The 72089-nt window shown below is 47.4% G+C and overlaps 1 protein-coding gene across 1 annotated transcript; it reads left to right on the top strand.

Moving 5' to 3' along the window:
• Nucleotides 1–18552: 18552 nt before the first annotated feature.
• LOC146869394 (amine oxidase [copper-containing] 3-like) lies at nt 18553–64905 on the top strand. Its single transcript, XM_085599717.1, has 2 exons — nt 18553–20208; nt 64616–64905. The coding sequence occupies exons 1-2, from the start codon at nt 18609–18611 to the stop codon at nt 64903–64905; spliced, it is 1890 nt and encodes a 629-aa protein (XP_085455843.1). The 5' UTR covers nt 18553–18608.
• Nucleotides 64906–72089: the final 7184 nt, after the last annotated feature.

Below are 72089 nucleotides of genomic sequence, written 5' to 3'. Positions count from 1 at the left end.
GGTAAAAACATGACAGGATGGAACATGGAAGGCAGTGTCACTTGGAATGCTGCTGTAAAAAAGTTCTTTCCAATGTCAACAAAGATTGGAGTGAAATTGTTTGTATTTGCAGTGATTCAGCTACGAATATGAAAAAGTTGTGTGATGACCTGTCAAAATCGATACCTGAGCTGAAGTGCCTCCCTGTAAGAGATCCTCACCACTTGTTAGATGGTCTGCTGAAAGGATCTTTAAAATCTTCAGAGTGAATGAAGAATGTTAATGGCTTTTTAGTCAATTCTGGTGCACTGTTTTGTTGTGCGCGGGAACTAAAACGCACCATTTTTGCATTTTGTGCTTTGTGTTGCATCAAATAAAGAGTCATCCCAACTGTGTCCCTTAGCTGATGGTTCTCATTCCAAGGGGCTGTGGATGCAATATTATCCATGCGGCAACCGTTTACAGAGTGTTTGCTGAGTGATGATGCCAATGGCAAGAAATGTGAGGATCTTTGATCACATATTGATAGTGGTGTGAAACAAAGTACACTCTACTGCATCTTAGATTTTTAGAATTTTACAGGAAAACATAACTCCTTTAGAGTAGGCTCTGTGTCACCTTTAGTGACTTTGGCACTGCAACATGTTCTATGTTAGAGTGCTTGCCACTTGGTAAACAAAGCAATGTTGAAGAGCAATTCAGGAACTTTTATTTTACAATGTATGAGAAATGGCTTGCAATGATGCATAGAAATGTCCCTTCACCAACCACGGCATTTGAAGTCAATGAACCCTCAGTGTTGTACTCTGTACAAATTCTAGATCCCTTCGGTAAAGGAGATTTTTCTCTGCAGTTGTAAAAGTGCTGCTTCATTTTTGACTGTTTCAATAACTCTGAGGGTATAAGCGCTAAGGGTGGGCGGAATTTGCGAAAGTGCCTTTCGTAAAATATCGCGAAACTGCAAAAAATCTCCGCGATCACCCAAAATTTCACGTGATCGCGGAGATTTTGTGCTGATTAATGCGTTACTGAATTTGACCTTCAACTCGGGCACCTGCTTTATTTATATCTGTAAGTGTTTCCTGTTGAGGTTTAATTTTTGTGACAGGAGCATCGTGCCACTAGGAATCCTGCCCTGCATACAAGAAGATGCCACAGTTTTGTGCAATACTCAACTGGAGTACTTTCTACTGGCTAATCAGTAAGTGCTACGTCGGTGGGTAATGAAATGTATAGTGCTTTTCCTACACTACAGCTGCGTAAAGGGACAGAAGAGTTGTCTCCAGCGACCATGTGTGTCTGTAACTTTTGCCACCGCGCCGATGGGCGCCGGGGTCCCTCGAGTGAGCGGTCCATCATAGTGGGGAAAGGGCGGGAAGGCGTTGCACACCACTGGTGTGTGGGCTGGGGCCAAACGGCAGGGCTTCTATGCAGTTAACATGTCTCTTGTTTATAAAGGGTCAGAGACCGACCAGAGCAGCAGATGAGGAGACAGAACCTCCTGGTGTCAGGAACTACACGGGGATTGCGCGCGAGAAACTCATGGATGCACAGACCTCCATCAAGGATTACAGCAAATTGTTGACGGTAGATATGGGGAGAAAGCACACCTGCCTAGCCTCCACCGTGCTCACGAATCTTTTGTGCTGATTAATGCATTACTGAAAGTGACCTTCAACTCGGGCACCTGCTTTAAATCTGTTTGTGCTTCCTGTTGAGGTTTAAAATGACAGGAGTATCGTGCCAGAATGAATCCTGCCCTGCATATTTCCGTTCCCCCGCAGATCGGGAAGTTTCGAAATTTTTGCGTTCCGCACGGAACACGAAAATGGCAAAATTTCACAATTTACGTGAGCGGAACTGAATTTGTCGCCCACCCTTAATAAGCGCTCAGTTCAACACAAATGTTGCAGAACCTGCCCAGAGAATCGCAATCTTCAAGTGCACCAGTACTGGCATGGAAAGCTAAGTCAGTGGCCAGAGTTAGCAAATTGTGTACTGGCTGTTTTGGTGTTGCCTGTCTCAAGTGCCAATGCTGAGAGGGCCTTTTCACAGAAAAAAGTTTACATGGGAAGCAAAAAGCGAGCGCAAATTACCAAAGACTCACTGAAGAATTATTGTATGGTGGACTACACTGAAAGAAACACGTAGTGATAGATTCCTTACCTTACCCCCAGGTGTCAGACTGGATCTGGAAAGTTTTCATCAGCAGTACCCCTGCGCGTCGGTAGGCACCGTCGTGCGGCTCCGCATGCGTTGTTGGCGTCGTTGGTGCCAGGATGATGTCGCTGGAGCTACTTAGACGTGCCCACATGCGCTGACGTCAGTTCTTTCTTTTCTGTTCCAGTAAGCGCAGATCCGGGAAGAGCTGGTACCTCCAGTCATTTTTTGACTGAGTTTTTTTAGGCCTTTTGTTTCCTTTTTTCTCGAGTCGATCGACTCCTGGTGTCGTAGGGGTGCCCGGGTTTAAGAACTGTGGGGACTGTCACCGCATGATGTCGGTGATGGTCCCACACCGCGTGTCTCTCTACTACCTTGGGCGCGACCACGACTCCAAGTCGTGCCCCGACTGCCAGGCCATGGCGCGGAAGACTTTGCGGGAGCGGTCCAGAAAGTTGCTGGAATTCCGGCAGTCGGCTCTGCGCCGCTCAAGGTCCCTGTCCCGTGGGAGGTCGAGGGACCGGTAGCGGAGTCGTCACCACCATTCTTCTGGAGCTAACTCTTCGCACTCGGGTCGGGTAAGTCGAAACATTCCAAAAAGAAGTCGAAGAAGCATAATCGCTCCTCGACTTCCCCTCGCCTGTCGCACGACGTGGCTGAGGGTGCAGGTGGTGCCACCCCCGCAGCTCCGGCGGAGCCTGCGACATCGCCGCTGGTCTAACCACCCTTCCCGGGTCTGTCGGCGACGCCTGCCCAGGTGCAAGAGTTTCTTGCTGCCATGGCCTGATTCTTTGGGCCGTCTGGCCCCGCCGGTGCGCCTTTGGGCCCCACAGGCCTGAATGGGGGTCCTGTCCTTCCATCGCCGGCGACTCTGCCCCGGCGTCACCGGTAGCTCCGGCACCGCAGCACGCCCTGGGATCCGGAATCGGACCCCGGTCGACGCTGGTTGACCTTATAACACCTCCACCGACGTCGACCCCACCGGCACCACCTCCGACGTCGCCCGCTCCTCGAGACGACGTCGTCCCAAGTTTCATTCCGACGCCGATGGGGCCATTTTTTCCTACGTCCGTTCTCCGTATTTTCAGCCTGTTCCACAGACTTCGGAGGAAGGGGAGGACTGGGAGGGGTCTGAGGACCCTCTCGCACAAGACTGTGCTTATGACCCAGACTGGGCAGAGCATTTGGGGGATGCCAGTGGTCTTGACACCTCACCTGAACTTGGCCTGCTGTTTTCTCCTACCGTGGCCACGGAGGAGGGAGCCAGTTACATAGTGTTGTTGCGTAGGGTGGCCGAGGCCCTCCAGCTCAAACTCCCTACAGTGGCCATCAGGACTAACCTCCTGACAGAAGTGCTCCAGCCGGCAGCGACCTCTTTGGAGCCCATTCTGCCCTTTAATGAAGCACTGTCTGACGTTCTTTTGGGCACCTGGTCCAGGCCCAATGCAGGGGCTCCTGTGGACGGGAACGTGGCCCGACACCATCGCCCGGCTCCAGGCAACCCCCTCTTCCTCTCCCAATACCCCACTCCTGAGAGCTTGGTTGTCCAAGCCTCTGCGTCCCAGAGCTGTTTCCCTTCTGCACCTCCAGATAGGGAATCCAAGAAGCTGGAACAGCTTGGCAAGAAGCTGTTTTCATCTGCCAGCTTAGGGCTGCGGTCGGTGAACACCACATGCCTCTTGGGCCATTATTCCCACTCTGTGTGGGACGCGTTTTCCTAGCTGTCCGGAGGAGGCCCAGACAGTACTCGGCCAAGCTATTGCTGCTGGGAGAGACGCATCTAAGTTCACCATCCGTTGTGGGCTTGACACTGCCAACTCACTGGGCAGGGCGATTTCCACGACGGTGGCGCTTAGGCCCCACGCCTGGCTGAGAACAACTGGCTTCTCTGGGGATGTCCAGAACAATCTGATGGACGTGCCCTTTGATGGCATTTGCCTTTTTGGCAGTAAGGCAGATAGTGCCCTGGAGCGCTTTAAGGACTCATGGCCAACGGCCAAGTCCTTGGGTCTGTTGGCCACTCGGCCTCCTCCACCTTCTGCCTTTCGTAGCCACGGAAGGGGTGCCCACAACGTAGCAGCAACAACAGCGCAGCCACGGACGTGGGAACCGTCGAGGCGGTTCAGGGGGACAGCGAGCGGGTCAGTCCACCTCCACTCCCGCAGCATCCACTGCGAAGCCTTCCTAGTCCGACCTTTCAGGCCCATCAAACCACAGTGGGCGGCAGAATTCGCCATCATCTCCCCCACTGGTGCAACATCACTTTGGACAAGTGGGTGCAGCAAATTGTCCAAAGGGGCTTCTCCCTCCCCTTCGAGACTTCCCTTCCAGCCATGCCACCTCAATACCACCGCATGTCGGGGGACCATCTTGCGCTTCTTCAGTAGGAAGTCACAGCCCTCTTAGCCAAGGGGGCCATCGAGCGCGTTCTGGGCCAGAAGTAGGTCGTGGTTGTTATTCCCACTACTTTCTGGTCCCCAAGAAGGACAAGGGTCTGCGTCCTATCTTAGACCTTCGGAACGTCAATCGCTTCCACCGGAAGGAGAAGTTCAAGATGCTAACACTTGCTCAGGTCTTGTCTGCCCTAGACCCGCAAGATTGGATGGTAGCGTTGGACTTGCAGGACGCTTACTTTCCTACTCCCGTCCTGCCAGCCCACCGGCGTTACCTGCGGTTCACGGTAGGCCACGAGCATTTTCAGTCCACCGTGCTCCCTTTTGGCCTTACCAGCGCCCCTCAGGTGCTCACGAAAGTGATGGCGTTGGTCGCAGCTCATCTGCGCAGATCAGGGGTCCCAGTCTTCCCCATCTCGACGACTGGTTGTTGAAGGCGGGCTCGCCCCAGGCAGTCATCTCCCACCTCCAGACTACGGCTGACCTCCTGCAGTTGCTGGGGTTCTCCATCAACGTGCTGAAGTCTCACCTGATCCCCTATCAGAAGCTCCTCTTCATTGGAGCGGTTCTGGATTCAGCGCAGTGCCGGGTTTATCCTCCCGAGGAGCGTGTCCGGCATCTTCAGGCTATGATTCCCATCTTTCAGCCTTTATCCCGGGTTTCGGTCAGGATGACCCTCCGGCTACTGGGCCTGATGGCCTCCTGCATCCTGTTGGTGGATCATGACAGATGGCATATGCGGGCTCTGCAGTGGGACCTGAAGTTCCAGTGGGCACAACATCAGGGCAACCTGTCCGATCACGTCCAGATCTCGGAGGGCACTGCACAAAAAATTGCAGTGGTGGCTCGCGAACCGCGATTGGGTCAATGGCAGATCCCTCTCCTTTCCCCAACCGGAACACACAGTTGGGACGGATGCGTCTCTTCTGCGCTGGGGCGGCCACATGGGAGAGGTGGAGATCAGAGGACTCTGTTCTCCGGCGGAGTCCCGGCTCCATATTAACCTTCTGGAGCTTCGGGTGATCCGACTTGCACTGAAGGCATTCCTTCCCTCTGTCAAGGGGAAAGTAGTGCAGGTGTTCACGGACAACACCACCGCCATGTGGTACTGCAACAAACAGGGCAGGGTGGGGTCGTGGACCCTATGTCAGGAGGCTCTGCACCTCTGGACATGGCTAGATCATCAGGGCATTTTCCTGGTGGCTCAACACCTGGCAGGTTCTCTGAACGCTAGGGCGGACGAACTCAGCCGCCGGTGCATGATGGATCATGAATGGCGTCTACACTCGGACGTGGCGCAAGGTCTCTTTCATCAGTGGGGAGAGCCTTGGTTAGATCTATTCGCCACCGAAGAGATGTCATCAGTTCTGCGCGTTGGAATTTCCAAGGCGGCACTAGCTAGGCAACGCTTTTCGTCACGAGTGGAGCTGCGGTCTACTATACGCCTTTCCGCCTATACCACTTCTGCCCAGAGTGCTGAAGAAGATCAAGCACGACCGGGCCCAAGTCATTCTTGTGGCTCCGGACTGGGCTCGAAGAGTATGGTATCCCGAGCTACTCAGCATGGCTATCGATTCCCCGATCCGACTGCCTCTTCGGAGGATCTTCTGTCACAGCAACAGGCGACGGTTTTCCACCCAAACATGTCCAGCCTCCACCTCCTTGCGTGGAGATTGAGCGGCGGCAGTTGACGTCTTTTGACCTGCCTCCCGAAGTTTGTCAAGTAATCTTGGCAGCCAGGCATCCCTCCACTAAGACGTCTACGCCTCCTGTTGGAAAAAGTTTGTGGCATGGTGCACAGCAAAGGCTGTGGATCCCCTTTCTGCCCCTCTTTCAGAGGTCCTTCTATTCCTCCTTTCTTTGGCCCAGCAGGGCTCTGCTCTGGGCACTATCAAGGGCTATCTCTCGGCCATTTCAGCCTTTTTACGGCTTCCAGATCAGCCTTCCCTTTTCAAGTCCCTTGTTGTAAATAGATTCTTAAAAGGCATTACTCATCTTTTCCCTCATGTTCCTTTCATAATGCCTCAGTGGGACTTGAACCTGGTTCTGACATATCTGATGTGTGCTCCCTTTGAGCCGCTTCACAACTGTCCTCTTCGTCTTTTCACTTTAAAGACAGCTTTCCTGGTGACCATCACCTCAGCCAGAAGAGTAAGTGAGCTCCAGGCTCTTTCTTCTAAACCTCCTTTTCTCTCTGTCCATCCGGACAAAGTGGTTCTAAGGACTCGTCCATCTTTTCTGCCGAAGTTTGTGACTGCCTTTCACATCGGATGACACTGAAGACGCTTTGATTGCCAACAATATTCAAAAGGAATCTGTGGTCCTAAATGATAATGATCCCATTATTAATCTTTCCAGCTATACCTTGTCAAAAGAAGAAAACAATATTCTTTCCAAGGGACTATCTTTTGTGCCTACCCAAAGAACGGATCCGTTCTTGGTGAAACTTGAACTTATGCAGTTTTTCAGAAAGGTTAGACTGAAGTATTTCTTTGCACAAAGAGAACCTTGTATTCGCTCTATTGCGGCAACACCTTTCAAACCTGACTCTGTTTTTACACCTTCCATACAGACTATGAGCCACAAAATAGTGGCCTTTGAGCAAATTGTTACACAAGAGGTTTTGTCTATATTGGACAAACCTAGATTTGTCCCCTATAATATCCCAGTAAGAGAAAAACTGGCCCTACAGTCCCTTAAGAACAATGAGCAAATAATTATCAAGGCTGCCGATAAAGGGGGTTCAATCGTAATACAAAATCGGAATGACTACATTGATGAGATCCAAAGACAACTCAATGATCGTGATAGTTATCAACCAATCACAAAGGATCCTACATCTGAAATAAAAATTTTGATAGACTCCCTACTGGCACATGCCCTTGAATTAGGCTTCCTGAGCATCCCAGAGTCCAAATTTCTCTCTAAAACTAACCCTAGAATCCCCACAATCTACACATTGCCAAAGGTCCATAAGAACCTAGACAAGCCACCCGGACGACCAATTATATCGGGGTGTGGCTCTGTGTTAGAACCCCTTAATCAATATATTGATTACTTTTTACAGCCATTTGTGACTGTTACTAAATCTTATGTTCGGGATTCTACACAGATGATCCAGTTCATAGAGGATCATCCTTTTGACAAGGAGAAACAACTCTTAGTAACCCTAGACGTGTCATCCTTATACACGAGCATTCCTCAGCACGAGGCACTTGCGGTAGTGCAAGAGGTGCTCAATGCAAGACCTGCTCCTCACAGAATCCCTACGGATTTTCTAACAGCAATGTTAGACATCGCAATGACCAAAAATTATTTTGTTTTTCAGAACCAATATTTTTTCCAATGCAAGGGCGTTGCTATGGGTGCGACCTATGCGCCGTCCCTGGCGAATCTCTACATGGACAATTTTGAGTGGACCTTTCTGTACGATGAGAGTAACCCATACAGAGACAGCATCGATATGTGGAAAAGATATATCGACGATGTCTTTATGATCTGGACCGGCTCAACTACAACTTTGAGGGCATTTTTTGAATGGCTAAATGAAAGATCAAACGACATAAAATTCACAATGAGTGAGAACAGCGAAACTATTAGTTTCCTAGACCTCAATGTGAAAACGACGGAAGGGGTACTCTATACTGGACTCTATAGAAAACCTATTGAGAGAAATGCTCTCCTCAGTTATAATTCTAATCATCCCCGCAGTCTTCGAGATAACCTGCCCTATGGGCAGTTCCTAAGACTGCGCCGTAACTGTACCCAGAGAATAGATTACTTTGAGGAAGCATCAGTTTTAACACAAAGGCTAAGGGACAGAGGCTATCCTAGTACACTCCTGAAACGGGCCAAAAAGAGAGCTTGGTATTGCGCACGAGAGACTCTATTAGAGACCAAAAAAAGTGAAAAGGTGAATGATAGATTGGTTTGCGTTACAACCTTTAACCCAGACAGCCAAGCCATCAAGAAAACAATAGCCAAATATTGGAACTTGGTGGCTACAGAAATTGGAACTGCTGAATTACCACTTTTTGCTTTCAAACGTGGCAAGAGTATAAAAGATGCTGTGGTTAATGCCTACCTTCAGAGTCCCCCCAAACTAGACTTACGCTCACAATTATCATTACCACCGATCTTGGGCCATAAAAAATGTGGCAGCTGTAAAGCTTGCATGTCCACGATAGAGGGCCCCACATTTGTTTACGATGCAAAAAGCTACACACGACCTACATTTACCAACTGCAATAGCAACAACGTTATTTATGCAATCTATTGCCCATGCAATAAAGTGTATGTAGGGCAAACTACACAAAAAATTAAGTGTAGAATTTTACAACACATGAGCAGGATCAAGTGTAGAACACAAGGGGCTCCTCTGGTGGATCACTTTGTAAGTCTCAACCATTTACCGGAAAGCATGAGATGGACAGTAATCGAGAGGGTGCGGCTGCATCCGAGAGGTGGTAACATTCATTCCATTCTCAACTATAAGGAGTGTAGATGGATCCACTCTTTCGACTCTGTAAAGACAGGACTCAATGAAAATGAGGAGACCAATAAACAAATGGGAATGTTATGCTTTAGATAAGTACAGACTTATCCTATGCCTCGTTTGTCTGAGATAAGTCTATCTCCTGATATCTCTCATGTTCACTGTGCCTTTCTAATGTGCGACGAACACATGGTATATATAGAATGTAAACCTACGGTTTGTGTATACACACTGTGTAAAGCAATGTACCAACTGGCCTATGTGCACCGCCTGAGCGGATATACTTACTTAATTATAGCCCCGTGCCATGTTCATTGTGTCTGTTCAAATGCGCGTTGTACATATGTTTTTTTCCAAAAAACACATCAAATGAAACTATTTAGATGAATCTAAATTCCAATACGAAACAAACAGTCCTTTTCATAACATTATCCTTTGTGTGTATGCACTGTGCAGAACAATGCTTGAACTGTTCTATGTGAATTGCCGGAGCTGACAACTTTGTCCACCTCTGTCACACTAGTTAATAGAACCACCTATTTCCCTGGAGGCATGACTTTGTTACATGATGTAACTGTGGGTTAACTATCTAACGTGTACCGAAAATGTCATAATTGGGGAGGAAGTCATACTCCTTAAAGTCGTGCGAGGTTGGGAAGTTATATCCTTTGCCGACACATCTTACAAATAATCTATATGTTTTTTGCCAGACTAAGATATCAAGCGCTCAGACGGTTTAAAATAATCAGGCATACTGGCTGTTGCCATTAATATATATTGAAGCTTTCACGAATAAGGAAAGCCTTCGAAATTATATTCTAAAAAGTTATAGGATGCCACGAATTTTTAATACTTCATAAGCATGTTAGTTTGTTTGTAAGATATTAAGTGCTTAAACAATTGCCTTAAACGCACGAGCATTGGGGTGTCCTTGAAAGACCAATCGAATTGGCCCACATCAGTCCTGTTTCTATGTCCGTTGACAGCTCCAATATAGCTGCTGCACGCTCGGCTCGCTGCCGGCTGCATGCAACAGACGGACTCCCTTTGACTTAAAGATGAATTCGGAAGACATCAGGTAGGAAGCGTCCAAATTTGCTTTGCTGGACACTTTTTTCGCTAGTTGAATAATCTCCTTAAAGAATGACGTCGGATCATGTAGTTTGGTTATAGTCTTTGGACGTTAGCCTACCCGGTGCCTACCCGGTGCCTGAATGTTTAGTTGCACGTTACGATCTGGGGATTATGCGTATTTATCGTACACATTGACTCTTGAATAGTCTTGGCCACTTGGGGAGCGATTATCCACTGTGAGAAACATTGATAATACTGTATCTAAAATCGTTTTTGCTAGTAATTACGGCATGCTTACATTTTTGGAACACTTGACCTAGATTTAACGTCTGAATAGACCAAGCAACTCCTGTGGCACTAAATTTGGGTTGCTTCATGCTTTTTACAGTTGAACTTGTGTCCTGATGTCCACAGCACTATAAGCCAAATTTCTACCCTGAAGTCAGGTGAGCAATTACGGGGTTCATTAATTTATAACGGTACCCGATCTTAGTTATATGAATACAATTCGGATTATCCCCATTTGGGTTTATATCCACAACAGGTCCTGGTAATCAGAGTATAAAGAGACCGAAAAAACTTAAAAATTAGACCAAGACGAATCAAGACCCTCTACGATTCTGGTAATTAATTTTCTCTGTTTTCAATGCCGTAAATTAAATACCTTTCGCATTTATTATATGCGTATTAATGTGTACACATGTCACCAGGTAGTCCCTTCAGATTGAAATCGAGTGGCAATAACTGCAATTTGGGAAACATCTGTCTCGTCACTTGAATTTTAGGTGAGTTGATGGGGAAACTTTTTGTTTTCCTTGTCACAAAATCTTTAACACAGCTTAGATACTGATCTATATATATTTATCTTGTGTAGGCTGTTATACACTTCCTGTGTCCTGAAGAAGACCCGATATGACTATGTACAACGACTGGTTGCTATAGGGTCGAAACGTTGACGGTTCTACAGTCCTGTATCAATTGGAATTCCTTGTATATACCATAAAATAATTAGGACATGTGCCTTACAAGGTTTATTCTTTATCCATAATTAAGCTGAGGACGTTTTTTGTGAATCTCTGCAAAAATTGTTTGTGTATTTTATTGATAATCACGTATATATATTGTAAATACTTGCATCTTCACTACTACACTTAGTCACCTTATTCACTTTGTCACTGCGTCGCTTCTTTGCAAACATTATTGTATATACAGCCTTCTTCATTTTTCGTCCATATTCCAATGAATTGATAAATGAGTTGATATTCAAATGAATCTCAAAAAATAAACTTGTGTTTTTTGCAAATATTAATTCATTGTCTAATATTGATTAATCTTTTTGATCTACTAATGCTGTGTTTTGTGAAGTTTGATTTCTTTCAAGTGTAAATAATTGCTTCCCTTTTGGAACCATTGTTCATATTTTGTTGCCTTTCACATCGGGCAGACCATCACTTTGCCTACCTTCTTTCCGCCTCCGCATCCCTCGAAAGAGGAAGAGAGGCTCCACCGTCTGTACCTAAAGCATGCGCTCTCATTCTATTTAAACCGCACACAACTGTTCTGGGTGGATGACCAGCTCTTTGTTGGCTACGTGGGCGCCAAGAAAGGTCAGGCTGTGCACAAGCGGTCCATCTCTTGGTGGGTCGTTCTGTGCATAAAGGCTTGCTTTTCTTTGGCTAAAAAAGGGCTTCTGGTGGGGCTGCACGCCCATTCTACCAGGGCGGAGGCAGCCACTACTGCTTTGGGACGGGGTGTTCCCTTGCATCACATCTGTCAGGCAGCTACGTGGGCCTCGCTGCACACGTTTACCAAGCACTACTGCCTGGACAGCCAAGTCCGGAGAGACGGCTTCTTTGTCCGTTCTGTTCTCCAGGACTTTCTGGTGTGATCTTGGTTCGCAGACCCACCACCAGGGTTGCTATTGCTGGGGTATCTATTCTAAGGTAAGGAATCTATCACTACGTGTTTCTTTCAGATGCACAAGTTACTTACCTTCGGTAATGATATATCTGTAAGAAACATTAGTAGTGATAGATTCCTTACCGCCCCACCCAACTTCCCTATTTTACGAACTGATTTCTAGGGTTAAGGTCATCCCTTTCAGGGCCCTAGTTTCATGGCACCAGTGGTCAGTTTCTTGCGTGGCCCTGCGTTCCTGGCGCGGAAAGTCGTGTACAGAACTGATGTCAGCGTGCGTGGGCGCGTCTAAATAGCTCCAGGGACGTCATTCCAGCGCTAACGACGCACGCGGAGCCGCACGACGATGCCTACTGACGCGCAGGGGTACTGCTGACAAAAACATTCCGGATCCAGTCTGACGCCTGGGGTAATTGTAAGGTAAGGAATCTATCACTACTATTGTTTCTTACAGATATATCGTTACCGAAGGAAAGAAACTTGTGCTTTGCAAAAATGTATTTGGACCTCATATAGACTGTACGTACACCATATATATACCATACATTATCAGTATAGAATGCAAGCAATAATAAAAGCAAAACGTTACATAAACACCGGAAAAGCACTGTTTCTGTTGTTTTTAATGGCGCAAAAATGTGTAACCACTGACAACCACTGTTTTTTAAGGCACGGAAATCACTTGAAAACACTGAATTACCCCACCAGAATTTACCTAAAATAGAAACTGAAAACAGGAAAGCCTCTTTATATTTCAATTGTTATTCCTGACTTGGGGTGAGAATACTGTGCAGGTCAATCTATGGTAATAGTTTCAATCCTCATGAATCCTTAGAGGGTTGATGTGTCTGCACCAGAGCACATGTAATGTTGGTTGTTAGATTTGTATTGTAACTACAGTAGCTCAGTTGCTCACTGTTTTTGTTACAGGGATCTTTGATTAACATGTGGGACACAAGTTACAATAATAGTAAAATAGCTCAGTGAGTGATGCACCTACTGCAGACATTTGTGTATCACAATCAAGGCATAAACTAGAGCCTGCAGGATTTTCATCAGTCTTTTATTCTTCTAAAACTATCAAAATTGGTTTGGTTGAGTAGTTATAAAAACAACCAAGCCCTGAAACAATCAGTTTGACCAACACCAACATAAATGGGTAATATTATTGCAATTACACACATACATGTTTCTCCTCTGCCCCCTCTTTGTCTTCCTTGCCTGCCCTTCCTGTGCTCTTTGTGTGGTTCCCGCTGTCCAGCCTCATCTGTGTAGGGTGTGAATATCTGGTTGGATTGCTTTGTCATCGAGGGCAAGTCTGGGCTGTGTCGTGGGTGGCCCGATTCATTTCCGACATTATCTGGTTAGAGTGAGGCGAGGGTTGGTCCTCCCACCATGTACCATGGATCATATCAGAGCACTTTTCCTGAGTTCTGACTTTTGCACCCCCTTGTACCATCCTTCCTCTAGCCTATACCCAAGAGGCCCTTATCATCAGCCTCCGCTATGGAGACAGTGGTGGTGCTTGTTTTTGACTCAATGTCACCGATGTTCTCAACTCATCTACCCTTCCATGTAGTCATGTCCTATGAATCTGATGAAACAATGGGCACCCAGGATCATTCTGTGTCACTTCAGTGATGTTTTCCAGTGGGCAGATGTTTGTGGATACAGTCATGTTTGAGTGACATGCCATATTTGTATTGGTATGCCTAGAACACATGTATGTGGTGCTAAGATGCTTGCAAACAGCTCTTTGAATAGGAGCCCGCACTGGGCTTGCAATTCCCTGAAAGGGAGGAGGGTAGGGCAGCAGTGGAGGTTGTCCGCCTGGGTAGACTGTCATTTTCTGCGGTGTTATCGATTAAAGCTATAACCAGATGGAGCGAGTGGGTTACCATAGCCAGGATCACTGCCTACACCCTTCTCACCTTCTAAGTGGTGGCCATGAATGACTTGAACAATGTAACTTTAGCAGGTTTCGATAGGAAGGTTGTGCCTCTGGTCTGCCTTTGGTGCATGGGTGATGCAGACAGTCCTCAGCTCCATTTTATTTATTTATTTATTTTATGCGTTTTTATATAGCGCAGACTTTACCCGAAGGTGTCAGAGCGCTTCACAATAGGAACAGTAATGATACAGGAGGAGAAAATGACAAGTCAGCATGTTACAAAAGCAAACGTTACATTGAGGCAATAGGGACAATTGTGCATGGATCAAGAGCAAACAGAATACAAGAGGTAGCAAATGATACGTTACAAGAGGAAAAGGTGACGTGTGCATGTTACAAAAGCCTACAAAGTACAAGTAGAGGTATAATACGGCAATAAATGGCAGACACTCAAAACACAAGAACAAATGTTACGTTACATGAGGCAATGTTGGCAATTGTGCATGTATCAAAAGCAAACAAAATACAAGAGGTAACAAACGATACGTTACAAGAGGAAAAGTGATGTGTGCATGTTACAAAAGAGTACAAAACACATGTAGAAGTATAATACTGTAATAAATGGCAGACACTCAAAACATAAGAACACACTGGGAAGGCACTTCTATAGTCATGGAGAACAGAATTTCCTATAATGGAAGGACTTCCTTCAGATAATAGAGAGGGCGTGAATTAAATTTGGAAGTTTCTTTGCAGAAGGAGAACTTTGAGGTCAGTTTTGAAGACCTGGGAAGAGGTGGTGGTCTGGAGCTGAGGCGCAAGTGAGTTCCAGATTCTCACTGCGTTGCCTGAAAAGGATTGGGCCATCGATCTTTCCTTCTTGGAAGTGGGAGGTTCAAGCAATAAATTTTCCGCATTACGTGATGGTCTGGAGCCTCCAGAGAGTTTCAGTTTATTCGTCAGGTAGCGAGGAGAGGAGGAGTGCAAGGCTTTGTGGGTGATACAGGCAGTCTTGTAGATAGCTCTTGCCTCTATGGGAAGCCAACGGAGGGTGGATAAAATGGGTGTGATGTGGTCGCTTCTTTTGGCCCCATATATGAAACGAGCTGCTGAATGGAGAACAGATTTAAGGGGGGACAGGTGGGATTTGGGGAGGCCAATAAGAAGAGAATTGCAGTAGTCCACTCTGGAGAGAACCAGTGATTGGACCAGGGTTTTAAGGTCTTGCTCCGGGAAGAAGCGACGTATCCCCCAATGAAGGCACAGTTGGTATCGAGCAGACTTTGCAATGGAATCGATGTGGGAGAGTAGATTGAGTTTTTTGTCGAGTATGACACCAATGGATTTTGCGCTGTCGACAATGATGGGTCCATCAACTGGCTGATGCAATAGTTTAAAGGGGCAGGCTTCAGGAACATTCCAGCACTTCCTGGTCAAGAATACCTTTCAGTACAAACGCGTGCAAAGTGCCCTGAATATTTGGTGATCACCTTTGTTTAATGACCGACATGCCACAGAATGTTCACGTAGTACTCGCACTGCAGGCTGGAGCAAGGGCAACTTAGGGCAGTTATAATGTTCTTGTGATGCAAGCCTACCTATGGAGGGGGGTGAATGCACTAACTTTATACGGCACCTCTGGTTCTTTGGAGGTATGCGTATGTGGGAGTAAACAGCAAGCTCGAGACAGCACCTCGTTTGGAGGCACCCCTATCTCCAAGGTCTCCTAGGGAGAAAGAGTCTATGGGCTATTTAGTGAGACAGCTGGACAAAAAGGTCTCAGCACCTGACCATGCACAGAGAAGGATGAGATGTGCGAGTGTTTGGATACATGTCTAGGCTTCTTTCGTTCACCCATGTTGTGAACACTACTGTTGTCTATCGGCCTGGAGCTCAGAAAGGTCTAGAACAAGCAGGAAGGCCTGACATACATGCTATAATTACAACAACAAAAACATTGCCCCGAGGAGGCAAGTTCCCTAACTGCTGTGTGTGTTTCAGTGCAGCTATGGAGAGGGGCAGTCCTTTGGTTAAAGTGGATGCAACAATGACCCATAAGTGTTGCCTTGTGTTCAACGCTGCACTAGAAGGCACTTTCTCTAGGTCCAGCTTGTTGTTGGGAGCACAAGGCAATATCTATGGCAGTGATAGCAAAGGGATGGGAAACGAGGTATAGTAATAGGTGGTGGAGGGGGCGGGAATATAGAATTATAGGTCCCTGAAATGACTGGCGGATCATGTGACCAATTGGTGTTTTTTTTAGTAGTTGTAGGAGCAACGTGTGACTGGTTGGGGTGGGGAGGGAGACGTGGAGTGAAACAGAGTTTAGGTGTTACTGGGATGACAGATGACTATCTAGAATGACTGATCGGGTAACAAGTGAGCGGCTGAAGGGGCTAATTGGTTTAGGAGACCAATAGAAATGATGTCTTGAGGGGTAAATTTGGCCTTCCCCCTTCACCTCTGAACATCATCCTCTCTCCCAGAATTGAGGAAGGGACTCAAGACCTGGCTTTTTGGTTGACCCCAGCAAGAACCTTCCGCCTGGATACCCTCACGGGTGATTAGCTGTGCTCTACAAATCCGAGTTGATTGATTGAAATCACGTGACTTGCTGATGAGGGCTAATGGAGTGATTGGTTATGTGGACTACGGGCCAAGCGTGGTACTGGTGTGTCATGGCTGGGAGAGCAGATCAAGTTTGTAATTGTGAGGTAACAAGAGGTTCAGGGTGACCCCGGTTGATTGAGACAGGATATGGAATGGCTTGTTGGAGAACTTGACGTGACAGGTAAAAAGAGGTTCATGGATGGACTGCGCTAGTAGCCGGGTCACGTCTCACCTTGTTGGGGCTCCTTTAGAGATACTTCTCAGTTCCTCTTCCCCCCAGGTCAGCTGAGGCTGGACTATGCCACTGAGGTGCGTTTCTATGGGTACCCTTTAGCGATGTATTCATTAACCTGCAGCCACCACCCCCAGTCACAACACTGTCTGGGCTGAGGAGGCAGGAGTCACTCTCAATCAGATGGCAGAGTACACAATGGGAGACCCTGGTCACCCCAGCATCACTTGACGATGAACAGCAAAGAACAAGATGGAGGACAACCAGTGGATGTTCATGATAGCTTAGTTCACTGGAGGAAAGCACAGGGCTAGCAAGACGCAGCAGGAACGCGCAGCACCAGCAGGCCATGCAGCAGAATTCCATCCCTACATCTCTGCTTTGAAAATGAACCCAGGCCGCTGGGAGGGAGGGAAGGAGAGAAGAAGAAAAGGCAGGATGCCAGGGACATAGGCGTTTGGGTCCTCGACAGGAGGCAACTGCAGCTTGGGACAGCCATTGCCCTTGCCAGCGCTGTCAAATGTCATGCCAGCCTGCTAACCATCACACTGCTACAAGTGAGACAATTCGGACTCTGCCATGCCCCCAATGCTAGTAGGATGGTGTGGGTGGCAGGTATTAGTAATTTTTACCTTATATTGAACGAATAAAGAACTGTTCTTGCCCTGATCTCTAAATGAGATATACAGCGCCGCAATGTGGTAGACTGTCAAAAGTACCGGTGCTGACAATCAAGTACTGGTGCCGAGCACCGGAAACCACAGGCTCAAATTAAGCACTGAAACAGGCCAGAAATGCCGAAGGCATACCATTGCCATTATGCGCCTCAAAGGCCCCTTCATAATGGACCACAGAGCTTTCAGGTTTTCCAGGCCCATTCGTGAATGGCTCATTCAGTCCAGAAGTGGTCTTTGCATTCTGGGACTTGTAGTACTGTTCACCCCGTTTTAAAAACAGGGCTGGTTGAGTTATGAATGTCTGGATCCGGGAATATTGGTCGCATTACACTAAGAAAATTGAAAATCCATTAAGTGGGGAGGGGATGTGGTCCGTCGGCCAGACTGCCGACTTTGGTGCTGCAAACCAGGGTTCGAGCCTCGGGGTCGCGTCCACATCCTGTGATTCTGGGCAAATCACTTAATCTCCCTGTATCTGAATGTGTAATGTAAATACGGTGCTCGTGTAAAGAGCTCCAATACCTTCGGGTCGAGTTCGCGCTACATAAATATGCAACAAAAAAATAAATATGATGGTGTTAAGCTTTTCAATTGTGTGGTGCAATAATCATATTACGCGCTGATTTACAACGTGCTGCACTGACCTTTAAACTTTCACGGACGCTTTCACGCCCAGAGTCTCGCTCTACACTGTCATGCCTACTTCTGCATTTTTTTTTAATGAAATTATGTTGCTTTGCGTTCATAAAGGGTGTGGACAACTTGTAATAAAACATAAGAATGAAGGCCTGCAGTTCCCGGCAGAGGGTTCGATGGGTACAATATGGTTACTTTCGTACTGCGTCACCGTCAGCGCTCAGGCTGCTTTCAGTGCGGAAACAACACCGCGCGCCCTCACATGAACCCCCTCAGCTCGAGGCGTCCTTGAAGACACTCGGCGGTCTCGGTGCAGAATCCCAAGAAAGCAATCCTTTTTTGGATGCCACAAAGAGTAGCCCGCCCATTTTGGCTTGCCACATTCATTCCCCCCTCGCCTGTCTCTTATCCTCTGATGAAACTCAGCCGCCCCCCTGCATATTTAATATGTGCGGCACGTGAAGTGGAAACCCACTCCAGCCGCGCGGGGCAGGACGCCGGAGCATCCGTTCTCACTTCTCCTCCCAGGGCCTACTGCCCCGGCATGAATATTAAGGCCGTGCTCGTGCTGCTCGCCCTGGCACTGGTCACCATTTTAGCCCTGGTCTGCGTGCTCTTGTCTAGTGGAGGGGCCAAGGCGCAAGAGTGCGGGGGCCAAAAACACAGTGGCCAGCAGGAAAAGCAGACTGGCCAACAGGAAATGCAGGATGGTCAGGGTGTGATCTTTTCTGACCTCACCCCTACAGAGTTATCGCAGGTGGTGCGTTACCTTCAGCAGAACCTTGGCGATGACTTTGTAGACGCCGCGGAAGCGAACCCCTCCGACAACTGCATTTACTACGTCGATGTCGTGCTCCCCAAAAAGCAAGATGCCCTGAATTTCTTAGACAACAGAGGACCACAGCCCAAAAGAGAGGCGCTGGCGGTGGTCTTCTTCGGCAAACAGCAAGTACCTAATATCACGGAGTACGTGGTAGGCCCTCTGCCTCGCCCAACTTACCACTCAGACATCACTCTGCAGAAGTACAAAGACCAGCTCCCCTACCACCGCAGACCTGTGATTGGGAAAGAGTACATGGAAATGTACTCTTTGATCTACCAGAAAGAGTTTGCCAAGGCGCCTACCTTCCTGAAAGATGCGTATGACTATGATGGGACAAACTTTGCTGCTCTCACCACGGTCCCCCGTGGGTTCCGATCTGGGGACCGCAAAACGTGGTTTGTCCTCTTCCATAACGTTAGTGGTAGTGGCTTCTTCCTGCACCCGGTGGGCTTGGAAATCCTGGTTGATCATCAAAGTCTAGATGTCTCCCAGTGGAGAGTGGTCAAAGTGTTTTACAAGGGCAAGTATTTCAACGATATGGTTCACCTGGAGGAGGAGTATAAAACAGGCAAAGTGATGGTTGAAAAAATGGGTAAAGTGCCACCTGAAATGGACATTGCTTCCATGAATCCTTTAGGGGGCACCGCCGCAAATACTCCTTTCCAATATGAGCCCACCGGCCCACGTTACAGTGTCAAAGACAACCAAGTCTTCTTTCAGTCCTGGAGCTTCGCCTTTGGAAAGCACGTCAACTCTGGGTTGCGACTCTTTGATGTAAGATTTCAGGGGGAGAGGGTTGTCTACGAGCTGAGTGTGCAGGAGGCCATTGCAATCTATGGTTCGAATGCTCCAGGTTTACTCGTAACCAGGTACATAGACAGCAGTTTTGGCATCGGAAGATTTGCGCATGAGCTGGTCAGGGGAGTGGACTGCCCTTATCTAGCTACCTACGTGGATACCCACCATATGATTGAATCCCAGTCTCCAGAAACTGTCAAAAACTCAATATGCATTTTTGAGCAGAATGCAGGTATACCTCTGAGGCGGCACTATTCCAACTTGCATTCTATGTATTACGGTGGTCTACCTAGTACCGTCCTGGTAATCAGGGCCGTTTCCACACTCATCAACTATGACTATGTGTGGGACTTTATGTTCTACCAGAATGGAGTGATTGAAGCCAAAGTGTCTGCCACGGGCTACATAAGTTCTTCATTCCTCTATGCCGACGGTCTCGATTTCGGGTCTAGAGTTGGCGAACACACCTTGGGAACGATCCATACCCACTTCATGAATTATAAAGTTGACCTAGACATTGGAGGTAAGTTCATCCCCTTTACTCAATTTTACCATACTTTAGGCATAGCAAAACTCTGCCTGGCCACTAAAGGCATAAGGCTTCTGTTTTGCTTTTGAGGTTGGTTGTAGTCAATCAAAAGAAGGGGTCAAGGATGTTTTTTCCCAATACTAGGCTCATTGTGAGTGCTATTATTGCTCTTCGGAATTTATACTCAATTAATTTCCCAGCTATTTTTTTACTAAGATCAAATGTAGATTTTTGATTCCATTTGTATTTTTCATTTCTTTTGTCAACAACATGTCCTCTTTATGTAAATGCAGGCATGTGGACTGAAAAGGTGTTTTGCATATGTTGAGTGTGTCCCTGTGTTTATTCACACATACCTCTGCTGGCCTTGCGTGGGATGCAAATGTACTAGTATGGGCAATGTTACATGGAGTTATCATTATCAAAGGAATGTTTTCCCAGCTTTCTTCTCACAGCTGATTCCAGTGATAGCTTTATTAAAAGGCTAGTGATCGACAGCCACCCTTTTAGGTTTTGTTCTTTTAAATGTGCCTCCCCATGCCATAAAGTTTTAAAGGTTTCTCATAGGAAGTTAGACAGTGAACAGTGGCTGTGAGGCAAGTTATATTGTTGTTGAAATGGACAGAGGGAAGACCAGGTGAGTGTTTTGCTCCCATCACTGACTCACTGAGAGCCTGAGAAATTTACTGGTTGAAAAGATATAAAGGCTAAAGTTAAAAAATATGAAAGAAGGGCAGCCTTCTGCGCGACTTATAAAACAAGCATTTGCAATGCATTAGGTCTCGCATTTATGCGAGTTTGAGCTATTGACATTGCAAATAACAATGCCTATTGGCATTGTCATTCACAATGCCAATAGCTTTCACTCGTGTAACTGCGAGACCTATTGCATTGCAAATGCTTGTTTTGCTCACCATGCCGTTCCAGCTTGAACCTAGCCATATGCAAATCAGTCTTGACCCTGTGCCTCATGGGAACAGTCCAGCCCGCACTGCCAAGCCAGGTCTCGGGGTTTCACCCCTCTTCAGCCAGGATAGCTTGATTCCAGTGGCATGGAGAGCACGGGACCCACGTCTGGGCATACCCGTCCCACTCAGAGTGACAAATGCAAAAACAACAATTGATGGACAGAATGCAGAACAATGTCATACATTCACCCGAGTAGAGAGATCTGGGCCTAAATCCATTGTTTTTTTGCTCACAATGCCATTACAGTTTGGCCCCAACCATATGCAAATCAGTCTTGACCCTGCGCCCAATGGGAACAGTCTAACCCGAACTGCCAGGCCAGGTCCTCCCTGGACTGGTAAACAAGCATCCTTGGACCTGTTTTGGGCTTTCAGCTCTCATCAGCCAAGATAGCTTGACTCCAGTGGCATGGAGAGCACGGGACCCACGTCTGGGCATACCCGTCCCACTCGGGGTGACAAATACAAAAAGAACAATTGATGAACAGAATGCAGAACAATGTCATACATTCACCCCAGTACAGAGATCTGGGCCTAAATCCATCGTTTTTTTTGCTCACCATGCCGTTCCAGTTTGAATCTAGCCATCAATTGTGTGTCTTTTGCTTAATATACATCCAAGGCAGCACAAATATATGTTGATTGTCTACTATGGCAAAAAATGGCACTCGTTACTAATCCTGGGCGTAGTTCGCGAAGTAGCACTTCGCGAAGCTACGCAAAGTGCAGTTCGCACTACGCGAGCTACGCGTAGCACTTCGCGAACTGCGTAGTACCTTGTTCGCACTGTGCCAGATGTCGGTTTCAATGATTGCACAGTGCGGACAAGCAACCGGCACTGTGCAATCATTGAAAATGGCATCTTGCACAGTGCGAGCTGTAGTTTTCTGCTGCTCGAGTAGATTTTTACTCGAGCGGCAGCTTTCTCAACGCGAACTGATAGTTTCTCATCGCGAGCGGTCGCGAGCATACGTGACCCCTCGCAATGAGAAACCTGACCTCCTCGCGTTGGGAATCTCGCCGGGAGGTTTATTTTCCATGCTCGCGATCGCCAACTTGATGTTGCTGATCGCGAACAAGTTAAAAGTCTCGCCGGGATGTCATTTTGTTTGCTCGTGGTCGCCAACTTGACGTTGAGGACCGTGAGCAAGCAAAAAATGACCGCAACACTACGCTACGTGTGTTCGCACTGTGCTACGTGCAATTTGCGTAGCGCGAAGTAGCGCGAACTTCGCAAACTACGCGAGCGTAGCGTAGTGCTTTGCCCAGGCTTACTCGTTACTATGAACAGTCTTACACCCATGTACTTCTGACGGGCCATAAACATGCAAACAAGCCTAGAAGGCAAGTAGGCTCTGTATGGCCCTCTTGTCTCACCCATCACACACCAAGAACCGTCCCCCTTAACTCACTGATGTAAACAGATCCACCCAACACAGAAACATAACGAGTCACGCTAGTGGTAGCACATTTTCACAAAATGAACAACAAAATCTCGGACACATTTGGAAAATCATTCGTGGATTACAATGCTTACAACAAGAACAGAGAAGGGTCTGTTAACAGTATCATTAGCATAGCTGTTATAGCACATGCAATTCAACTGTGTGCAGGGGTGTGATGGGCCCACTGCACCCCAATTCTGGCTGTCTTACACTGCCCAACTAATATCAGAGACATTTCTCTTGCATTAGGGCTCATGGCAGCCTTGAAACTGCACCCCAATTCATCAAACACGTTTAGCTCGAAAAGGCAATTCTGCAAGCCCAGTCATTAAGCAAAACCTCAGTATAGCCAGAGCACTCGTAGATACTAACCAAACGGTGTAGCTCCAGTTTAAAGAGTAATCAATATTGACACTGAAGAAGCCTCGATAGAGGCAAACCTATAACATTATGATCCATTCCCCACTCGGAGGGTTTCAACCCTGCCTCAGCATGCTTCAATTTCAATTTACCAGGAACTTGGCACAGGTGTGTGTGCTCGGCCCCACGTAGTCCGAGGTATACGTAATATTTTAATCTCATTATATAAGGTTGAGGTCATCAAACACATTCATCACCTATAAGGTGTTATTAGAAGATGCCATCAGCTGATTGCTACAGTGAATTACTTATACGTACCCACCCAAAACATTCTACTCCTTTCACGCGTGCGTCGCTTACCGCAATTACAGTTCTGCGAAGGAGGCAACTTTACTTATGACACACGCACGCTTCCGTCTGATGTTGCCAATGACGTAAGTACATAGAAAAAAAACCACCAAGACGCTACTTCAGCATGCTCTATTTACAGCAGCTGCTACCATCGAATGCTGGGTGACGAAACACAACTAAATACAGGGACGTGGAAGAAGCAAACGTGACAACTGCAGCATCATGTGAGAAGCTGACCTGAAAATAATTAGAGGGAAGAATGAAAACAACATTTTCGCACGTGTAGCAGGAAGTGTTCATGTTTGCTGGGCGTGTGAGATGCTTAAGAAAGCCTATGCTTTGACAGCACTGAGAAGAGGAATGTATTCTGAGAATAGCAGGTGCCGAATGATTTCTAGCTTCCCGGGTGTCAGCCTGACCCTGTTCTTCTCGCGGTAGGCTTGACTTCAAGTCACTTCTAATTACTGGACCCGCTTGAAAGACTTCAACACAGGCCTGTGACGTCATGCATGAAAATCACTCAAGTGCTACAGGGATTCACACAAGAAGCAGGTAATGACTGCCCATTGTACAGGGGGAGCGGCGGTGGTGGCGAGGTGTGTGCGAGCGCGTTAGGCAGCCGCGGATGCAGTGAGGAGGGTCGGCAGCGGCGGGGTGTGTGCGCGCGCATGTCTGTGTGTGTGCGTGTGCGTCTGCGCAAGTGCGTCTCAGAAGCGCGTCCACAGACCCCGATCGCTGCGTGTGCCCCGGTCTGTCTCCCTTGAGAGGCATCACGGCAACAATAGTTCTCGTTGGCGGCAGCGCTTCGCGCTGCAACGCCAGCGAGACCTAAAAATCCTGTAGCTCACTACGGTGATTCATGGCGGCTAAGCACAGTGTTTGACCCATCTTTCTGCTGGGATCTGTTTTTTTGGGGGGGATATGGAATCTTTTATGGGCATTTCTTAGACAAAACATATTGTGGAATACTGTATGCATTATCTGACATTCAATGACAAGAGTAAACCCATCTGGGGAAATTGTCTGCTGAGATCTTAATCTGACTCACCTGATAATGTAATAAATAATACCATGCATGGGTAAAGCCAATAGGTCTGGTGGTGCAACAGTTATTATTTTTTGTTTCTAACATATGCAACAAAAATAAAAATAAATGCTAAAAAGGAAAACATGCCACCTACCTGTGGCGATCATGTGCTTCCAAAAACAATGAAATAAAAAAAAAAATATAACCATCACAGATAATTTTAAAGAAGACTACGGGGTCTTGGTACCAAGCAAGCGTATGTGAACTGGGTATTGAAACCCTTTTCAGTTCTAATGACGAACACAGGAAAAAAGTCTTCTTGGCTCACGGAAATTGCACTATTGGCTTTGCTTAAAAAACATGAAAAAAGGCTAAAGAATGAAAATAAATATTGGCAAAGGAAATTATTGTCCCTCCAGCCCTAGCACTGAAGTATACTTCTCATTAGGAGGATGCACGCATGTGATTGGGTTAAATGCTGTCACTCACAATGCAAGAGAGCCAATGGCTGGAGTGGGCTGATCAATTGCCATGCTGTATGCTTTGGTAGAAGGACGCAAAATGTGAATGACAGTTAAATAGAGTAACCCAGAACTCCTTTTTGTAAATATAAGTGTATTTTTTATTTAGTATTTGTTTTTGTTTATATGAGGCTGGCGACACAGCTGTAGCTTTGTCTAAGACATCTAAAAATATTGGTAAGAGCTGGAGAGGCCTAAGTAAATGTGAAGAATAAGAAGGACAGTGGCAAGGGATTGAATTAGGGATAAGAGATAGTAAGGCACAATAGTTAAGGGGGTAACAGCAGGGTTAACTAGCAGGTCTGAGCAAAATAGGAAGATGATGGAATGAGCCAAGAGCAAAGAAAGATTGGCAAAAGAATAAAAAACAGGAGAATCAGAGTGAACAAACATTTACAAATGAAATAAGTTTCACCTTATCTAGAAAGTCCCATTTTTGGGCATAGTTATACACCACCACAGGTACTGTAAGTACTTTACTACGTCATACCTTCCTATGTCTGGATTCTCAGCCTGGTTCCCTCTTGCCTCTCCCCCCCATGTGCCACTGTTGTGTTGTCATGTCACACACCCATCAATCACACCTCATTGGGTACAAGACTGGTCCACTCCTCTTTGGTTTCCTGGCGTTGGCAACCTCCTCTCGAACTCGCCCTTCCTCTCTCCTGTTGTGACTGCAGTGTCACCCCATTTTCCCTGCCAACAACCTGCATCAATTGTTCTTCTTGACAGGAGTCGTTTTGGGAACACCGAACACTTACAACGTTTTGCCAATAGGCCAGACCTAAAAAGCAGGGCAGGGAAAAGGTCCGGGTGAAAGGGCTAGGGAGAAAAGTCATGGAGAATATAACATATAAATAGGCTGACCGGTGTGAGGCCTAAACCTATAATAACTGATAAAACCCCCCTGATAGAAAAATAGCCTTCACCAGTGAAAACATATAAACACTGAAAAAACACCCGTACAACCACACACTAAATGCCATTCAAAGAAAGGAAAAAGAGAGTGGAAGAATCGTTTTTTTCTTCCTGAAGGGGCCAATACAATGTAACTCTGTTATACAAGCTAGCTGTAAGAAAGTCTGGGCTAACCTTATTCTGCTTGAGTTTTGTTGTTTAGGGGTGCCACTAAAATATTGTTTCTGCTTCCTTTTGTTTTTTTTCAGTTTTGTGGTCTCAGGTCTAAAGATGCAGGGTTTAGAAGCATGTTTTAGGTCTTGTTTAATTGTTTTATGAACTGTCGAGAATCAGGAATAATCAAAATCATATCTGATATTTTGGCTGCGTTTGATTCTTTCACTGATAGATAAAATGGCTGGTTTTATAAAAATCTTTCCTAATATGTGGCATCACATTTACCCACAGAGAATGGGTAAAAACCCTTAATGCATCAGACCCCAGTTTCTAGTGAGTCAATATGGATAATAGGTGAATTGCCAACACCTCAGGCTTTAAACATTCAATGCAAGGTATAGTGACAAGTATTTGTGAAAAGAGCGCTGTCACCAAGCATCTGGGATAGTGGTTAAAACATGACACGAGACTTTTGGAAAACACGGAATGCAGTGTCACTTGGAATGCTCTGCAAAAAAGGTTCTTTCCAAGTTCAACAAAGATTGGAGTGATATTGTTTGTATTTGCAGTGATTCAGCTTTGTATATGAAAAAGCTGCGTGATGACCTGTCAAAATTGAAACCTGAGCTGAAGTGCTTCCCTGTAAGAGATCCTTGCCACTTGTTAGATGGCATGCTGAAAGCATCTTTACAATCTTCAGAGTTAATGAGGATCGCTATTGACATTTTAGTCCATTCTGGTTCACTGTTTTCTTATGCACAGGAACTAAAACCCAAATATTTATCATTTGGTGCTTTATGCGGCATCAAAGAAAGAGTCATCCCAACTGTGTCCCTTAGCTGATGATTCTCAGTCCAAGGGGCTATGGATGCTATATTATCCATGCGGCAACCGTTTACAGAATGTTTGCTGAGTGATGATGCCAATGGCAAGAAATGTGAGGATCTTTGATCACATATTGATAGTGGTGTGAAACAAAGTACACTCTACTGCATCTTAGATTTTTAGATTTTTACAGGAAAACATAACTGCTGTAGTGGACATAATAAAAAAACTAGAGTCTGAAAACACCCTTGTCTGCCAAGTGTTCAGCATAATTGGTGTAGATGTGAAACATCTCCTTGAGAGTAGGCTGGGTGACACCTTTAGTGACTTTGGCACTGTAACATGTTCCAAAGCAATGGTGAAGAGCAATTCAGGAACTCTTATTTTACAATGTATGAAAAATGGCTTGCAATGATGCATAGAAATGTCCCTTCACCACCAATGACATTTGAAGTCAATGAAACCTCACTGTGGTACTCTGTTCTAGATCCCTTCTGTAAAGGGGAATTTCCTACATAGTTCAAAAGTGCTGCCTCATTTTTGACCCCTTCAATAACTCTGAGGGTATAAGCGTCCAGATCAGTGCAAATACTGAAGACCCTGCCCTGAGTATCGCAATCTTCAAGTGAACCAGTATTGGCATGGAAAGCTATACCAGTGGCCAGATTTAACAAATTGCGTACTGGCTATTTTGGCTCTGCCCATCTCAAGTGTCAATGTTGAGAGGGCCTTTTCACAGAAGTTTACATGAGAAGGAAAGAGCGAGTGCACATAACCAAAGACTCACTGAAGAAGTATTGTATGGTGTACTACAATAAGTTTAATTTGCAAAAATCTATTTGGACCACATACACAATATACTTACACTATCTATATACCATGCGCTATCTGTGCAGAAAGCAAGCAATAATAAAAGCAAAACGTTCCATAAACACGGGAAACACACTGTTTCTATAGTTTTTAATGGCGCGAAAATGTGTAACCACTGATAACCACAGTTTTTTAAGGTATAGAAATCACTTGAAAACACCGAAAAAACCCCACTGGAATTTACCAAAAATAGAAACTGGAAACAGGAAAGCCTACATATAAACAATGATCACGCTGCACAGCTCTGTGCAAACAGTTGGACAGATACTGTATTATTGGGGAGAGAAAACAAATTCAGCCATGTGTCAAGTACACCGTGTTGGAACCACCAAGATTTGTGTCATTACTTAACTGAAGAATACCTTTGTCAGGTACAAATAAACAAACCACTGTGATTTGGAAGCAGTTCCGGATTACCAAATAGGCGAAGTAGGCACCAGCCTATGGGCCCCACTCCTTTTAGATGCCCCGCGACAATGGATCAAAATACACCTTTAAGTTAATAAACCAGACATCAGATCCACATAACAGTTCGACTCTTAAAAAGCTCATCTTCTGTCAGCTGTCAGTTTGCACACAAATCTGGTGCATTTGGGTATTAGGAGATCATTTACGAGGGGGGCCATGAAATTTCGACTGCCTAGGGGTCTCAATAGGGTTTAATCTGTCCCTGCATGGAAGTTGCATATATAGGTGGCAGCTATACCCAGCTCTGATAGGGCTGGTAGTTATACAAATGCACAGGTGGTCATGGATGCCACATCACACAAAATTATATCCCTTCAGCCCTGCAGTAGCGCACAGGGGAAACCATTATGGCAACCAGTAAGTAAAGTAACATGAAAATAACATGGGTGTGTGAAATGGTTTTAATAATTTGTAGGTAGGATGGCTTCCAGTAGAGGCACGGGGGATAGCTGTGTGGAAGGAATTTTTATTTGCTTTAGCAACGGAGAAGTGACCTGGACGAGGGTTTTCTGGAAGTTGCTTTGGATGGGTTGATAGGTGAAAAGGAATTTTCACTAGCAAAGATCATTTATAGTTGGATGGAAGGTAGAGTTACTGACAATACAGTAGTGTGGGGAGATGGGTGGAATGAAGTATTACTGGCCCAAGGTATGGTGGTGGCTGGTTAAGAGGGTATGTTGTTTTGTGAGTATATATAGGGCACATATTCTTCCATTGGTGTGTACTTTGCCGTGCCAATCAGGTTCGGTACCTACTTTCCTAAGTATTGAGAGTTCCAGCTCAGACTGCATTCTGGTGGTAAATTTGAGGCAGTTTGAGGATATCTGATATTCTGCTGTTGATAATTGTGTATATTATAAGTTTGGGGAGGTGTAACCAACATACTTACTGAGTTACTTGCCTGCCATAGTACCCGGTTAATTTACATGTGAATGAACTAACTGAAAGCATCTGGTAAGTCCTGATATCCATCTGCTGACTATCTTGACTGAATTGGGTTGTTGTTACAAGTCGTTTTTAGCTGTGTACTATTGCCTGGTCGTTAGCATTGATGGCATGATTGACTGCTGTTTTCAGCCTAGTGGTTCGATTAAATGTCCAGTATGAATCGTGGATGCAAACTGTGCACCCATTAAATACCGCAATTGTAGCGGGCTACATTTACTGGGTTTAAAATTTGCACCTGATTTCGCTCTGCAGCTTTTTGATTGGGGAATTATGCACAGTTGCAAATAGTCTGGCCATGCACTCAACCAACTGCGTGCAGTTAGCCTGCCAGGAAGTAAGGAAAACCCTGGGTGAGGCACATTTTGTATTTTCGCTGCAAAGGGGACTTTGCTCCCTAAACGAATTTCCAGGGCCAACCGCAGTCGGGGTCTAAGTGGTAAATATGTGTGATGTTGGATGTGTGTGAGATGTTCTGTCTCATATATTGTTTGGAAGGTGATATATATAAAGCGCTGTTGGAAGCAGGTTGTTGCCCAATATGGCACGTGTGCACTGTGCTCTTTGTTTGTACAGAGGGTGTATAATGTGTTCTGCAGGAGGTTGTGCTAGTGTTAAATGATGCTGGGTCTTCATGTTGTGTTGTGCTCTAAGTATACTGTTTGACAAACCTTCACCATACTGATACAAAGAATCCACGGCCCAGCCAGCCTGGCACTCCCAGGAGTGGGATCATACTGTTTGGTATATCACACCACTCAGACACAGCCTGTTCTCAGTGTTAGAGCCTGGCACTCCCAGGAATGGGGTTCATACTGTGTGGTATATCACACCGCACAGACACAGCCTGTTCTCAGTGTTAGAGCCTGGCCATCCCAGGAGTGGGTTCATACTGTGTGGTATATCACACCACACAGACACAGCCTGTTCTCAGTGTTAGAGCCTGGCAATCCCAGGAGTGGGATCATACTGTGTGGTATATCACACCACACAGACACAGCCTGTTCTCGGTGTTAGAGCCTGGCACTCCCAGGAGTGGGTTCATACTGTGTGGTATATCACACCGCACAGACACAGCCTGTTCTCAGTGTTAGAGCCTGGCACTCCCAGGAGTGGGTTCATACTGTTTGGTATATCACACCACACAGACACAGCCTGTTCTCGGTGTTAGAGCCTGGCACTCCCAGGAGTGGGTTCATACTGTGTGGTATATCACACCGCACAGACACAGCCTGTTCTCAGTGTTAGAGCCTGGCACTCCCAGCAGTGGGTTCATACTGTGTGGTATATCACACCACACAGACACAGCCTGTTCTCAGTGTTAGAGCCTGGCACTCCCAGGAGTGGGTTCATACTGTGTGGTATATCACACCACACAGACACAGCCTGTTCTCAGTGTTAGAGCCTGGCACTCCCAGGAGTGGGTTCATACTGTGTGGTATATCACACCGCACAGACACAGCCTGTTCTCAGTGTTACAGCCTGGCACTCCCAGGAGTGGGTTCATACTGTGTGGTATATCACACCGCACATACACAGCCTGTTCTCAGTGCTAGAGCCTGTCACTCCCAGGAATGGGTTCATACTGTGTGGTATATCACACCACACAGACACAGCCTGTTCTCTGTGTTAGAGCCTGGCACTCCCAGGAGTGGGTTCATACTGTGTGGTATATCACACCGCACAGACACAGCCTGTTCTCAGTGTTACAGCCTGGCACTCCCAGAAGTGGGTTCATACTGTGTGGTATATCACACCGCACAGACACAGCCTGTTCTCAGTGTTACAGCCTGGCACTCCCAGAAGTGGGTTCATACTGTGTGGTATATCACACCGCACAGACACAGCCTGTTCTCAGTGTTAGAGCCTGGCAATCCCAGGAGTGGGTTCATACTGTGTGGTATATCACACCGCACATACACAGCCTGTTCTCAGTGCTAGAGCCTGTCACTCCCAGGAATGGGTTCATACTGTGTGGTATATCACACCGCACAGACACAGACTGTTCTCAGTGTTACAGCCTGGCACTCCCAGAAGTGGGTTCATACTGTGTGGTATATCACACCGCACAGACACAGCCTGTTCTCAGTGTTACAGCCTGGCACTCCCAGAAGTGGGTTCATACTGTGTGGTATATCACACCACACAGACAGAGCCTGTTCTCAGTGTTAGAGCCTGGCACTCCCAGGAGTGGGTTCATACTGTGTGGTATATCACACCACACAGACACAGCCTGTTCTCGGTGTTAGAGCCTGGCACTCCCAGGAGTGGGTTCATACTGTGTGGTATATCACACCGCACAGACACAGCCTGTTCTTAGTGTTAGAGCCTGGCACTCCCAGCAGTGGGTTCATACTGTGTGGTATATCACACCGCACAGACACAGCCTGTTCTCGGTGTTAGAGCCTGGCACTCCCAGCAGTGGGTTCATACTGTTTGGTACATCACACCACACAGACACAGCCTGTTCTCGGTGTTAGAGCCTGGCACTCCCAGGAGTGGGTTCATACTGTGTGGTATATCACACCGCACAGACACAGCCTGTTCTCAGTGTTAGAGCCTGGCACTCCCAGGAGCGGGTTCATACTGTGTGGTATATCACACCGCACAGACACAGCCTGTTCTCAGTGTTAGAGCCTGGCACTCCCAGGAGTGGGATCATACTGTTTGGTATATCACACCACACAGACACAGCCTGTTCTCAGTGTTACAGCCTGGCACTCCCAGGAGTGGGTTCATACTGTGTGGTATATCACACCGCACAGACACAGCCTGTTCTCAGTGTTAGAGCCTGGCACTCCCAGCAGTGGGCTCATACTGTGTGGTATATCACACCGCACAGACACAGCCTGTTCTCAGTGTTAGAGCCTGGCACTCCCAGGAGTGGGTTCATACTGTGTGGTATATCACACCGCACAGACACAGCCTGTTCTCAGTGTTAGAGCCTGGCACTCCCAGGAGTGGGATCATACTGTTTGGTATATCACACCGCACAGACACAGCCTGTTCTCAGTGTTACAGCCTGGCACTCCCAGGAGTGGGTTCATACTGTGTGGTATATCACACCGCACAGACACAGCCTGTTCTCGGTGTTAGAGCCTGGCACTCCCAGGAGTGGGATCATACTGTTTGGTATATCACACCACTCAGACACAGCCTGTTCTCAGTGTTAGAGCCTGGCACTCCCAGGAATGAGTTCATACTGTGTGGTATATCATACCGCACAGACACAGCCTGTTCTCAGTGTTAGGGGTAAACGTCGGTGGCCCATCCTACTTTTAACACAAGACATGCATTCCCACCAGAAAACTGAACCATAACTAAACCCTCCTCCCCTCCTTCTCCTTCACTTGGGTCAACTCTCACTATGCAGTTTGCTATGAAGAGTCACACAGGGCCATCCAATAAATACAGTTCTAATTAGAGTCACAAAGATGCCTGCCCGTGTCCAGGGGCCCCAGGGACCGTCATCTTATCAGTCTTTATTCAAATACCTCGGGACTGAGTTCCTGTGTTTCACAAATTTATTCTATTCGTCCTTCAATTCATATGCAATTTTCTCAATGACTATCAGTTGTCATATCTTCTGTACCCAGTGTTACCTTGTGGGAAAACAGCCCTGCCCCATAGCCCCACGATTGTTTCTTTGGTTGCTAATATGTTATATTATGTTATGTCTATTTGTAAAGTGCACCAATCACCCATGGGAAATTTTCTTTTTGTGGCTTCTAGTAAAACACAGGCTGCACTATCCATCAGGGCCATATCCTCAATTTCCCTTCTGGCAGAGGTCGGTGACCAAAAACTTGCGATCTTGGGGCATAACCATGGGATGTGTAGAATCCTGTCTGCGCCTCCACATTATCTCCAGCATAGCCCAGAGTGTGTTGTTCATAACATGCAGTCTGGCGGGAGTTCAGTGCCATCTGTACACTATTTTATACAGTGTTTCTTAATCAATGTTTCCCAATCAATCAATCAATCATTCAGGGTTGATAAAGTGCAACTAGTCACCCGCGAGGGTCTCAAGGCTCTGGGGTCATCCGAAGAGCCAGGTCTTGAAGTCCTTCCTGAACTGCTGCAGTGTGGGGGCTTGCCGGAGGTCGAGGGGGTGGTCGTTCCAGGCCTTGGCAGCAAAGTAGGACAAGGAGTTTCCTCCTGTTCTGGCTTTGTAGATGCACAGGACAGTGGTCGGATGATCGGAGGTGTCGTTTGGGTGCGTGGAAGGAAAAGCAGTTGTTCAGGTATGTTGGTCTGGTGTTGTGAAGGGCCTTGTATGCGTGGGTGAGGAGTTTGAAGGTTATTCTTCTTTCAACTGGGAGCCAGTGGAGATCGCTGAGGTGTTGGGTGATGTGGCTGTGGCGGGGGATGCTGAGGATCAGTCTGGCTGGGGCGTTCTGGATGGTCTGTAGTCTGCGTAGGAGTTTCTTGTTGATTCCGGCATAGAGAGCATTGCTGTAGTCCAGTCTGCTACTGATGAGAGAGTCTGTGACAGTTTTTCTGGATTCGGATGGGATCCATCTGAACATCTTTCAAAGCATGCGGAGGGTGTTGAAGCAGGTCAATGATACGGTGTTGATGTAGCGGTTCACTGTGAGCAGAGTCTAGTTTGATTCCGAGGTTCTGTTTGTGGTCTGTCAGTGTGGGTGGATTTCTGAGGGCGGGGGGCCACCAGGAGTCGTCCCAACTGGAAGGGGTGAAGTCCCAGGATGAGAAACTCTGTTTTCTCTGAGTTGACTTTCAGGCAGCTGTTCTTCATCCAGGTGGTGTCGACTTTCATCCCTTCTTGGAAGTTGTGTTTGGTGATGTTGGGTTCATTGGTGAGGGAGAGGATAAGCTGGGTGTCGTGTGCGTATGAGACAATGTTGAGCCCATGGTGCCTGACGATGGTTGCGAAGGCGGCCATGTAGATGTTGAAGAGGGTGGGGCTGAGGGAGGAGCCCTGGGGCACTCCACAATTGGTCTCTGTCTGTTCCGAGATGTAGGGCGGCAGTCTGACTCGCTGACTTCTGCAGGTGAGGAAAGAGCATATCCAGTTGAGGGCCTTGTCGCGGATGCTGGCATCGTGGAGTCTCAATCAATCAATCAATCAACAGATTTGTAAAGCGCACTACTCACCCGCAAGGGTCTCAAGGCGCTGGGAGGAGGGGGGAGATGCTATTGCTCGAACAGCCAGGTCTTGAGCTGTTTCCGGAAGGAGAGGTGGTCCTGGGTCAGCCGTAGGTGGGTGGGGAGGGAGTTCCATGTCTTGGCCGCCAGGTAGGAATAGGATCTTCCTCCGGTGGTGGCTCTGCGGATACGTGGGACGGTGGCGAGGGCGAGGCTGGCGGAACGGAGCTGGCGAGTGGGTGTGTAGAATGTGAGGCGGCTGTTGATGTTGAGGTATTTGGGGCCCATGTCGTGGAGAGCTTTGTGAGCGTGGGTGAGGAGTCTGAACGTGATCCTCTTGCTGACTGGGAGCCAGTGCAGGTCTTTCAGATGGGCGGAGATGTGGCTGTGGCGGGGGATGTCTAGGATGAGTCGTGCAGAGGCGTTCTGTATGCGCTGGAGTCTTTTCTGGAGTTTGGCTGTGGTTCCCGCATAGAGGGTGTTCCCGTAGTCCAGTCAGCTGGTGACGAGGGCCTGGCTGACTGTCTTCCTGGTTTAGATGGGGATCCACCGGAAGATCTTTCGGAGCATGCGCAGAGTGTTGAAGCAGGATGACGAGACGGCGTTGGCTTGCTTGGTTGGTCATCGTGAGCGAGGAGTCCAGGATGAAGCCCAGGTTGCGTGCATGATCCGTTGGCTTGGGGGCGGTGCCCAGGGCAGGGGGCCACCAGGAGTTGTCCCAGGCAGAGTGGGATGGTCCCAGGATGAGGACTTCCGTCTTGTCTGAGTTCAGTTTCAAACGGCTGAGCTTCATCCATTCCGCGACATCTTTCATTCCTTCCTGGAGGTTGGCTCTGGCTGTGGCGGGGTCGTTGGTGAGGGAGAGGATCAGCTGGGTGTCGTCGGCGTAGGAGATGATGTTGAGGTTGTGTTGGCGTGCGATGGCCGCGAGAGGGCTCATGTAGATGTTGAAGAGGGTGGGGCTGAGCGAGGATCCTTGTGGAACGCCGCAGATGACTTCGGTGGCCGCGGATCTGGTGGCTAGGGTGCGGTGACAGATGGTGTTGAATGAAGCCGAGAGGGATTCTGTTTTGTCCTGGTGCGCCTTGAAAAATTGATGGTGCGAGTGAAAATCATTTTCCATTGTTTTTGGTCTAGCTGGAGGAGCATCGCCCCCCAAACCAGAGCTGAAAAATAAAATGGTAATAAAGTTTATTTATTACCATTTTATTTTTAAGCAACCAATTCGGCCCAAACTGAACATCAAGACGGGGCGGGCCATTGCTGCTGAGTGGCAGCAGGGAGCTGTGTGCTTAAATTTAAAATGCGCATGTCTCTTTGGCCGGCCGTCTTGAGACGACCAGCCAGGCATGCATATTTTAAACCTCTCTAACCCAGCTGTCTTAGAAAGCGCAAGCCTCCAGTGCTCTTAAGAGGGCTGAGAGAGGCCGCTCCCTCCAATCCTGGTGCTTCTCTCATGCTAGTTAACAGAATGAGAACAGTGCCAGGATTAGCTTGGGAGTTGGAAGGATTAGCTTGGGAGTTGGAAGCCTGCCTCGAGGAGAGAAGGCCTCCTTCATGCACAAAAACAATCAATGGAGGCTTTTTCCTCTTTCTATGTGTGCTGCAAAATGTAGCACACATAGAAAGAGGAAAAACGAGGAGAAATAAAGATATTTCTCCTAGTTACGCCTTCCCTGGGGAGGCGAACAGTTTTGATGCATTCTCAGGTTTACGGATCCTTGGAAACCTGGGAGTGTGTCAAAACCCATGGGTGTTGCATGAGAAAAATCAGCATATTGCCCAATCAGCCTGATCAATAGCAGCAGCTGACCGATAACAGCATGATTTTTGCCTGCTCCGGTGATGGTAGGTGCAGTTGCCACCCATAGGTGAACTGCTGTTCCTGTCGGCAGGAATACTAAGAGTTTGTGTAGCAGAGAGTTTAAGGGGATAGCAGGCTTTGGTGGTCAGTGACAAAGGACACACTGCACACAATTTAAAAAGTGACCTTTTAATACTCAAACTAAGCCTGGGCAAAGCACTACGCTACGCTCGCGTAGTTTGCGAAGTTTGCGCTACTTCGCACTACGCAAATTACACGTAGCACAGTGCAAACACGCGTAGCGTAGTGTTGCGTAGTGCAACGGTTATTTTTTGCTTGCTCGCGGTCCTCAACGTCAAGTTGGTGACCGCGAGCAAGCAAAATGACATCCCGGCGAGACTTTTTCCTCGTTCGCGATCAGCAACATCAAGTTGGCGATCGCGAGCGTGGAAAATAAACCTCCCGGCGAGATTCTCAACGCGAGGAGGTCATGTTTCTCATTGCGAGTGGTCGCGTATGCTCGCGACCGCTCGCGATGAGAAAAAACCAGTCCGCGTTGAGAAAGCTGCTGCTCGAGGAAAAATCTACTCGAGCAGCAGAAAACTACAGCTTACACTGTGCAAGATGCCGTTTTCAATGATTGCACAGTGCCGGTTGCTTGTCCGCACTGTGCAATCATTGAAAACGACATCTTGCACAGTGCGAACAGGGTACTACGCAGTTCGCGAAGTGCTACGCGTAGCTCGCATAGTGCGAAGTGCACTTTGCGTAGCTCCGCGTAGTGCTACTTCGCGAACTACGCCCAGGGTTACTCCAAACTAGTAAAATTAATCATTTGGGTATACTAGGAATAGATTATGGCGCTCATATAGTAATCCCACACTATCTCAAAAGGACAAACTCTAAGGGGCATCTAAAATAAAGGGAAGAAAATACCCTACTACCCTAAATTCAATCTGAAGATCGAATAACACAATACAATTTTTTCGGAGCACACAATTTCAATGATCATTCAAATAACAGTTTGTTAAACACACAAGAACGAATAATCAGTTAGGCTGCTCTTCTTTTAATGTTCCTCCAATCCCATAAGCCAACGCGTTTCGCCGTGGTAGGATTAACCTACGGCTTCATCAGGGCTGGAAGTAATACAGAGTATGTAATTGTAATCATAGTGTATATAAAACCATGGAGCCCACATTTTGTGACAGCCAAAAGCCAATGAGTTATTCAAAACTATTTGATCCGGTGCAATACATTATAACATAAACCTTTATGAATACACAATGCATTCATAGTAAAAGATCAATGAGGATTTACACTTCACCCAGTTCTCCAGTGAAATGTGACAAAACTGTCAGTTTCTCACACCACTATCAAAGTGTAAATTATATCTATTACACCTGTGCAAAAAATATTAAACTACACCTCAAAGTTCTTTTGGATGTATTCTAGAAAAACATAAATAAAATCCTTACAGCTATAGATATTATGAGGCAAATGGGTTTACTCGCTTCGAATATTTAATCATTAGTAACAACATTGTTGCTTTTCATTAAGGAGCCATACCTTATCATAGATAGCTCTCCACTATGTAGTTATATCTCCATCTCATAAGCTCTTTGTGAAAATCAGGATAATAATCGATTCCAAATCTAAACCAAAATAACGTCATATTATATTTTAGTCATTGTACCATAATCCAACGTCACAAAAACAACATTATTTAATATATCAAAATCCTTCTAAACCAGCTACTGAGGTTTAGGTACTGAGTCTACTATATCAGTATGGTACCAGCATACACTCAATCTGAGTCCCAAAACAACTCGTAAATATTCTTGCAGGCATAACATTAGTTGCCTATTCATTTAAAAAGAACTTTTGCCGCTAGAGAAGTTTAAAAACAATGAATCCATCGCGGTCTTTTTACCTATCAGTATGATACCAGCACATATTTAATCTAAGCCCCAAAACAACTCGTAAACATTATTGCAGGCATAACATTAGTTGCCTTTTCAATGCATTTACAAGAAACTTTCGCCGCTAGACAAATTTCAGAACAATAAATCAATCGGAGTCTTCTTACCTAGCCGTTAATACTCCACGTGTACTAGAGTTATCCAAAAACGCCGTCTGCCACAATGTATAAGTCAATGGTTCCAAATCCTGGTAGGAAGCGTCAATAACAGACAAAGAGTAAATTAACTACTCCTCCCTTTGATATTACATAGGTTAAGGCACTGTACAAATATTCTAACTCTCACCTTTAATTTCAAGAGCGTTTCCCGAGTACAGGTAACGTTTGCTCTCTTCCGGGTCTCCGAAGCACATAAAGGTTATCCGAGATAGAAAAAGGACTCGGACAAACCCTGTAATGCCAGCGCCATCTTGGAATGGCATAAACTCACCGATTTAGGTGCAATGAATATGATTCCCTCATTGAGGAGTTTAATACCCCTTGAAATAAAATAGTTTATCATTGATTCAAGCTTTCTCTAGCAGCTTAATCGCAAACACGTCATGTCAATTTATAAGTACCATTACAATCGTCTAGAAGCCATGCCTCAATAATATCAATCAAACGTGTTATTAATGAAGTGCTGCATCTTTTCTCTACTTAGGTGTACCTATTCCATTATTAATCATCTTTAATTTCTAATTTTTAATTTTGGACTACATCAGAGGGTGAATCGTAAAAACGAAACACAATATTGAATGTATCAATTCAGTAATTCTGTATCAATTAATGAGAAATTCTCATTTCAATAGACTCAATCACCCAAAAAATATTGCAACTCCTGATCAAAATTCAAGCCGTCCTCCACGGCCCTCAAACGCATGATCCACTTTGCCTCATGTCTCCTCAAAGTGAGTTCTCTGTTACCACCATGTGAGTCTACTTTCAAATGCTCTATCCCAAAGAATTTAAAACTTTTGTTATAACCGTGAGATGCGCAGTTGTGTACATGTTCAGCAATGGGATATCTTACATCATTATTTTTAATAGCTCCTAAACTCTTAACTAGTCTCCAACTTCACAAAAAAGGACTGAAATTAGTCTTGTAGCCATAGTAGGTCTTCCAGGAGTATCAAACTTTAGACAACTATATCTCACGAACATTTGATCACAGCTTGGGCCACCAGTTCATATTATTAGATAGGGAACTGTATTTAGGTTAGGTTAAAAATGAGTATTTCATGGTATCTCAGGAACCACAAGAGCTAGAAATATGGTTGAGTGGTTTCAGCATTTGAGGGATAAGCCTCAGTCAATAGGAGAGGACCACAACATGGAATGGAAAAATAGTTCCATTCTTCTCACCTGAAAATGGGCTGATATAAGCTTTTTACAAAGTCACAGAATGGTAGGTGGTGGGTGAGTGTGCAGGCTGACTGCACACGGTCTTAGAATGTCTCCTGCAGGTCCTCAACTGTCTCTCAAAGCTGATGCCTACAGTGCATCTGGCTAGTGGTTCCTGATTGGCTCACATTTTCATGAGAACCTCTAAGCAGACATTGTTCAGCTGGGCCTTGTTCCTTGTCCTCCTAGCCAAGTCTTAATTTTGATCCTAGCCTTGAGATTATGATCCTAGCTTTGAGGAAAACAGCATCTCACAGTTATGCCCCTAATCAAATGTCCTCTCTGATGTTGCAGCAAAGTCTAGATGGATATGAACTGCTGGATCAAGGGGTTATAACTGGGTGCTCTGATGACAAGTAAGAGCCACTCAAGTGAGGAAGTCACCTAGTGGTTCCATGTTAAAATATCGATGTAAAAAATATAGTTAACAAAAATATCGCTGTAAAAATATTGATTACAAAAATTTCGACTCCCTATACTTAAACAGGTAAGTACAATAATATCGAAACAAAAATATCGAAGTAAAAAATATAGATGTAAAAAATATCGACTTAAAAAATATATATAACTTGAACAAACTATATTAAATAATATTAATATATTTAACAAAATAAATTATATTTAATACATTTTTTACCTAAATGTAACAAATAAACGCAATTTAAAAAAATTATAAACACACAAAAATGTGTACATATACATATATTTACTTAAATACATTGTATTAACTATTATCTTTATTTTATAAACTTTTTAAATTATATAAAAATAAAATATACATATATATATCAATAATTTAAAATAAAATAAAACATCCTATAAGTAATTAACACATTAAACTATTAAAAAAAAAAACATACATTTCACAAGACAATAATTACAATAGCAGGGAAAGTGTTGGATAGCGGAGGGGTAAAAATTACTATTCCCAATCCAGTGAGAGCAAAAGCAGGGAAAGTGTTGGATAGCGGAGGGGTAAAAATTACTATTCCCACTCCAGTGAGTGCAACAGCAGGGAAAGTGTTGGATAGCGGAGGGGTAAAAATTACTATTCCCACTCCAGTGAGTGCAACAGTAGGGAAAGTGTTGGATAGCGGAGGGGTAAAAAATACTATTCCCACTCCAGGGAGTGCAAAAGTAGGGAAAGTGCTGGATAGCGGAGGGGTAAACATTATTATTCCCACTCCAGGGAGTGCAAAAGTAGGGAAAGTGTTGGAGAGCGGAGGGGTAAAAATTACCATTCCCTATCCAGTGAGTGAAAAGCAGGGAATGTATTGGATAGCAAAGGGGTAAAAATTACTATTCCCAATCCAGTGAGTGCAACAGTAGGGAAAGTGTTGGATAGCGGAGGGGTAACAATTACTATTCCCACTCCAGTGAGTGCAACAGTAGGGAAAGTGTTGGATAGCGGAGGGATAAAAAATACTATTCCCACTCCAGGGAGTGCAAAAGTAGGGAAAGTGCTGGAAAGCGGAGGGGTAAAAAATACTATTCCCACTCCAGGGAGTGCAAAAGTAGGGAAAGTGCTGGATAACACGCCAATACATAAAAAAAAAATCTACATTTTTATTACATTTAATTTCCATTATTAACATCAATAATATTGAAATTTAAATATATTAATAAAAAATGGAATAAATATTCATTAATTACACATTGTTTAACACTATAATATCCACAACACACAACTAAAATGAATTACAATTATTAATTACTAATACATTTATACAAATTAATTAACAAATAATTAATAATTCATCAATAAAAAATAAATTCCTTCCCACCCTTCCCACCATTTACATCTATAAACACCACAACACACAACTAAAATTAAACAATTACCGTAATTAATTAATTTAAATTAACTATCAAACAATTATTAATAAATTAATGTACACATTTAACTCAATAACATCACAATTATACAATTATGAATAAATATAAATTATTGAATATATTTCATATAATTAAATTACTTCGCACCCTATTCTCCGATAAACCCACAACCCGCTACAGAACTAAAAATGCAAAATTCAATTTTAAAAAAATTGTTAACTACCATAAACAATAAATAAAATCTATATAATTAAATTACTTCCCACCCTATTCCCCTATAAACCCACAACCCGCTACGGAACTAAAAACGCAAAAATATTAACTACTAAGGTGCCGATTCCGATCCAGGAAACATTTTCCCCGTACGAATCGTATCCGGATTTTTTTCCGTACGAATCGTACAAGAACCGTACAAACTGGCAAGTACGATTCGTATGGGAAAAAATACATACGAATCGCATTGGGAAAATTCCCCGACACGTCCTCGGGTCGGGAAAAGTGTCCGACACGTCCCCGGACGATTTTACATACGAATCGGAAAACTGAAGTCCGAGCGCGCAAGTACGATCCGTCCCGTCCGTCCGATTGTACAACCATATGGAAAAAACACCGTACGGAGTGAACTGCAATAGCAACCATGGAGACATGTGCCCGCATACTCGCCGTCCCCCCCCCAGTCACCCGTATGTACGCGCCGTCCCCCCCAGCCCCCGTATGTATGCGCCGTACACCCCCCAGCCCCCGTATATGTACGCACCGAACACCCCCCCAGCCCCGGTATGTACGCGCCGAACACCCCCCCAGCCCCGCAGATGGATGCGCCGTACCCCCAGCCCCCCGCGGATGGACGCGCCGTACCCCCACCCGTGTATGTGCTGAGCGTACCCCCACCCATGTATGTACAGAGCGTACCCCCACCCGTGTATGTACGGAGCGTACCCCCACCCGTGTATGTACGGAGCGTACCCCCACCCGTGTATGTACGGTGCGGACCCCCAGCGCTACGCGCTGGGGGTCCGCACCGTACATACACGGGTGGGGGTACGCTCCGTACATACACGGGTGGGGTGGGGGTACGCTCCAAACATACATGGGTGGGGGTATGCTCCGTACATACACGGGTGGGGGTACGGCGCGTCCATCTGCGGGGGGGCTGGGGGTACGGTGCGTCCATCCGCGGGGCTGGGGGGTGTTCGGCACGTACATACGGGGTTGGGGGGGGTGCTCGGCGCGTACATACGGGGGCTGGGGGGGCGGCGCGTACATACAGGGGCTGGGGGGACGGCGCGTACATACGGGGGGCTGGGGGGGACGGCGCGTACATACGGGGGCTGGGGGGGGGACGGCGCGTACATACGGGGGCTGGGGGGGGACGGCGCGTACCGGGCCCCCTATTCCGCTCGCATCGCGGCGTACTTAGCTTTTCCGGCATTTTTTGGGTGCCGTAAAAATATTGCCGTCCGGACTACTGTCGGTACGAATCGTACTTGCTGGAACGTAAAAACATGCCTAACTCCGTCCGGACGTCACGTCCGCGGTGTCCCGGATCACATTCGTATGTATTTTACTGTCGGTCGGTGTTTTTTCCGACTCGTACGGAAATGGTGTTTCCGTACGAATCGTACTTGCAAGTTTGTAGGGTTTTTTTCCCGGGTACGAGTCGGACGGAGAAAACGCTCCGACTGACGGTTCGTACCCGGTTTTTCCAGGATCGTAATCGGCACCTAAGTTTTTAAAACATATAATAAAAATGAAAAAAAAATATCATACAAAATACTAAAATACATAACATTAATAATAAATGGATATTTTTTACAACTATATTTTTGTAAATTATATTTAATACTTCGATATTTTCGCAATCGATATTACTTACCTAACAATCGATATTCTTGACAACGATATTCTTTTTTTAATCGATATTTCTCACCCACGATATTCTTACCTCGATATTTCTGCACATCGATATTTATACATTGATATTCTTGCTCTGTACCCACCTAGTAGCCTAAGAAAAGGGGATCACTATGAGGGCAATGCAGTTTTCCTGAGTGAAGTCCTTGCTACTGTAAGGATCCGTGGGTTGATCCGCAGGAGCGTCAAGTCCGTGAAGATAATTCTCAGTCTTCCCCTGCGGTTCTCCGTCTCTATCGAACACTAGAGAACCGGATGACACGCTAGGGGAAAACAGGGAAACAAAACAAGGGAAGGAGGGTGTGACGTCAAGATAGTGGCAGAGGCGGAACCAAGGGAGAGGCTCTTCTGTGCTGTAACGAAAGTTTGATTATATAACCATTCACATAAGAATACCTACACATATCACTTTGCTGATTTTATAGTCCCACCTCTCGGTATGCTCTTTCCTATGGAGGATGTTGATCCCAGTCGGTAGGTAGGAACCGTGGAAAATACAGTCCAGTATCCTATGTAACATAAAGCACTAATTCAGGACCTGTCCCACACACGATAGCATTAGTCTTGTCTTGCAGCTAACTCACCCTTTGCTAACACCCAGGAACCCCGATTCTTCAATGAGGAGCCCGGTAACAGGTTAACCAAGTAGGTGTCGATAAAGGGCTGAAGACTAGAGTAGAGCAGAACAACAATTGTTACCTCCTGCCCGCTCAAGGGTATGCTGTATGTATAATGAAAGGTAGCGCACAGCGCTGTTACCGTGTTTCTGAAGCACACCGATCAAACAATACCGTGGTCCACGTAAGTGCTCCCCTTCCGTCTTTATAACGTTCTTCGGCCTCGGATAATCCTCGCTGAATGAGAAAGTAGAGATGATCTGGAAGGGGTGAGGCCCAACCGGTGAGCAAAACGCTGGTGAACACAATCGTCCACTCGTAACTAAAATGTAGGGAGGTACACGGGGATTGGCTGCACCTCTCACTCCGTTAAATACTGGACCCGGTATATTCCGCTGTATTGAGGGAGCGGATAGTGGGGGCCAAATGACGGGGATTAGGAAGTATTCGGGAAGGGGCCGGAAGAACGGAGCCAGAGCACACTGGGGTACCAAGCCACACACACTACACACCGCCACCAGGGAGTGAATGCAACACGGAGGAGGGTTGCAGAAAGAAAAGGGGAACTGTACACTCACACTTCTCGCTAAGTTTCTGATCGTAACTGAAGACTGCAGAACTGCAAGAATGGAGCGCTATTAAACACCGCCTTGAAGTACTAGAACTCAACCAAAATTAAGCTGCGTTTCCTCGAGAACGCCAAGGACGCGGGACTAGCCGCGAAACACTTCGAACACCAAGAAAGGACTCCCGGAACAGGAAACCAAACAACCGGAAGTCAGGCTACACTAACTAGGACGCGACAGGATTCCAGGCTAGAACGCTAAGCGCGTTCAAGCAAGCTTAGAGTACTTATATACTGAACCGTCTGCCGGTCCGAACCGCGGGGCATGACAGCTACCTCTAGACAGCTCCTGGCTGAGGGCAAAGGGCATTGCTCATTTTAAGAAACACCTGAAAACATTACTAGTCCAGCAGAAATAATTGGGGTTTCTCCTGTAGGGAGTAGTATCTATAAGTTCCAGGACAATATATTTAGGATGAGTTTTCTAGAATTTAAATAAATAAACAAACACATTTCGGCCTTGCGTGTTCAGGCAAGGCTCTGAACTGAATGTAGGGTAGCCAGAATCCCGATCAGAGTGAAACTAGGATGGTGACCTTGAGGCGCAGTACAGAGAAGCTAGAATGGCCTTATTCTGCACAGGAGCCTCCATGGTATGTTGTACGTAGCATGTCCTTGCAGAGGACACCACTGACCCAACACTGGGTCTCTAGTTACATAAGATGGCACAACCCTCATGGGGATGAGAATGACCCCAGTTGTGTCAAACTGAAAGCTTGGCACAGAAACAACCACCAGCCGCCTCATATCCTGGCGGGGGTGAGCAGTAGCCACTCTTTAGTATGGCTGAAGGGTACACGTTGTGTGCCCTCTCCAGTTAGGTCTGCTGGAGAACAACAGGAATGATGTTGATAGAGCACAGAAACACATGAATGCACGGAAGTAAAAGGTATGTGAACCTCTTGAAAAATATGTGGCTTTGTTAAGTGTGTTGATAGCTAACTGCCACTTTGAAAAGTTTCTAAATGTATCAGAACAAATGAAAGGATACAGTTTGTGGTGCCAGGAGATTTACTAATGAAGGAGACAGAGAGGAAAACCTAATGACCTTAATGACGGACACCACACCACTTACAGTCCCTAATAGGAGCTTTTTAGAGTGGTTTGAGAGGCTGCTTTTGAAGTGAGCTCGATATAGATAAACTGGGAAAAGAACAGGAAAGAAATGGAGAAAATATGGAAAGGGAGATGTCAGTCCAAGTACTAAAAGGTCTGCAATGTGGTAAATGGGGTTTCAAGGTGTTTTTAAACTAATAGTTCACAGTTTTAAATGAAAGTGTTTCTGCAGGTTTTACATAGATCATCATGGGTAGCAGGGGATGTTAGGAGGTGGCCTAAGCATGCGGAAGAGGAAGCTGGACAAAGATGCTCTCAGGAGGGCAGGAATGTGGTTGACGTTAGGGTGGCGATGGCCGTGATGGAGGATGCTGCTGAAAGAATCAAGTCGAGAAAAGCTGCTACAGTGCATAAAGAATATTTGAGAAAGGCAAGGCCATGTTCTGGGAGTATGGTGCTGACAGGAGAGTATCTGTGTGAACCTTAATTAGAATGTCGTGATTATGCCAATGCACCTATAAAGTGGTAGGATTGTTGATGATTCTACAATGCGGCTAGGCTATGGAATGCCCTTCCCAACCACGTACATCCCGAATCCAACCATCTGTCTTTTCGGAAACTACTTAAAACGTGGCTTTTCAATGCCACTGTCCAGTAAAGGTGTTTTCTTCCACTGCGTCTGCAACCAGCGCTGGGATGCCTAAGGGTAGCTACGAGCTTTATAAATGTTTCTTCCATTAAATTTCATTCTTGGGGGCCGATTCCGATCCGGGTCGGAAAGCACTCCGACCGAGCCGGATCCGGAGTGTTTTCTGACCGTGCCGGAGTCCTGCAGTCCGACCGAGCGAGTACGATGCGGCCATATGCTGCCGGACTCCCATAGAAGTCAATGGGAGCCGGTCGTACGAGGCGTACATGGGCTCCCATTGACTGAATAGGTACGTCGCGGGCAAGTGCGCCCCCTACAGTGGGTACGCGTCGGTGCAATCCGCACCGTACATGCCTGTGTTGGGGAGACCCAAGCGTCTCCCCCTGTGTCTGAGTCGTAGGGCAGCGAGTGACAGGGGGTGCGACGCGGACCCCCAAAGGCAACCACCCAGACGATTTGCGAGCCGGACACTCTGGCTTGCACAGGCTGTCCAACGCGTGCATCGTACTGGCTCGGTTATGAATCGCATACATTGCACGCCACGGTTAGCTTACGACCGAGACGTACGGAGCGGTCCGGACCCGGAAACGACTCGGTCGGTGAATTTCATGTAGCTTGCATCGTACTTGCTCGCTTGTACAGCTGTACGAGTTGGCCAGAAAACACGCGTACAGCTCGTAGTTTTTCCGGCCAGATCGCGTTCGGTGCCCTTCCAACCCGGATCGGAATCGGCCCCTTAGCGTCACATGGTGTTTAAATGGCTGTCTATGGAGTGGTGACTCATGTGAATTTGGAAAAATGTTTGGCTGGTTGATGATCTTAGCACTGAAAATATAATTTAGAGGGAATTCATTAAGAAATATACAGTTCAACCCTTACTGCTCATTGTGGTTACTCAATTTGTCATCTCCACACTATCATAGGAAGTGTTTTTTATGGTTGCTACGACGCAATGTGTTGCCATACACCCACTGCACCGATCCAGATCTCACAAAGTGAGGAATGACTTCCTACATCAGTTGACAGTCACCCTACCCTAGTCTTTCTTTTCCAAAGCCACTGTGACCATTCTATTTGTATGAGTAACAATGCCATCCAGACTCACCCCATATGCAGAGGTCTGGAACTCCCTGTTTTTCTGGTTTACAGATAGACTTTTGAATAAAGCATTTGTTTTGTGGTCAGTGTACAATGCCATTAGCCTTTCTGTAGCAAACACCCACCTTCTTGTGGCTGGCATTATCATCTTTCTGCTACCAATGCCAGAAAAAAAGACATTAAATATACATCTCTTTGATGAACCATGTGACTTTCTGTGATAATAACAGGGAATCGCCAGACAAATTCTAATGGCTGTCATACAAACCTACAGGCAGTAACTTGTGGATTTATTGTCAAAAACTGCTCGTGTTTCACGGGACAAGCAGGGGCTACGGGGTCTCAACCATGGTGGTTGTGGCCTTTTACCACTGATGTCCTGGGGTCTGACTTACTAAAACACTGCAAACAGGACACCAAGTACACTATTTCGCAGTTGACCCTCAGGGTGGCAATGGTGAGCAGTCCAGGGCTTTCCAGAGGAGAACACCAATGCTTTCCATCAGATCCAACATCAAGGGGCCGATTCCGATGTCAGACGGACTCAGGTCCGTCTGACATCGATCAGGAGCCGTAACTGACCAACCTGCTGTCGTCGGTTGCAGCCTTGCTAGTACGATGCGACCGAACAGGGTTCGGTCGCACTTGTATACAAGGAATGCAGGCCTGCATCCTTGAAAGCAGGGGTGCACCCTGTGGGCGGCACAACAAGGTGCCTGCCACCGGGTGCAGTGATCCACAGAGGGGCACCCTAGGTGCCCCCAGGCTGTCATTCGGCGGCCTCGCACTCATGGGGGCCCTACTGGGGGGCCCCAAAGACAGTTTCCAACTGCCTATCCGTGCCGGAAAAAACGGCACGAAAAGTCAGTGAAAAGCTGCCATCGTACTCTCTCGGTCGCAAAGAGGTGGCCGGGGGAGTACTGGGAGATTTCCGGACGGTGGACGGGCTCTCCGAGCCTGTCGTCCACAATCGGGAAATCCATGTCGGATTCCTTTCCGACCGAACCCATCGGTATGGCTCGGTCGGAAAGGAATCTGGCCGACATGATCCAAATCGGTCCAACCCAAATGTACTAAAGAAAACACCTTGTGTATCTCAACAATTATCTGAAGACCTACTGGAATCAGGGCCGGACTGGCTGTAGTGAGCACCGGACATTTTCCCAGTGTGCTTTAAGGGTGGGGGCCAGTTTTTTAGTGGTGGGGGCCATTGTTGTTACTTAGGGCTGGTTTTGTAGCAGTGCTGTAATATCGGCCCCCTGTAACAAAAGCAGCAGCAGTGCTTCTCACTAGCTCCCCCCGGGGCTGGTCCAACTGAATTACCAGGGCTGGTTTGTGTTCCCAGTCTAGCCCTGACTGGAGTGCCTAGATTCTAAAATAACTGAAATAGACAACTTAGAGGCCGATTCCGATCCGGGTCGGAAAGCACTCCGACCGAGCCGGATCCGGAGTGTTTTCCGACCGAGCCGGAGTCCTGCAGTCCAACCGAGTGAGTACGATGCGGCCGTATGCTGCCAGTCTCGGTTCGGTCAGACTCCCATAGCAGTCAATGGGAGCCGGTCGTACGACGCGTCCATGGGCTCCCATTGACTGAATGGGTACGTCTCGCGCAGTGGGTATGCATCGGTGCCATCCGCACCGTACATGCCTGTGTTGGGGGGACCCATGGGTCTCCCCATGTGTCCGAGTCGTAGGGCTGTGGGTGACAGGGGGGTCCAATGCGGACCCCCAAAGGCAACCACCCGGACGTTTTGAGAGCCGGACACTCCGGCTCACACAGGCTGTCCGACGCGTGCATCGTACTGGCTCGGTTGTAAATCGCATCCATTGCACGCCACAGTTAGCTTACGACCAAGACGTACGGAGCGGTTCAGACCCGGAAACAACTCGGTCGGTGCATTTCACGTGCTCGCATCGTACCTGCTCGCTCGTACAGCTGTACGAGTCGGCCGGAGAACACGCGTGCGGCTCGTTGTTTTTCCGGCCGCCTTCCGACCCGGGTCGGAATCGGCCCCTTAATCTTACACTGCATCACCTATTCCACTGTCCGTATTCACCGCCTTCAGATTGGTGGGTTGTGAGGCGGGCCCTTACAACTAAAATTTCTCACTTGCCTGTCCAATGTTTGGCTTCAAACAAATGCTTCGGTCACTCACTTAAAATATGAACAATGCATCTGAACAACGCTGCATTTCTTAATAGTACTGTCCTGGATCCTCTGAAAGGCTGGAAAAGAAGGTATCTGAACCACGCGTAAAGAGGAACTGAGCTACCTCCTCTAAGACTACCACACGCAATAAGGGCCCACAAGGGGTACTGAATTCCAATTTTGGAAAGAGCTCTTAGGCTGAAAAAAATAAAAAATCCCCAATACCTTGCAACCGTTTCCATACATTATGCTGGCAATACAACACATTAGTGTTTCTGTCAGAATAAATTGGCCATCATTTTCTTAGTTAAAAGGCAGTTATCAAATCCCTCCTCGTGTACAAAAAATGTAACAAGCATTGGCAAAGCCAATAGGTCTCGGCAATGCAAGAATTATTGGCGTTTTCAATGTCAATGTCAATGTCTTTTAGTCATGTTGTATAGCAGCACAGCTGCTGGTCAGCATGGCTGAAAATCCTTGTAAAAAGCGATATGTCGTTGCCAGTGTCAAAAGATTAAAAAGTGCTGCTGTGATAAATTCTTGAATCGCTATGGGGACCCTCAATGGCTCAATCTGGTATCAGAAAACATTGCCTACATCTCTCCAGTTAGTAAACAGACTCTGCTCCTCACAATCTCCCACTTTAAGACCCCATCACTTTTCTGCTTCTGTACACCAAAACTGTCGCTTTCCAGGGTATTTCCTTAGAGTCCAACACTTATAATATTGACAAAAAAAGTAAGTGCCCCAAAAATGCTGGATAATGTGAGTGTGTGGCCTTAGCAGGGAACTACTCAAACTACCAACTGGAAGGATTTGTCCAATTATAAGCTTCATAATAAGGAAATTGGTAGATTTGCTTTCTACAGCCTCATGGTAAGAGACAGAAAAAAGACAAATAGTACAAAACTCTGATGGGAGGCTTAATCAAGCAGCAACCATTTTATGCTGGATTTGTTTTGGATTTCTGCTACGTTTAGTAACCGGCAACAAGCTGTCCTGTCTAACTAACTTGTCTCGTGTCTCCTTCGATTTTGTTTTAAGGCTGATAAATATTAAACATTTTGGGCAGCAACATTATTTGAGGCAGAAACAGAGTTAGTAAGTGAACGGTCTAACCCAAATTCATACCTCGGAAGGCGGGGCTTGCGGTACAGTTGTCATCACACATATTGTGAGGCACAAGTGCACTAAATGCCTGCGGCAGGGGGCATGCAGGTAATGGTGAAATGGGAAAGACAGGTGAAATATAGGACAGAGCAAATATATATATAGGAGAAGAAGACAAGAAGAAATAGGAAGGGCAGACACGATGAGGGAAGTGGCAAAGAGTCGAAATGTAAAGGACAAGCAACCTTGAGACATTGATTTAAAAATTCCTCTCACTTTGAAGTCAGAGAAAGAAATGTAACGAGTAACCCTGGGTGGGTAACTCTGCTCCACCAGCAGAGATTGTGGAGATTTGCCTACTCTGCACTCCGTGGCGAACGTGGAGGTAGGCAAAACTCCACCTCCGTGGCAGAGTAGAGTTAGCCGCTCCCTCCCCCCTTCCAAATGCTTTAAAAAGGTATAAATAAGGCACTTACCTGCATGTCTGCAGCCTCCCGAGCCTCACTGCTCCCCTTCCTGCTCCTCTCGCGTCCTCGACGTCCTTCTTAAAAACACTACGTTGTACCTCTTGCGAGTGTGCATGCGCACCTGCAAGTCTTACAACGTAGTGTTTTTTGTTTTTTTAAGAAGGAATTCGAGGACGAGACAGGAGCAGGAAGGAGAGCGGCGAGGCCCGAGAGGCAGCAGAAAAACAGGTAAGTGCCTTATTTACACCTTTTTAAAGCATTTGGGAGCGGGGAGGGAGCGGAGATGGAGCGGAGCAGAGCTACACAGAGATTTTGCCAAACTCCGTGGAGCTACGCGTAGAGGCACTACGCCAGATCCGCCCAGGGCTAGTAATTTTATCTCAGTCTTTGAATACACAACAAATGTGACAAGATAAGAACAAGATTTACATGCCTGTATACATCAATGGAGCTTGGAGTGTGTGAAAACACAAGCGCTTGTATGAAGTGCTCTTTAACAAAGAAAAAAGTAGTTCCTAAAACAGTTTCTAAAATGGGAACAGTAGATGGATAGTAGTAATTGGTCCATGCTTTCAGGGAGGGCTAAACACAAGAAGAGGCATGACGTATGAATGCCATGGACAAATGGGGAGAAAGAATACGAGAGAGTCAACGAAGCCAGCAAATGGGAAGCCCATGTGAGGGCTGAAGCCCACATATTGAATATCGCAGTCTCTCTGAGACTGTGCTGTCTAGCCAAGACTTAAAAAGATTTACAAGAAAAGCACAAGCTTAAGAAAAATAGAGTAGGTATTATTTTTGAAGCAATTTTATAATATATTATCAATAAGGCAATTAGGCAAGGTGCTCCGTGTGCTAGTGAGACCAAAATGTGCTTGTGCTGAGTGAAAAGTGTGTGTTACAACATTCCAGAAAATAATAATTCAATTTCTTTCTCTTGTACAATCGCTTGGCAGGCCCACCTGTAAAATCTCTCAATATTAATCAGAAAGTGGAGATGAACAAATCCTCCATGTTAAATCCACACTCAGTCGTCCCACAGTGCAGGGCACATGTACATTTTGCCAGTGTTTTCACGTGGTACACGTGTGTGCAGCTTAAGCATTGTAGGTAAGTAGGATCTGCTTTTATGGATATCCCCACTTTATGCCTGGTGCTATGCTTGCAGTTTCTGACTAGTCTGACTGGGATCCTGCTAATCAGGACCCCAGTCTCTGTGCCGTCTCCCCTAAATTGGTATGGTAAGTACTTAGGTACAACCCAGATTGGACACTGGTATACCCTTATCAGTCCCTAGTATATAGTACTGAGGTACCCAGGGCGTAGGTACATCAGGGACCCCCCATGGGCTGAAGCATTTACTATGCCACTCATGAGGGACCACTCAAACTGTGACTACAGGCGTGCCATTGCAGCCTGTGTAAGCTGGTGCTAGCACCACTTACGAAAGATATAGTTTTCCCTATATCTAAGGTCACTGCACGTACAACCTATAAGTCACCCCTAAAGCAGGCCTTTCAATCCTGAAGGCAGGGTGCTCGGTTCTAAGAGTGAGGGTGCCCCTGCATTAGCAGGACACCCCTACAGCCTTCGGAGTCCATTCTCCCAGGCTGTAAGTGCATCAGCCATTACGATATGTAGAGTGGCCATGCGTCATTACGTGATGACCATCTCTAAACTGGCTGTAGCGAACCCTATAATATTTGGTATCAAACATGTTGGAATCGTACCCCCACACTGTAAATGCTGTGGGAGGTATGATTTCATGCACTGTAAAGCTCCTCCGGGAGGCCCTCAGTGCTCCCGGTACCAGTCTTCTAGACCCAGACAGCACAACATGGCAGCTGCCAACCAGAGACACGATTCTGCCCTCCTTCTGCTGAACCAAGCTCAAGCAGGGGAAGGCAGAACAATAGGTATGCTGTCACAGGGAGGTTCCACCACCTCCCAGACAGAGTTTAGTGTATTGGGGCCGGGTGGGAGCGCTTGCCAACGCCACTCAGTCTGCTTGAAGGGCACATTTGGTGCCCTCCTTGCATAGTGCAGTTCAAAGCAGCTCGGGGAACCATTGGCTCCCGCTCTGGCATGAAACTGGACAAAGGACATGAGAGTATCCTCCCCACTGTCCAACCCCTACCCTGGGAAGGAACCCTGAATAATCCTAACCCTTTCCTTAGGGTACATAAGAGCTTACTTGAGGGTGGGTCCCCTGATTAATTGTGGGCCAATATTCATTTCAAGACACCACTTCTTCGACTGTCTGTGCACTCTGGACATCAAGGCTGCAACTGGGAAGACTCCTGCTGCTCCTGATCTCTTGCCGCCCTGCTCGTCTGCTGCAACGTCCGTGCATGTGCTCCATACAGGAACCTTCCAAGGCTTGTGAGCATCCAAAACACCTGAAAGAATACCCCTTGAAGTGAAGGAGTCACTCCCCTGCATCTGCAGACACCGCAACTAAGCTGACCGGCCTGCTGATCCTAAGCTCCTACGGACTCCAAAAGGCTCAGCAACACAGGTGGTAGTTCTTCACATCCCTCAAGGCTTGTCCTGTCCTCTCACCAGGTTTGAGGCCAGAATCCCTCGCCAGAGCCGCAGGAACCAAACCACTGTGCACTGCATTGACTTCCTGTTGCAAAGGCTTAGTGGCTTCTTTCCATCAAGATCTTCAGGCTTGAAGTAGCCCCAATCTCAAGCATCTCCTGTGACCAAGATCTTTGTCCTCACCACATCACATGCACCGTTGGCCTTGATCTGTAGTGAGCTGCTTAAGGTCCTCTTGCAACTCCAGTGCCTTTGGCCTATGGGTCCTGTTGAGGGTCTTCCTTGATTTCTGCAGGCTCTCCTGATTTCTAGGGGCCTGCCCTGACTCCACTGCTTGTGGTGAGTCACCTGGACCTTGCTGGTCTCGACACGGCAGCTTCTTTGCTTTCCACACTGTTTGCAGTTGCCAAGGTTTGTTGGTGTTCTCGACAGACACCGACCCCTCAACTCTCGACATTCGACAGCTCGTGAATGGCTTCTGGTCTTCCACAGTGTCGCCTGGTCCTCACAGCTGCAGCTTCAAGGTCACGATCATCTCTCCTGCAACACGACATCAGTGGCCATTCGTCTTCTGTGCCTCCTGGTCACTCCTGAGTGGCGCAGACCTTGTCCCCTCTGCTTGCAAGTACTTCACATCCTGAATCCACCTTTGTGTTCCACTGGACAATTTCACCTTCTCCAGCAACGGCATCTTCCTGTAGTCCTCCGTTGAGTTCGATGGCGGTTTGCGACGCCACTTCCCACTTATGCACCCGGCTTCCCTGTTGTAGGTATCCTAGTTCGAAGGGTATCCATGGATGGGGAGGCTCCCCAACCTTATGTCTTCCACAGGGTTTCCTCAGGGTCCACTGGGAAGGGTCCTTCTTCTTTAAAATTGCAACCGCAAATAACCCGTTGACATGCATTGAACCTGCGGTCGTGTTCCCACTCTGCACACGGCCTCGGTGGGGTACCTAGTTTCTTACCTTGGGTGGTTCCTTGGGTACCCAGCACTTCTACATCTTTTGGGTATAGTCTTGACTCGAGTAGTGGTTCGCATACCACTATTTTAGTATATGGGTTGTTCTACCCTGGTGACCACTGTATATTTTGTGCTTCTTACCTGTTTCTATTGAAAAGTTTTGTGCGCATTGTGTACATCTCTGTCTAGAAGATATCTGTATGTGTTAGTGAGTGTCTTATAGTAAATACATATTTTTATAAATACACTCTGTGGTTCTTTTTCACTCAATCTATACCTATAAGTTTATGTTCTTGTAAAACAAGCTGCTTTACACTCTTTCTGGACTAAGCCTGAAGGCTGCTCTACACAGCTACCACTTAGAGAGCTTTTTAAGGTTGTCTAAGACCACTAAAATCACCATAAGGGTTGCCTGGATTGGTGCATCATAAACCAAACCAGCTTCTCACAAGCATCTATTCTACAGGTAGAGAAAGCAAAGTGAATAAGGGGTAGTGGGGCATGGCTTACACACAAAAAGACCGACACTTTGGTCCTATGAAATGAACTGGCATTGAATATTTGTTTCTGCAAGTAATGTAAATTTAGCCATGTTTGCCACAGAAAACGTGCATGTCGCAAATTGTCTAAGTTGAAGAATGTGAAGGTTTTCCACAAAATATAGAAACTGTGCTTCTTTTTCACAGACTCATCGTTTTGTAGACACATACCCATAAAAAAATACATACTTTCTGCAAAAAAACGAGATTGCCCATTTTTGAGGGAAATGCACTGAACAAACGTACATTCGTGAAAATGAAACAATACACAAGGGTTTTCTGCAACTAAACGATTGTAAATATGAAGAAAGCAGCTTCAGGATGGGTTGGAGCAGGCTAACCCAGCGCCCATTTTGAAACTGAGAGTTTGTGTTTGCAATCGCTCGGCTGTTTTACAGTACTGGGATTGCAGCCTTTTGAAGTGCACATTTCGGATTGGCCGGCTGTATAAAGCCAGCAAATGTGTCATGCGCACGCTTGCGCGACTGGCGGTACACAGAATAATACAATGGTAACAATTATTGTATTATTCTGTGTGTACCTTCTGTGCTCGCTGCAGGGGGGGGTGACGCTCTTCTGCCTTAACCCCTTCCCTGCGGGGGTAATTCCCCCGCGGTGCGGGGGGGGCCGGGGTGCCGCTGCGCTCGTGACGAGCTCAGCTCGTCACGACTCACAGTGGAGCTGTGCTCATGACGAGCTGAGCTCATCACGACCCCGCACACTGATTAATTCTCCCACACAGGCGGGGAATTAGTCGCGCGTGGGCGGGCCGCAGCAGTTATGACGAGCTGAGCTCGTCATGAGCACAGCTCCACTGTGAATCATGACGAGCTGAGCTCGTCATGAACACGGAACGGTTTAACGGAGGAGCCGCTGTTGACGTGGCGTGCAGGAGCCATGTACTGTTTTGTTTGGCTTGATCTACACCTTAAAGGTTCTCACAAAGGAATGTATAACACAAAATCTCACTCACTTTAAAGATGCCTGTACCAAAGTGTTTTAGGCAGAACAGGTTCTATTGTTTGAAGGATTACATGAAAGGAATGTCAGTAACATAAAGCGCCGTAACAATGCTGCAAAAAGAACAATTCTGTGTGCAAACATTTCTGTTTTTCTGCTGCCAAATTTGGTAGTCCATGGCGCAATACCCTGGGAGGACTGAGCTCTATTGTAACATGCTTTAAATTGGGAACTCATAGAATGAGTGCAAAGACTACACAATCAGACAACCAGAAAGCACTCCTTTTCATACCCATCATGTGAACAGTCTTTTCAATGGTGCACAAAGTGTACAAGCTGCCATTGATTTCGGAATACACGAATGGGCCCCCACCTCAAAATACTGGACTCTACGGGGCATATTTACAAGGGCCATATCTCCGCTTTTTTGGCTTTTAAAGCCAAAAAAGCGGAGATAAAAATATCACCCTATTTACAAGAGGGTGCTAACATGCTTTAGCGCAGGTTAGCACCCTTTTACCCGCCGCCTCCCTTTGCATCTCTAATGAGATGCAAAGTGGGCGTCACTAGGCAGTACAACCTTGTAAATATCGCTGATGTACACATCGCGATATTTACAATGCTGCCCACGCATTTTAGCAGACGTTAGTTTTTGGAGAAAACAGCCGTTTTCTCCAAAAACTAACGTCTGCTAAAATGCAGACTTAGCTATACTTGCCATTGGGGGTGGATTATGCTGATACGACCACAGGGTCGTATCAGCAAGGTTATCGCCGTTTTCCATGGAACATCGCTGGAAAACCAGCGATGTTCCATGGAAAACATCGCTATCGCTGGGAAATTATCGCCATTGCGCTATGCGTTGTTAATACAACGCTAGCATGGCGATAATTTCCTGCGATAGCCAGCGATAAAAAATTCTGGCTTAGAGCGGCCAGCGATAATCATTGCTGCCGCTTTTTAATATGCCCCTATTTTCCTAGTCTCTTGCACATTTCTACTGCAATAACATAGCTCGCTGAAGTGACTGAAAGTCGAGTGCAGCACTGCACAGAACTCTGGAATAAATACATATATGGTGCTCTATATAGATGCATCGGCAAATTCCCAAGTGCTCCCAGTTTTTGCCGCATAATGGATCTGAGATACACGGTGAAGTGCACTGGCCACGATCACACATGTTGTCAAGTGAACAGGGAGCCAGGACTCCTGGATCCAAAGATGGCAGATTTGCCTCTGTGGTGATAAATGCCAGCCATGCACATGGCCCACCTTTCTTGCTCCTAAAGCAGGCATACACAGGCAGGCACAGAAGCCAGGCCTCCAAGGCATACAACGGCAGGCACAGAAGCCAGGCCTCCAAGGCATACACAGGCAGGCACAGAATCCAGGCCTCCAAGGCATACAACGGCAGGCACAGAAGCCAGGCCTCCAAGGCATACACAGGCAGGCACAGAAGCCCGGCCTCCAAGGCATACACAGGCAGGCACAGAGGCCAGGCCTCCAAGGCATACACAGGCAGGCACAGAAGCCAGGCCTCCAAGGCATACACAGGCAGGCACAGAAGCCTGGCCTCCAAGGCATACACAGGCAGGCACAGAAGCCAGGCCTCCAAGGCATACACAGGCAGGCACAGAAGCCCGGCCTCCAAGGCATACACAGGCAGGCACAGAAGCCCGGCCTCCAAGGCATACACAGGCAGGCACAGAAGCCAGGCCTCCATGTTGACCCTTCACAGGGAGAGCATGATTGCTCCTTTCAGCTTTAAACAAATATTCCTGCCAAAAGACCCAGGCTTCTGGCTCCTTGGCATTTCCTTTTGTAGATGCAGTGGTGTGGCTTAGCTGCAAATATTTCCGGATGTTTAAAAATACAAGCAGCCTCCGACAATGCTCATCGTGTATTGATTTCAGACTACCGGGGGCCCTGGGCTGCAGGACGCACTCCCATACAAGGAGGGCGGCCCTGTCACCTTCTCTGAAATGCAGACACAAGAGGCACAGTTATCGTGCCATTATTTAAATTGACTTCATAAATCTGCTTCAAAATAATTCACCTGAATCTATAAGCGCTTCTATTGTATGCTGATGGCAAATTCTTCAATGTGCTCAGGGTCACACCGTGATCGAAGTACTGCTGCTGAGATTGCTGAGCTTCCATTTAATAATGAGCCACCACAGGACGAGGCTGAGTTTCAAATGGCTGCAACCAATCTTCTTTAATCTTATCTCACAATTTAAAAGTGGGAGGCTGATTTATACATCAGTTCAATGGATTTAGGGGTTTGGGCAACCCTAACAATAACTAGATCATTGGGGTTTTGGGAGGTCACTGAAGACAGTGAAGGGGCTGAGGGCCAATATGACCTTTTGCTCCAACATCTCAATGCTTGGCTTTCCGTTTCTCCCCTAAAAAGTTAGAACAATCCACCTTCAGCGGGTGGAATGTTCTGTTAGCATTATAAGCCTTCTGCCTTAGGTTGCACCGCCATTGTATGAATCCTCAGCCACTGTAGGCCTGTAACTCGGTAGCAGGCCTTTAACGACCAGTATAGCCCTTGGCAGCAGCCCTCCATGTATAGTACAGGCAGTGGGGGATGGGTAGCTAAATGTTGGCATGATAAATTAGTTTATATCTGACATATATTGTGCCAAGTGAGTGTTGTCATTGAGTCTGACCATCTCTGAAGGAATTTGGGGAGAACATTATATTTGGGTCCACAAGAAAAGTGTGTGCGCTCTCTCGGGGCTGTTAGCCAGGCTGCGTATCTTTCCGTCCACCCCGTGACGCAGCCTCCTGGTCCTCAGCCTTCCAGGAGTTTTTCCTGTGCCTGGAATGGTCAGTCCAAGCCCTAATTACAACACATTACTTATTATTTATCAAAGTATCTAACTGTTAGTAGTGCTGCCCTAAGCCGACAGCACCTTGCATTATGAGCCTTGCACACAGGTACATATTATCATCTCACACCGTATGCAGAGAATGCACAATTATGTTATTTATTAATAGGTACTGACATACAACCTGGCTGTTCTCGTTTCTGATTGACAGTCTTTGGGGCAGATTAACAAGCCCCTTGCCACACATTTGCGCCGCAGTTGCGTCACTCCTGGGACGCAGCGGCGTCGTTAACAATGCGCCACATTGCAACATATTTACAACATGACGCATCTAGGAGATGCGTCACATAGTAAAGCCCTGCACTACATTATACCTGCATCAGGTGTAATGGCACGCAGAAAAGCCTCGTAAAAGTGAAGCAGTGAAATCTACAAGATTTCACTGAGTCACTTTTATGACGCCACTGCGTCGAAACCTGAAGCAGGCGTAAGGAGTGACGCAGCATGTTAGGAATAGGCCGCCCCTGAGCACTGCTAGAGTTGCGTCACGCTTGCGACACGACTTCAGCAATGCGCTGCCCTTACGATAAAAGATGCAACACGCATCTGTTTATCCTTACGCCACGGTGCGCCGCGTTGTAAATGCAACGCATTCCTGGTGGTGCAAGGGTATTTTTGTGTGTCGTATCTTTACTGGCGCATCCCTGCTAATATGCACAGATGCACCAGTCCTTGTAAATCTGCCCCTTTGTCCTTAGCTAGACCTTTGGCCGCCCATGGCAGCCCCGGTGTTGTACTGGCAGATTACTGAGACAGCCGCAGGTACGAGTGGGGGCATGGGGGAGTCCGCCCCCCCTTTATACACCACTGCAAAAGGCCCCTGCCATCAATCAGTTCCACAGACAATGCAAAGGAAAACTTCACTAATTAACACCCTATACTTTAAGACTTATAAATCAGTATGCCATTTATTTCCTTCTGGGAACAAATATTCTTGAATAGAATAGGATTCAAAGCAACTGTACTTATGTGCTCTCTTTGCCCCACAAGTGGAGGAAAGTACAGCCTTAGGGACTCTTCAGAGGTTGGCAGGTGGCCTGACGTCCGTCCACCATTGTGGCGGAGAGCATTACCTCCATTACCCTTGCATACTGTTGCCCACAACATTTAGAGATCTCTCCTGGCTTGGCAGAGATCTCTGTGCCTTCCAAGGAGGCTTCTCTGAAGGCACTGAAAGTTTGATGAGTGGCCACCTTGTCTCATGCGGCTATTCAGTAAACATTTTTTTTTTACAAAACCAAGCTCGCAAAGTGGGTCTTTGTTTTTGGGAAACAAAAGTCTGATGAGCCTGACACCCCGGGAATTTTCTCCCAGGTTGTGGGGGTCATTTTCTTTTCTTCTGTTTGGGAATGCTGGGCTTTCCCTGGTGGTCTTGAACGGAAAAATATACATTGGATTGTCTGCTATAAATAGGGTGGATGGTCTGATGAACTTGAGACCCCCAAGTCTGTTGGGCCGTCGATGTGAGGTTTCTGCTGGCGAAGCCAGCTGGTTCACCACCAGCAGAAGCATGGTGATCTGCCCAACTCTAAGTAGAGCAGACAGACTGTCTCTATTGCCAACATGGTACTCTGCCCTAAGTCATCAGAACTCATCAATGATGGCAAATAGTCTCTCATTGTCTTCATCACAGGGTTTGATATTTCAAAAGTAAACAATGTCCAAAGCCGAATTTGTGATGTTACAATGCGTGCCATTACATCGCATGCCGTTGCAACGCCAACCTGTACCCCGACTTTCTGTCGGGGGTGCGCTGGAAGTTGGAATAGATTCATTTTCTATTCCAACTCCAGTGTGTGCAACAGTAGGGAAGGTGTTGGTGTTAAATCCAACCCCTTCTACCCACTGCAGCACACCTTTTTCATTGCAACGGCATGCGATGTAATGGCATGCGTTGTAACCGTTGCGTAGTAAAGGCTTTTTCCCTCCAAAGCCTGATCTTCTTCCAATGTCTATTCTAGACAAACACCTCTCTCTTCTACCTTCCCTGTTTGACCTCTACCAACCAAGGACCTGATTTTGAGTTTGGAAGACAAAATTTACTCTGTCAGGGTGATGGAGGAAAGGACCTGTCGCCCCGAGGGAGTACCTGCCAGACACATTTTGAGATGTACGCCGGCCCAGCAGACATCGCGTGCATTTACAGGAACTGTTGTGACAGCAGTTCCTGTAAATGCATTGAAAGTTTGACGAGGTTGTACGTCAAAATTTCGATTTTTTTCATTTTCAAAAAGAAGTTTTGTTAGCAGAATTTTCATTTTGAAAATTAAAAGAAACAATGCCGCCTCACCATGGGAGATTTCTCCCATGGCATGGGGTCGTTCTGTAGTTTTCACTGCTCGGACAATAAAAACTTGCCATGTGTTCACCCATTCCAAATAGGGTGGGGAACACACGGCCAAACCTTACTCCATCTGTCTGTCAGATCTCTATGTAGGCGACGGAGACAGAGTATTCTCCATTGTCTACATAATCAAGTTCCTCCTGACCAGCCGCGGTCCAGGCAGGTAACAGTGGTGGGGCCGTGTAAGGCGCAATTTCAAGGGACGATGCCGAGAAAAAATGTATTATTTATTTAATTTTCTCTCTGCAGCGTCCCTCAAAATCCCCCCTTTACCCGGCCCATCGCACCACTGCTGTTACCTGCATGGACCGCGGCTGCTCCTGACCCTAAATGATTTGTGCAGAACTTTGCTTTGGTGGAGAGGGCACTCAGTCACATTGGGATGGAGCATCCTCTCTGCCAAAGTTTAAGTCAGGCTCTAAGTCGTCATTTCTTCATTCCGTGAGGCCTTTTCCTTGGCTCCTAGGGCAATGAGTAGTTACAGGCAGTATCTTGTGTGTGTGTACAATGTTGCTTACCATCAGTGCCATAGAGCCAACAATACTGCTGCAGAACAGCTGTATTGCTACCCTTTTCATGATGGACTCTTTTGAAGTAGCAAATTCGAGCAATGAAAGCATATTCTAGGAAGGGGTAGGGGCTAGAAAATCAACTACAGCAAGGCTGTCTGGCTCGCGCTATCCCCTTTCCCTGATCCCACACATCTCCCACTTAAGCCTCCCCTCCTCCTACATAGCAACAGCCACTCACTTTAGATTCCCAGCACACTGAGAGACTGGGGCTAAATAGCACCCCTTCTCCACATGCTTTTCTCTCCAGTGACTGCACCCATCCAACCACCTATTCTCACCTATTCCCCAGATCCTCCTCCTAACCTCCCTACTCTCACCCTACTTACTATTCTTCATTTCTGTTTCCATCTTTCACCCCACCCTGTCACTACTGGCACAGGGAAACTGCCTCCTCCCTCCCACAACCTCCTGAACCCCATTGCTTCTTTACAAAGCCTTTTGGAGGGTGACTGCCAACATTCCTGAACCTTTGTCAAGGCCCCTTTCCTGGTGTCCCTACAACCCCTACCCTTTCCCTGCCCCTCATCCAAAGCACTTCTGTCCTGCAACCTCACCAGTGTAACATGAACAAGAATCAGATGAACATCTTGGACCATGCATGTCCCTTTTTAAAAGAAATATAACTAAAAACAGATACTATACACGATGCATCTTAAAGGTAACTATATATAGGTAAGTTTAGATTTACTATCGACATACATATATTGTGAAGAACAGTATACATATATACACACATATGTGCGTGTGTGTAGATTCAAGTGTAGCAAACTTTAGGGGCCGTGCGAAGATTGCCATGGTGGACCAGAGGATCCAGTGAATGCCAAAAACAAAACCCTTACATTTATTGTTTAAATCACAGAGGGTGACCCTTTATGACCCCCCCCCCCCCAACCCATCCAATGTGTCAGAGTACCTCCACCCGGCCCCCTTGCACCATAATTATCTTATTTGTTGAGTACATGGGGACTGAGTCCCCGAGTCCAAAGATGGCGGACGCAACTTGAACTTAAAGTTGTGGCCAGCCAATCCGAGTCCATGGTTTGGCTATCCACTACATAAAATATCTATAGGTTTTTTTAACCTACATTGCTCAGAAACTACTGAATGGATTAACACCAAATCACAAAATGCTCATTTTCTGCACCTAGATCCAACTTTCCACCAAATTTGGTGTAAATCCGTTCAGAGGGTTTGGCTGTATTTGTGTCTACATTTCCAAACGGAAAATGTGTTTTGGGACTCCTCCTTCTTTTCATCCCCCGCTTGATGAAACTTTTCAGTTTGGAGCTGAGGTGAAAGAACATTTTTATTGGAAAGTTTTGTAAAAATTCCTCAAATGGCACCAACGTTATTAGGAAAACAGAAATGCTCTTCCTATCGAAATACAATCCTAACTAACAATATTATGGATTTTGGTGGATATCTGGTCACAATATTTGTTGTTGACCTTCGATTTCTGGCCCCTATACAACCCCATTCAAACTATTAGCACTCAACAAAACAAAATCAGTGGTAGTGTTCAGGGTACCAAAGGAGGAGGCGACTGGTAACTGGGCCTCATCGGTGAGGTGTATCTTGAGTCCTATCTCACATGGAACTCAGACCCGTGGCTGGGTATACCTATCCTACCAGACATCATAGCGTTTTGAGTTCTAAGGCACAGTGAGCCAAGACTCATTTGCATAAGGTTGGTGCCTGTTTGTAATGGCACAGCAGAGCTGAAAAAACAATGGATATAAATGCAGTCCAGAGAAATTTCTGGCAGCTGAGATTATCTGAAGCATTTCACCCATCATTCTGTGCTGAGACTTCCCAAGTAGGGGGTTGTGCCCAGATGTCTGTCCCAAAGTCTTCCAACCATCGCTTTTTGTAAGGTTTAAGAGAGTTTGCGCCCAGCTCGAAGGTATATTTCAGAGATTTTTCTGGACCAGGAGGGTTAAATTTGCTGTTCTCCAAAAAAACACAAATCCTTTGTAGATGGCATTAGAAGGGCTGTGCTACACTGGCCGGCCTCTCTACTCTGTTTCCATTGGTGTATGGTCCACTGAGCAGAAGTGCCTGAGGGTGGAGCCAGCAGCAGCTCCATCATCGGGAACGCCGCATTGCCAAGCTCTAGATGAGGTGGGGATATGAAGAGGAAGGCAGACCCCCTTCTTTAATTAAGGCTCCTAGTTCACCGAGAGATGTCTGCATGAATGAGTGAGTCAGTGCTTAATTTGAGCCAGCGGTTGCAGGTGAGAGCCAGGGGCACCTATTTCTGGGGACCGGGACTTATTTTTCCACAACAGAGTTTCGTCCAGAAAAACACAAAAGGGGGAAAGAGGGAGGAAGAGAACACCTAGAAAATAATGACACATGGAGAATGCAGGGATCAACAACAAGCAAGAGTTAGAGAAGGAGATAGGAAGTGTCTGGTGGTGGATTAAAGATGACTAAGATGGAAGCAACAGAATGCATCCTTGGTATTCGGCACGCTGGCATTCAAAAGCGCAGGCCGCGGGCTTCTTTGCAAAACCTTGGGACCCAGCGCTTATTCTTTTACACATTGAGCACTGGTGTGAGTGTATATCAAGGTGGATATCATTGTATGTCCATGGGTTTGGTCATGCATGTTCACATCATTTCGCACAAACGTGTGTTGATAAGTCCATCATCCCCTTTGGTGTCGATAAGTTTCCGCCTGCACCTAAGTGTCTTTAGTAGTCAACATGAGTCATTATGGCCGATTTAATGAGATATTGACGTTGACCTCAAGGTAGGCTCAAAATATCTACATGATGGACTGTTCTAAAATTCCGGAAAGCAAACAAGAAGTCAGATGGTGAATCAGGGTTTGTAACTTTGTGTCACAAGACAGAACATCTCCTCTTCTCTAGGCTTGGCAGCAAGAGTGAAGTCTCAAATTGCATCTTTTGTTCTTGTTTTCCAGGAACCTCTAACTCTTTTTTGACACAAGACATGAAGTTCGAGCCTTTCAACATCCCTTGGCAACCAGAAGTGCAGATTCAAAGGCCAAAGATTGTCCGACAAGTGGTGGAAACGGAAAACCAGGCTGCCTATCGTCTGAATGACAAAATGCCCCGCTACGTCCACTTCGCCAGCAACCAGACCAACAAGTGGGGTCACCCGCGCTCCTACCGGATCCAGATTGTCAGCTTCGCCGGGGAGTACCTGCCGGAAACGAGTCCGGTCGAGAATTCAATGAACTGGGCAAGGTAGGTGTCTGCATTCGCCTATGGGCTGTATGATGCTATATCGACGTCACCAATATCAGCCTGCAAAAATATCTCACTGCCACATCGCCTATCTGTGCATGGTTGAGTTAGGCATACATCTACTACTACTTACCTCTTGATGTAGTGGTTAGGTCGGTGTTGTGGATGCAATATTTATGCCAAGCAATGTAACGCATGTGGTAAAAGAGGAGAGGGCCCGTTTTTGTGGTCATTCATTCATCTATGCAAGAATAGCTCTCTTGCCGATTTGCAGTCACCATAGACCGCTTTTATGTGAAAGGAGAGGTGACATGTTGTCTAAAGAGAAGTAATCCAGCGCCAGGACACCTTCGGGTAATCGTGTGCTTTAGAAATCGCCTTAACATTAACATGTTGGTGTGAGGTCCCTTCCCTTTCTGCTTTTTTTTTGTTGCAGTTTTATGTAGCGCAAACTCGCCCCAAGTGTATGAAAGCGCTTTACATGAGCGCCAGTTGCATTACAGACTGACCCATTGTTTAGATCCGCTGCGTTCCGAGACAGGAACAGTTCACAGACTCTAGATGTCATGGGCACAATTAAATGTTTGGGTCGTACCAATGCCCTGAGAAGGTCTGCATTCGCCACTCTCAGTGGCAGCTTTGTATCTCCTGCAGCCCTCTCCAGATTGTACTGTCGGTCTTCAAATACCATTTTGGGGGTTCAGGACATAGATCGGTTGTAGGAAAAAGGGGGTGGTGATGGACAGAGTTTCTGAATGATGCAGAATACTCTTACCAAGTCAAGAGATCATGGTTTTAATCCATCACCGTTTTTTAGCTCACTGCACCATCCCAGCTCAGAACCTGGCTACATGCAAAGTAGTCTGTACCTGTCCCAGTGCATGATGGGAACAGGGCAAACCAAACTACCAAGCCAATTCTTATACTGGGAAGGAAACAAGCTTCGGGGTTTTTTTTTCGGTTTCTGGCATCACAGCCTTCGTCGGCCCGGCTTGCCTGAATCCTGATGGTGCAATGAGCAAGGGACTCACGTCTGAGCATACCCTCCCACACTGAGTGTGGATAAAATCGATTTGGGAAAAAGGGGGTGGTGATGGACAGAGTTTCTGAATGATGCAGAATACTCTTACCAAGTCAAGAGATCATGGTTTTAATCCATCACTGTTTTTTAGCTCACTGCACCATCCCAGCTCAGAACCTGGCTACATGCAAATTAGTCTGTACCTGTCCCAGTGCATGATGGAAACAGGGCAAACCAAACTACCAAGCCAATTCTTATACTGGGAAGGAAACAAGCTTCCGGTGTGGGAGGGTATGCTCAGACGTGAGTCCCTTGCTCATTGCACCATCAGGATTCAGGCAAGCCGGGCCGACGAAGGCTGTGATGCCAGAAACCGGTCCCCGGAAGCTTGTTTCCTTCCCAGTATAAGAATTGGCTTGGTAGTTTGGATTCAGATGTGCTCAAGGGAGATTTGAAATACATCAGTGGCAATGTTGAAAGCACATCGGGCCAGGATCATCAAAAATAATAGAATAAAAATGCATCTTTAGAGGACGTTTGGGACGGTCCCTCGAGGAAGTAACCTCAAAGTGTTATGTTCTTAAAAGGCAGTTCTAGCCACAATCAAACAGTCATCATACTAACAATCAGGAAACAGGGCAAATACTTCACAAGTAGAAGCAACCGCTCTCTGTTGTTACTATTCTCAGAGGGTGAGTTCTGGTACATTAAACACTTGCTGGATTTTAAGGGTTGTGTTTTGTGTACTTTCAATTTTACCTGGGCTGTTTGCAATATATAGTTTGTCCAGCCGAGCAAGGCTAGCCTCGAGCCTGGCTCGATTATAATGCCTGCCTCTTGCATCCCGTCACCATGGAGACTGGCATGTGGAAAACAGAAGCAGGCGTTGACCTTTTCCCTTCCTACTGCCGTGTTTTTTAAAATAAAAAACTGCTACGCACAGGACGAATGAAATGATTAATGAACACAAACATAAAGACCAGAAGGATGGTTTTTATTTTGATTTTTTTTCCTGAAGTTTAAACACTCCAAGAGTAATACTATTTTCTATGTAGAGGATTAAAAAATAGAGAAACATGTTTTAAATGCACTTATACAAAATATATCCGAGTGTGTAAATGTACACCTTCTGCATTTACGCATGCATAAACATTAATGCATGGGAGTATTCCTGAAAAGCACTTTCCAACTCTCCCAGGAGTACTCCTGGAATCCACTGTTAATTAGGAAACAAAAAACTACTCAAAAGTAGGCAGGATAATTAATGATATCTGTCTGAGAATGTCCCAGTAATCTTTTATTTACGAAAGCTCTTCTAACCCTGTGAATTTAACTCTTCAAAAAACTAACAATTCACTGGAAAGGAGACAAAAAATCCACAAAGGACGAATTTGTTTGTTTAAAAGCAATCAGCAATGTACTCTGCGATGTTTACTTTGGTGGGCTCCATTAAACTGTAAAACAACGTTCTCATGTGGTCTCCGCTTAAGTATGTGGTTTATTTATTTATTTGTTTTAATTAGAGGAGGCTTTGAGTTAAGTGAAAATGCGGCCCCCGGGGGAAGAAAGGTCAGCGGACTAGTCTTCCCCCGGGGATTTCGCGCAAGGGAGGGACAGGGTATGGAAGGGGTGGGATAAGGGGTGGGGTCGTTAGGAGGATAAAGGGGGCTGGAAGAGGAAGTCCTTCCTCTTCCTTTCCCCAGCGCCTCAGGGTGGGTTAGTTAGGTTGTTTGGAAGGGTTTCGGGATCTGCGTTGGTTTTTCTGTCGGGGCCTGCAGGCGGCGGAGCGGCGGACACGAGGCGGCCCAGTCTGGCGACGGGTGGCGGCCTGGGAGCGGTGCACGCATCGGTGGAGGCGGGGATCTTGGCGGCGCGGAGGCGGTTGATCGGCGATGGAGGTAGGCGAGGGGCAGAGGCCAGATAACGCTGCGGTGCGCGCAGCGCTGCAGCTCCTCGGCCGCGCGGGGACAGCGGATCTCCTGCGGCTGGGGGTTTTAGACCAGGCATGGGTGGGGATGACCCGGACACCGCGCTCGGCTTCCGCGGGGGTGGCGGCGGCAGTGGCAGCATGTATGGAGGAACCGCCTCCAAAAAAGCATGCGGTGACCGCGCGGGGGGGGGGGCCAGGAGAGGGGGACACGGGGGGAAGCGTGGGGGTCGGCGTATGAGCCCCCCTGCGCTGGGGGCCACAGGAGTTTGCGGGGTGGGGGGGGGTCAGGGGGGGTTGGGGGGCCAGGTGATTCTGGTGCAGGAGGTCCCACGGGGGCGATCATGGGAGGGGTGCAGGCGGAGCGGGGGGGGACGTGGCACTTGGGCGGGGGAGGGGCGGGGGCCTGGTTGAGTACAGTGAGGACAGCGACCCGGGGGAGGAGAGTGAGGAGCCGGTGGGGGAGGATTTTGCGCTGTATCTCTCTGGTAGTGAGTCGGCAGGGGGGAGGGGGTGGGTGGGGGGAATTGCCCCCGGAGTCCAGGGTGGGGGCAAGGGGAAGGGTGGGGGGCGGGGGGGCAAAAGCAAGGGCCCGGCAAAGGCGGCGGAGGGGTCTGGGGGGGGCGTGGGCAGGGGCGATGTCCGGTGGGACGACCGGTGGGAGGGGATGTCGTTGGAGGAGCGCATCCGGGAACAGCGTCGGTTGATTGAGGAGACGGAGCGTAAGTGGGGGGAGATGTGCGAGGCCAGGGAGAGGGCAGCGGGGGGGGGTGGCGCCGGGGGGGTGCGGTCCGAGGGTGGGGCGGCGGCACGCGGGGGAAGTGCGGGGCGGGCGGCGGGGCACGGCTGGTGGGTATGGGTGGATGAGTCAGGGACTGACTTGACATTTCAGAGACCTGGTGGCGCTGGGGCCCCTTCGGACTATGTCGGTCCCGCGCGCGGGGGGGGGCATTCAAGCCAGCGCAGTTTGCTGGTAGAGGCCAGGGGTCCGCGGCGGCCTGCACTCCGTCGCGGGAGCGGGCATCGTCGGCGCCGGAGTATGGTTTGTGCAGGGTGCGCATGGCAAGGGTGTGAAGCGAGTGGTGCGTGAGGTGCGGACGGATTTGTGTACGGATGATTTCGAGGAGGAGCTGGATTATGAGTCGGATGGTGAGGAGTTGGAGGAAGGTGAGCTGCGTGAGGTGCATGAGGTGAAGGGAAAGGCGGCAACCCGAAAGGTTGGTGTTTTGCAGGCGCAACAGGCCAGCTGTAGCAGGACGCCCGTGGAGAGGACGACGGCCCCAGTGTTCGGACGGGCGCAGGAGGTGCCCGGCACCATTGCAGGTGGGGTGCGTGGTGGGGGGTGGGGGGGAGACAAGGCTGAGAGTAAGAAGACATGCAGGTCAGTGGGGGTAGGTGACGGATCGGTGCGGGAGGCGGGAGCGACGGCACAGGGGATGGACCTGAAGAAGGTGACGGACCTGGGGGGGGATTGGAAGCGGCTCGTGGGGGCCGGTGTTCAGACAGACAAGGAGGGGAGAAGGATGGGAAAGATGAGGGGGGGGAGAAGCACAAAAAGAAGCTGCCCTACATGGGCTTGGCGATGCCTTTAGGGTCGCACTTGTCCGAAAAAACGAGGACACGGATTTGGAAACATGAGTATGTCGATGTGTTCATGGAGAATTGGACGTCGGCCTTTTTGATTTACGTGAGTATTTATTGCGAAAAACATCAGGACAGGGCCATCGCGTTATTTAAATACATAGATATTATTCGCAAAGCGCAGATGCACTTTGGGGGTTTCGCCTGGCTTAGCTATGATGAGGAGTTTCGGGCCCGGATCAGTGTGAATCCTGATAAGCCCTGGGGAGAGGTGGACCAGGAGTTGTGGGTACAGTGGATGTCGTCGACACAATCGTCCGCGTCCACGCATACGGCCAGCGGGCTTCCGGTGACGTATCGGCCTTTTCAGTCCCGCTTCGACAGGGGCGGGGGGAGGACAAACTGGTGTCACGAGTGCAGGAGGACAGGCTGCTGCTGCCGGCGCAGCTGGCCAGTCGGCCAAGAGCGGGGGAGCCACCACGGGGGCCTGCTGGAACTTTAACAAGGGCTTCTGCTCCCGCTACCCGTGTAAGTTCAAACACGAGTGTTCTAAGTGTGGAGGGCGACACCCGGTCACACAATGTTTTACGCTGGCCACTCCCTCCGAGCAGTGGCGGATTACCAAGGGCCGGAGCCAGTCTGGGCTGAAGGGCTCCTACGCCGGTTAAGGTGGAGGCCATGAGTCCGTGGCTCTCCCGGTATCCTGATGGGGAAGCGGCATTGAAGCTTTACTGGGGGTTCACTGAAGGGTTTTGGGTGGGGTATCAAGGACCGCGGGAGCGCAGATGGGCGGAGAATTTGAGGTCAGCGAAAGATTTGCCGGGGGTGGTGGAGGCCAAATTGCGGAAAGAAGTTCTGGAAGGGAGGGTTGCGGGCCCATTTGACATGTGGCCTTTGCCTGAGCTTATCGTATCCCCTTTGGGGGTGGTACCGATGAAGGAACCAGGGGAGTTTCGCGTGATTCACCACTTCCCGTGGCCGGAGGGGGCGTCGGTGAATGATTTCATCGCGGAGGAGGATTCCAGGGTCCTATATGTGTCGGTGGATGATGCGATTGAGCTGGTGAGGGCGTGTGGCCGGGGGGCAGAATTGGCTAAGTGTGACATCAAGTCTGCGTTTCGCCTCCTGCCCATTCACCCGGCGGATTTTCCTTTGCTGGTGATGCAGTTTGGGGGGGCGATCTTCGTGGACAAGGTTTTGCCCATGGGTTGTACGGTATCTTGTGCGCTGTTCGAGACTTTCAGTTCCTTCCTGCAGTGGGCTTTCACAGACAGATCGGGGCACCGGCTGGTGTCCCACTATTTGGACGACTTCTTGTTCGTTGGGCGTGGGCAGTCGAGCGAGTGCGGGGGCGCGTTGAGGCATTTTCAGCAAATGGCTGGTGAGTTTGGAGTTCCCTTGGCGCCGGAAAAGACGGCTGGGCCCAGTTGTTGTCTGTTGTTTCTGGGGATTGAATTGGACTCGGTCGCCTGGGTGGCGCGGTTGCCCCAGCAGAAGGCGGAGGAAATGCAGGAATTTTTGCTGCATGTGGTGGTGCAGCGGAAGATTGACTTGAGGTCCGTCCAGCGGTTGTTGGGTTTACTGAATTTCGCGTGTCGCGTGGTGAGGGCTGGCAGGACTTTTTGCAGGCGGCTGGGGCTGGCCATGTCGGGGGAGGTGCTGCTCCACCACAAGGTGCGGATTTCCATGGGCGTGCGGGCGGATCTGCGGACTTGGCACACGTTTCTGAGCGATTTCAACGGGGTCTCCTTGGACTTTGCGGATGACAATATGGTGTGGCAGGTGCAAATCTTTTCGGATGCAGCTGGGGCACAAGGTTTTGCCATTTTCTGGGACGGGAGATGGTGCGCGGAACAGTAGCCGGTGCACTGGTTGACACAGGGCAGGAGTATTGCGTTTTTGGAGTTCTTTCCGCTTGTGGTGGCATTGCAGGTGTGGGGGCTGGAATTTCAGAACAGATCAGTGTTGTTCCATGTGGACAACCGGACGGTGGCTGACCTGGTGAATCATCAGAGGGCCAGGGATCTGCGGGTGCTGCGCTTGCTGCGAAGTTTTATGCTGCTGTGTCTGCGTTTCGATGTGCTGTTTCGCGCGAAGCATGTGCCGGGCGCTAGCAATGACGTTGCGGATGCATTGTCTCGTTCGCAGTGGCAGCGTTTCAGAACGTTGGCGCCCGGAGCAGAGGTTTTCAAGACCAAGGTGCCGGAGGGTATCTGGAGCTGGGGGGAGTGAGAGTGGTGGAGTTGGTTGAGAAGTCTGTTGCGGATTCTACAAGGCGGGCGTATCGTTTGGCTTGGGCTGAGTTGGGTGCTTTTCTGGGATGGTCGAAGGATGCCTGGCGTATGTCGCAGGGGGATTGTGAGGAGGGAGTGCTGAGGTATGTTTTGCACTGCATGGACAAGGGTTTGTCGCCAGTTACGATTGCGGGGAAGTTGGCGGGGATTTCCTTCTATCGGATGGTTTATTTGGGGTTTGATCCCGCACGGAGTGAGTTGCTGAGTAAGATGTTGAGGGGTTGGGGTAGGGTGCGGGGGGGACTGGGGGGGCAGCCGTGCGTGCAGCTATTACGTTTGAATTGCTGGTGGACATCTTGGCGGAATTGAGTTTCTGTTGTTATGACGAGGTGGAAGTGGCGCTGTTTCGGTTCTGCATGACGTGG

The sequence above is a fragment of the Triturus cristatus genome, chromosome 1_1 (genome assembly GCF_964204655.1).
Source record: "Triturus cristatus chromosome 1_1, aTriCri1.1, whole genome shotgun sequence".
In the NCBI taxonomy this organism is placed as follows: Eukaryota; Metazoa; Chordata; class Amphibia; order Caudata; family Salamandridae; genus Triturus; species Triturus cristatus.
The sequence above is the reverse complement of the archived record's forward strand: the minus strand, read 5'-3'. Positions and strand labels throughout refer to the sequence as shown.

Coding starts and splice junctions, on each gene's coding strand:
- LOC146869394 (XM_085599717.1), top strand. CDS start 18,609: ATGAATATTAAGGCCGTGCTCGTGCTGCTCGCCCTGGCACTGGTCACC. Junction 20,209..64,615: donor AGTTGACCTAGACATTGGAG/GTAAGTTCATCC, acceptor CTTGTTTTCCAG/GAACCTCTAACTCTTTTTTG.